This window comes from Balearica regulorum, chromosome 5, assembly GCF_011004875.1.
Source record: "Balearica regulorum gibbericeps isolate bBalReg1 chromosome 5, bBalReg1.pri, whole genome shotgun sequence".
NCBI classification, from domain to species: Eukaryota; Metazoa; Chordata; class Aves; order Gruiformes; family Gruidae; genus Balearica; species Balearica regulorum.
In genome coordinates, this window is record NC_046188.1 from 42022702 (window position 1) to 42093915 (window position 71214).

The window sequence follows — 71214 nt, forward strand, 5'->3', positions numbered from 1 at the left end:
ACTGAACGAGAAACATTAAGCTGCCTTCTGTTCAGGGGAGACTCCTACCAGGGAAACTGCAGTATGATGACTTCAAATTGCTTCTCTGCTGCTCCAAAAAATAGTGTAAATTAATATATGCTGTTAAGGAACTGCCACATCCTGCCCCAGAGCTGACAGTAATGGAAAGAGTATTTCCAATACAGATGGTTCATTAGTTGACTTATGCAAATAGGCACATTGGAAGAGAGGAGCTATAGCTAAATATAAAGAAAGTCATACTGTCCTACAACTTGTGTGAGCTGCCAAAGAACCAGGCAGACTGTTTGTAAGGAACAAGTCCAGCGATTTCAACAGGCTTTCAATCCGGCCCTTAATATAAAAAAAAGAAATGTATTCCCAATTAATAATAAGCTCTTCCTTTTTTAAATTACAAATTCAAACATCAATTGGACTCACAAGTGACATTTCCTTCACTGTATCTGTTTATGAGTCTATGTAATCCAAAACATGTCTATTATCTTTTGCAAAGCCTGCAAAGAGAGAACACTGCATTGCTTCAATATTAACGCTTAGCACAATATTTGTGAATTAAATTGTGGATATAGCAAAAGAGAATCTGTCTGGACCATTCACAAAATGAGCTTTGATATCCTTTTAGTAAGTAAAAAGCTGAAGGGAGACATCAATAATTTATTAGCACTTGGATTACATCCTCTGGTGCTTGTATTTTGCTGCCTTCTTGGAGGAAAAGAGGACAAAGGCAATATTGTCTCTTGGGTTGTAAAGTCTTTGCACACTCTGATATGTTCATGCTGACAAAGGATGCCTCATTTTGAGGGACATTCTGACTCAAATAACATAAATGACTCTCAACTTGATGGTCGTAGCTCCAGGGACCACAGTGGGATGAACAACCAGCCTGTTGTGTGATGCTTTTCCAATTAACAGCATGAAATGAGCCAGGTAGTACTGGTACCCCCCTGGCACATGGGCACCCCGGTGTAAACAGCAGCCTTGGTGCCCAGGGAGGCCTGGGCTGTAACAGCCAACGTACAAAACCTCTGGGGACCCGACGTGGCTGGAGAGCATAGGTGCCACCCACACAGATGTGAGGCCCAAGACAAGGGCCATCTCTTAGAGGGGTGAAGTGCTCCTCATTCCTTGCCACCTCCTGCCACCATCACCTCCTGGCACTGCTCACTGTCTTGTCTTTGCTTCTCAGCCCATCTCTACTCTCCAGGCTTTTTGTTTCCATACTGTGTCCCTCCCATTCTCTCAGATGTCCCTGCCCTGCCTCCTACTATCTCGTTCCTGGTGGCAGTGATGCCTACTCTCAAGCTCTAGGCTTAGTAATGTTATTGCCATGGTGCGCAGACATGCCAGAATTTGCACTGACATTTGCTCTTTCCTTTCAGAATGAAATGTTCTCCCTTCTCATCTATTCCTCTGGTTCGTGCATTTCAAATTTGGCACCTGTCTCCTATTTCTATCTTTGCCTTATCTTGCTCCTTATGATGTGCTATTGCCAATACCTGAACAGTCACCACCCCCCACAACTTCTTACTTCCCAGCTTTTTCAATCTTTGAGTCCTGAGAAACCCCTCCTAGTTCTGTCCCTGTGACTGTCACTGAGAGCACTCCCTTGAGTCATTCCCAAGAAGTACTTAGCAATAAGCAAAGGCTATTCCTCTCCTAACTGTATTGGGGCAGAATTCAACCTCTCTCTTTGCTGCTTCTTCAAATTGTTGCTCTTCTCTTTTGGGGCTGCTGGTGACGGAGGACATCTCCAACCTCCACTGACAGAGACAGAACAGATGCCGTCCTCTCAGCCCCAGGTAGGACATGAAGGGCCATGGGCAGCATGAGGGACCTAGAGCTGCTTCTGCCCTTCTCTGTACACAAGAGCTTTTTTTTCTGCAGGTGCTGACATTTCCTATTTCATGTATGCTGAACACACCTGCATAAAACTGGACAGATGCTCTGAGAGTCAGGCAGCAGCAAAAGGCTGTGCCTAGAATAGTCCACCAGCATCCTCTGAAGCTTCTGCTGCTGCTCATGTAGTGCCAAGCCTGAGCTGGTGTACCCTGCTTTTCAGAGGGAGTTGGTAGCGCAGCTTAATAGTACCCAGGTCCTGTCCACAAAGTACTTCGGAGCAAATGAGGACAAAAGTATTTTAAAAAAATATTATAAAGGTATCCCAACTTTAATGGGGTGCTACGGACAACGTTGGGGACTTTGAGCCCCCAGAATATCTCTCCTCAGCACTGAGGGGCTTTGTAAATCAAAGGCAGTAGCAATGGAAGAATCTGTTCACAACATTTTGTTACCTTAAATAGGAAAGAGAGGACCTTAGATACAGTGGCTGACCAGAGGAGCAATCTTAGGCTAGGCAAATCACCGGTGACTCCAATCACCAAAATATGGTGTGTATGGCTGGAAGAAGAGCAAATACCTCTGGTCCCTAGCAGGAAATACTTCTTGGCCAACTTCTTCCCCAAGTTAAACTTGGAAGACCAAATCTATCCATTGACCTCCACGGCTCACTACTTTTGATGCAGAACAGCCATCTGGGCAGTGCCATTCCAGAGCCAAGTCAATAATTTGGAGAGTTCCCAACATTTTCCCATGGGAAGAAAGCTGTGCAGTTGCTGCTGCTGTATGTCTCTAGAAGGCAGCCTGCCAGCACTCAGGGCTGTTGTCCAGTGCCAAACAGACTTTTAAAATGCATGGCCCTCAATGACAAACCAAAATTAAAAGGTGCACGCACGCATCTGAGCAATCAATGCTCCCTGTAACTGTGCTACTGAAGAAAAGGGCTTTTAAATGTTGGTGTTGCTAGTGGTACTGCTTGCCACTAACAGGAGGGAGGCTCTCTGCCTGTGAGCTTTCCTCTGGCCACTATCAACTTCTTTGCTCCTGACATAGGCAACTGTCATGAGAGATAACAATAGCTAACCTCTGAAAAGAATTAAAAAAAAAAAACACCAACAAAACAACACTGATGAGAACTTGTTGTCAGGCAAACAATGAGCATAAGAGTGTACTCTAGAAAGATGCTTTCACATCAACCTGGTAGAGAAGCGTGTACAGCTGAAGCTTTCTGATGACTTCACTTCCATCACCAAGTACCACCAGTGAGGGAACAGTACTGTCCTGGTGCCAGGCATACACCAAACTTGACAAGCACTGAGCCTCTGGAAAAAAAGGGTGCAAGTTCCTACCCTGTGGAAGACTGGCAAAAGCACTTCTTCAGCATATGAGGTGGCAACAGAGTTCAAAAGTGACTGGCACTATGCACCAGTGACACAGCTAGGTCTTAGATATCCCATGTGATAACAATACCGTTCTGGTAGTTTCCTTAGAATACCTCTCTTCCAGACATCTCTTCACCTTGCTGGGCTATCCTTTTAGACAGCTGTTTCTCATTAGGCTGCTTGTCTCTCCCTACCCAGACGGTTGGGTGAAACACATAAGACTCAGTGAAACAGTGAGTGTTGCTACTTGAGAAGTTGCTACTTGAGAGCCAGCACACTCTTCTGGGAACCCACAGCTTTTCATGTCACTCCCAAGGAGATGGGAAACCAGTTGTGGCCTTGTAAGACTCCACGGCCAAGTACTCACAAAGACGAGGCGCAGCTACCCACCACAGCCCTTTACATTTCCAAAGATGAAGGCAAAACCCCAACTCTGTGTGACTGCAGTTAGTTCTGCCAGATGACTTAAATCATCAGGACATCATGATTAACACTGTTAAAAACTCTTGGCAGATCTTGCAGCCTTAGCACATCTATTCAGAGTTAAGTACTTCAGGCTTGGGTCCACTGGTAGTACAAGTTAGCTGCTGCGATGCTCCTACACTGAATATTGACTCCCTAAAGCAAGTGCATTGCAGAGGCCGTGCTTTCCGTTCCCAGGATGTGGGAGTTGGAGCCTGGGAGAGATGAGCTTCCCATGGCAGTCCTTTCAGTATATATTCTGGCTAGTACAGATGGGATTTGGATAAAGCACGAATGCATCACTCTCATCCTGCTCAGGTGCAGAAGTATAAGATCTTCCCTGTGATACAACAGGAAATAATCTGAAGAGACGAAAGGAACAAATCCAGAATTGCCAACAAAACATCCAGTTCTTCAGATTTGCCACGGAGGATAATAATTTGAGCACATCCAGTGCTTTAAACTGTCTTAAATTGTGTGAAATATCAGGCTTAGGCACTTTGACAGGCTTCCTTTAAAATCTATGACAGTAGAATTGAAGGCATCCACTATGTCGCTCAGATTTTGGCAGACAGATCCCGCAGCAGCAGCCATGAGAGACACTGTCCTCAGCCCAGAGAAGCTGAATTTCAGAAATGTTGCTTTTCCTCAGCGACAGCAGGGGCAGAGGGCATTGTCAGGCAGGGTAAGTTCAGAGACCATTTTCATTTAAGCCTTCTGTGAAGCAGTGACTGTCAATGACGATGTGTTCACCATCTGTGCAAACACCGATTTTCACCTGCAATACTCTTCAGAGGCAGCGTTTGAATGACCTGACTTGAGAAACACATTTGCTTGACTGCCCCTTCTAATTTCCACAGCAGTCTGTTCTCTGGAGTCTCAGCTGTACAGCAGCTCGTTTTTAGCTGGGTTTTATTTCGATGTTGTAATGAGGGGAGGAAGACCCAGTGTGATAGGGATATGTTACATAGACTGAGCAAGAAATATCTTTATTTGCTGAAGATGTGAGTTATTTCAGGATATTTTCATTTAGTCTGATAAAAATGGCATTTCTATAGAAACAATTGATAAAACAAACAACAAAGAGGAAATCCCATGCTAACTGTCAAAAGCCAACATAATGTTTGGCAGATGCACTGCTAGAGATGAGTAATACTCTGCTGGTTTGGGCTTTTAAAATACACAACCCTTCCCCCTCACTTACGTGGTTAAATCAATTCACATTGGGCATGGATGCGCGCTTTTTATTGGTGAGCAAGTAGAGGTTCGATTCAAAATATCCCTGCTTCACCTAGTCCCATGCATGCCCAGCAGCCTTTGCTTGGTGAGGTGTTACTGCCATGGAGTCCCAGGGTTCCATCCCAAAAGTAGGTCAGAACTGCAGAAAAAGCCATCCAAAGCTCTATGGGTGGATGTCTGAGGATATTCGGACATGCACACCATCTCTGCTCACCTCTCATGTTCTCCCACCAGCCAGAAAGCCGCCATTGATTGCTCACAGTCCAGTTTTGCTCTCATGCATGCAGATTTCCTTAAGAACACGTGTAGGTTTTTTGCTACGACAGAGAATCCTGATGTGCTGTGCATCACACCACTGTGTGTATGTCGCTGCTCTGCTGGCACAGTGCTCTCACTCTTCCGGTTGGATTCCTGCAGATGTTGGTGTTGATGTGCAGTGCAACCACTCCTTTGAGGCGTGATACGTTACCATTCCGTCTGTGTTCAGTGCTTAGCCCCTTGCGGAGTTGAACCTTTAGCACATGTGACAACTTACTACTGCACATTTGGTCCTACCAGACTCAACTCTTTTTTACAGGTGAACACAAGTTAAGGACTTGTATCTTGGACCTATCCCATATTATCATCTGTTCTCCATTCCCAAGCAGACCTGTGTACCGCCCACCACCCTGCTCTCCAGCTACTCTCTTCACTTCAGTTTCTGTCTTCTGGCAACAAACTGCTAGGATTATCCATGTCCTTGGTCATCTGCTTCTTAGACAACTCATGCTAATATTTTTCATCTTTGCAACACACATAATACTGTTGCGTTTACAGATTTACCCTTTCTAATGTCACCAAGGCCACTGCCATGTTGTCTTTGTCATTCTGATTCCTTCCCTGTTCTAACCCAGTGAGAAAGCATTTGGCTGTAGGCTCTCATGCTTCTCCCTGCTTTGGAAGACCAAAACTATCCTCCAGAAAGTCACGTGAAACTAATTGCTTGTGGCGAGCTAGAAGAAGGGGATGAGGGAGATTGTCAGGGCTTGTGACAAGACTGATGACCTTTTAAAAAAATCTCATAAAACAGCACTCCTTAAGTGAGGAATGTTTGAGTTCACCTCCAATGACTCTTAGAGATGCTCTAGTGGGAATTTATTTGCTAGAACAGCGTAGCAGATCCACGCAAGTGTGTTGGTACTTATAATTTATAGGATAAATATGAAGATGCATAAGCATGATTTATTGATAGAGCATAAGCTATATATAGTGCCCTTAACTGTATTATTAAAGCTGAAGGTAAATAATTAATAGAATGAAGAAAAGATACATAAAACTCTGGCAGTTTTGATGGGAAGCATTCCTGTCTTGCAGTAATTAAAACTGAACATATTCTGAGTATATTTTTTATATCTTTCTGACAAAAAAGATTATTTACGCACTTCACATGCATGCTAAGAGACATTGCGTGTGGCCACAGAACCTGTACAGCCAGCATGAGAGAAATCTGGGAGGAAAAATGCTTATGGCTGTCAGGCTTGAATGCCACCCCATGCTCAGGGTAGGATTACCGTCTGTGGGTATTGACCAGTTCTGCCTGGTTGACCCTCAGATTAGTTTCAGATTAGATATAACTCAAATAACATGTTAGTTTTGCTAAGTTCAATGCTGACAATTCACATGAGAAGTATTACAGAAAGGTACAGGCTTACTTCAGCAGAAAGCAAGAGACAAAGTTAAGGTTTTTTATGATTAGAATCAGAGGACTACTCAAGCAAAGCAAAATTCAGCTAGCAATTGGTTATGTCTCCATAGGCTCCTCTCCTGGGTTTCAGAGGAAAAGATGATGGGCAGACCACCCCGAGGAACCATAACTCAAACAGGCCCTTTCTTGACTCAGGACATCTAGTTTACTAAACTGATTCAGTTAAAGACACATAGGGTCAAACATCCTACAACACCTTTAGGGTACCTTCTTTCACTGGATGAATAGTCATTCATTTACATCATTTCCATACTAACAACATTAGTAAGGTCAAAGTGACCTTACAACTACTTATTAAATTCCCTGGAGTCAGAACAGCTCAACCTCATAAGCAGTTGTCAGACAGTCCCAAAACCTAACCCAAACATGCTCCAACCCAACCAGTGCCAAGGCCTCCCTGCCTTATTGTCCAGGTAAGAGAACCCAAATGTCTTCATCAGGGCCCATGGAAAATCCTTCCTAAGTTCAGCACCAGAAAAGCCTTAGAGTGCGAGAGGTCTTCTACTCACACCAATGCATCTGACAAACCCTTTTGTGAAATCAATGGTGCTCTCTTGTCCAGTCAGAAGATGAGCTGTGCAAAAAACTAAAATCCTAGTTCCACCTTTTGCCTCAAGCAGAGGCACAATCCACTGATTTAAATAGATTTTAGAGCAGCCCTACATGACCTTCACTGACCCACAAGCAACGATGCGCAAAAGCCAACAAAGCACCAAAGGAAACATTAAACTTCCCACTTTGGTCACGCAGGCCTGTGGTAGCAACAGAGCCTCAGAGCCATCAGCAATGTTGGGCGGTTCCATGGAAAAAGGACTGGAAACTGCTGCTCTCAAGGTTTAACTGCAAGAAACTTGAACAGTTATTTCAAAGTGTTTCTTGCATTCCAAACCAGCAGAAACTGGGAATGACAAAATTAAGTGGCAGATGGTGATGGTAGGGTAACAGTTGATTTCAGTGAAACAGAGGATCGGACATCACATTTCTCAGCAGTTACTGCTATTCCTGAACTAGGTTTAACTTTAATTTGGTTCCAGTTCCTTTAGGGAGTGCAAAGCAGAGCTCCACCAGCTGATGAACTGCAGCCTGGCAGGGCAGCATCAGAGAAGCACTCCAAACACTCTCGAGACTCCCTTCTGAGAATCTCCAAATGTAATTAAGAGCAGCTCTGTTTATTCCTCCTGCTAGGGGCACCTATAAGCACCAGATGTAACAGTAGTAACTGCTCAAACACCTGTGCCAGAATCAGGTGGTAGAAAAATGTCCACTCATAAGGTTAGAACCAGGGTCACTCTTGGAGGCTTAGTTGGTCTAATGGAGCATCTTCAAGTGATTTTGGTGGTTCCTACTTCAAGAAGTGCTCAATGATCTGAAACAGCACAGTCATCAACTTCACCATCTCAGGAAAAGCGTTGCTCATTGGAAGATGCACAGCTGAGGGAGATGTTTTCTGCTCAGTATTTTCACCTGGAATTTCCATTTTGTATGAGTTCAGCATGACACTGGTTCCCCGACACTGTGGTTAAGACTGGCTGGCTGTTGACAGGATAAAGGTTTATCTTAATTTCTATAAATGTAAACGTTTCTGATGCTCATAACGTATAAAGCTTGTACCTGGTTGTAATTTTGCTGTAGTATCACAGTCTTCTGAAGGGATAAAAAGAACAGTGAGTCCTTTCCAGTGAGCCCACTTGGTCCAGCCCAAGCCCTCTGATCTGTGTCTGTACTCTTCCTCTCTCAGGTAAAAAGGCTGAAAGGTTACCAAGCACTAAAACTAATGACCAATATTAAAATCAATGCTTCTACTGCTATGACAGCTTTGCAGTAGTTCTTAATAAAGCTTGGCATATATAATAAATGAATAATCAGACACGACTAATAAATTACAGCTATGTTTATATAGCTTTATGTATTTGCTCTCCTGAAATACTTGCAGCCTCAAGCACATCAACGCCCTCTAATAATCAAAAGGCACACTCATCCGTTTACATAAATGCATTTCTATATGTACAGGTATACACTGTTGGACGCAGGTGCCCTCTATTTAGATCCAACGAAGGCGCCTGGGAGAACCTGCACTTGGCCTGCACAAGCCAAGAGCGAACTTGGCGACGTAGTTCAGCTCTTCCTCCCAGGACCACCGAGCCGCCAGCAGCAGCGGGCAGCGCCCCCCCGCCCCGCCCCTTCTCCCCGGCCAGCGGGGGAGTCGGCACGGGATCCGCCTCAGAGTCACCGCGGGGCCGCGCCCGCTGTGCCGCCCCACGCACCCACCCCGCGGGGAAACCTCTGGGGACCCAGGGGCGACAGCCCTGACGGGAACCAAAATGGCGCCGCCCCATCCACGCCGGCGGAGAGGTGGCAGCAAGTGCGGGCGGAAGTGAAGTATTGTCTGGCGGAAGTAGCTGCCGCGGCGCAGAGCGGAAGTGCTGGCGGTGAGCGGCGCGGGGTGAGCGGAGGTGAGCGGGGCCTTCTCCCCCTTGAGGGTGCGGGGTCCGCCGTGGGCGGTGGCGGGGGAGGCCGGGTCTCGCTCGGGGCAGCCAGCGGGGCCCCGATGTTGCCGTTACTACAGCGTAAGGGGTAGCTCGGATGTAGGCGCCGTGCGGCCTCTGGGGTAGCGGCTGTGCCCGCCGGGCGCCCTGTGCTGCGGGGCAGTGTTTGGCCGGTCCCTCCCCCGAGCGGTTCCCCTCAGGGAGAGGCCTCGCCAACCCTCCGGGCCTAGCCTACCTGTGTGTCTTTGAGACTTCGATTCAAACTCGTTCAGGCAAAGCCTGTGAGGGCTGTGAAAGCGTCAGGATGCATCAGTTCTTTAGTTTCTTAATAGCAGCTTGTTGCTTTTAATTTTATTTTGTAGTATGCTGGTGCTTCTTTATTGCAGAGACTCTTCAGGCAAGCTGGGGACAGCAGCGTTTCTGGAGGCAAGGTGCTGTATGCGTGCACGTAGTATGTGCCTGACAGGCAAAGTAACAGTCACTGAGTCTTATGTGACCAGCGTGAGCTGTGGAGCCTCTTTGAGGAGACGTTTTTGCAGCTTTTGACTGGGGTTTTCTTTTTGGGAGGAGGGTCTGTACAGGTATATGCCTTCACTATAGCAGATAAAAGTTGCTGCCTATCTTGACAAGTCTAGATGTTTTAGACTGTCAGTCATTACTGTGTGCAGAAAGTGTTTTTTGTGACAGAGCAGAGTATGCACATCACCATTGTGCAAAGTAGTCAAGAATCTTGAGTGAGGCTTTCATTGACCACTAATCTAGAGCACAGAAATTGTAGCTTTCCATTGACTGTGGAGCTGCCTTGGAGAGGCTGAGATGTAACTCTTTGCTTCTCCATTAATTCCTTACCTCAACCAACAGGATCTGAAGAAATACGTTAATTTGAGGCACCAATTGTGGCAGCAGGACCTTGTATTCTTCTTTGACCCAACTCTGATAACTTTAACAAAAGAATGCAAAGTTGTAGAGTGGCAGATGGGGGGGGGGAAGTGACAGGGTTCAGAAATCAGTATGAGCCAGAGGTGATTCTTTGCTTTTACACATACTTGCTACTTTTTCTCTTCTAACTGTGTTCAGTTCATGGCTGTTGTTGTGGTGTAGCAGAGGCCTACAGGCCCCACTTACTGTAGAAGAAAAATTAATTGTAAATGCAGATGCTAAATAAAATAAAAATCATAACAGTATTGGATTATGTCAAGTAAATAGAATTTTTTGTAGCCTGATGGCACCTGGAAAAACCTTGGACGGGAGTGGAGTGGTACTTTGCTCAAACAGATGCTGTGCCTGATTCTTATGTTGTTTTATGTCTGCAGAGAGTAGTGGCAAAGGTTGGTAATATATGCTTCAGAAGCTTAAATGCCGCTTCTGGAAAGCATTGGAAGAGTATTATAAACCTCACTTCTTCTGTAAAGTAAAAGCCATCCTCTGGGAAATACTAGGCTGCATTAATTGATGATTAGGGTCCCTTACTGTCCTAACTGGCCTTCCTTCTTAGGCTTACACTTGAGCTGAAGTTGTTTAATCCAAAAGTGTATCTTGGCGCTTGAAGCAGTCTGTGGCTTTATTGCCTTCTGTGCTTTTGCATCTTCTTTTAGTCTGACTTAGACCATTGGTCCCTGCTGATTTGTAAAACTTCCTGCAGTGCTGATGGGCTTTTCAGACAGTATCCATGGGAAGTCCAAAGCATGACAGAAAACTTTATTGGAACTCTTACTGCAGACAGGGGATACAACAGGTCATGATAGTGTATTCACATAACAATCACTGTGTTCTGGTGTGTATAGGTGCTCATGGCCTTTTGACAGCATTTCTGATCCCTTACATGCGTTCCTAGGACAATATCCTCAGCAGGTTGCGTATGTTGGCCACATGGTGGTCCCTCTAGGCAAACAGTTTGTGTGCAGTTAGCTGTTAAATAGCCAGTTGCAAGACTGGAGATAACCAGACTGTACGATGCTGGGGTTAGTGCTGATCATCAGTAGTGTGTTACTTTTCTTGCATGTTTTCTCTGAGTCCTGGTGGATAAGAATTACTCCTTATGATGGCCAGGTGAGTGTTGCTAATGTGCTTAGATGACTTCCAGGGGACGTGGAAAAAGGTACCATTAGAAAGCAAACCGTTTTCGCTACCTTCTGTCTGTCTGCAAGTGCCATGTGTATATAAGCAATTTCTAGCAGAAGGACCAAGTCAGAGGCCATGGTTGTATTAAATTTCTAGACCCAGTTAGAACATGGGAAGAACACATTAAAGCTTTTATCTATTTTTGCACCAAACTAATGGCCATTTCTGTATCACCATCTTGTAGCTCTTTACAGCTGGGTGGCTGCTGTATCCATATGGAAGAGGGAGTGACTTTGAGGAAATGGTTCCTGGAACAACATCTAACCTCTTGAGACAATGAATGCTGAATGAATTCTTGTGCCTGACAATTCCCCAGGCAAATGAAGGCAATTTCAAGGCCCGCTGTATTTTTGATTAATGTTTTTAATACACAGAAACTTGGACAAATGTATGTACATCCCTGTGTGGAAGAGGCTTATTGCAGAAAGATTAGCAGCACACTTGGCTTATAACTGGGTGTTTTGTGTCTGTTAATCCTAGCATCATCTTTATTTGGGCTTTGAAGCCTGTGATGATAGAGCATGAAACACTTGGCTTCTGATGCGTGTGGTGCTACTTTTGCATATCAAAGAGGGGCCCATCAACTGAACTATGACTATTGGAGTCCCTGGGGTGGCAGAAAGCTCCCTAAAAAACTGATACGTAGGTGTGTGCTTATGCTAGGAGTGAGCAAAAAAGGAGCTGTCTGCAGAAGCTGCAGTTTTTGCTGTGCAGTTGCAAGGAAACTGAACTGAAAGGGAGTGTTTCTGCATTCTCAGCATCAGTCAGAACCGCAATGACATCCCAGGTGTTTTTGTGTTAAGTCCTTCTCCGACAGTAGCAAGGCACCATCGCAGGCTGCTCCCTTCCGTTCCTGCCCTGAAGTAGCCTTTGCTAGTGGCCGTGTTCCACAGATGGCTTTGAGAGTGTTGGCAGAGACGTTCGGGCGTTTTCCCTGTGTGCTGGGAGAGGGTTTTATTGTTCAGAGGGTACAGGGAAGTTCCCCTTGCTGCTGCTTGTGCCATATGTAGGCTTGGTGTAAATGAAAGTTGTTGTTCTGGGACTCTTGAGCTGACAGCTTTCATTAAGGTCATTGTTTTGAGATGTCTGAAATCGAGCAACTAACTCGTGATACTGGCATTGGATGAAGAGGTCTGGTTCCTCAGTCATGAAGTGCTGAAGTGAATGGAGTCCCTGGAAACCTCAAAACCTCTGAAAATCCACTTTGTTTTGGTACACAAAACTCTTAAGTCTGAATGGTTTTAGTCCAGCTTTTGCACAAAATGAGGGGCAAGAAAAAGAATTTCAGAGGTTCTTATATGGTTGGTGGTTTTACACTAAGGTCTTGATTAAAAAAAAAAAAAACAAACAACACCCCAAAACAAAAAAAACCCACAAACCCAAATAAACCCCCCCACACCAAAAATCAATCAATTGTCGAACTCCCTGGACCTCTTCGTGCTTTTGGAACCAGCAGCATCACATCTAACCAACACTGGTGAAGAATGAGATCCCTGAAAATGGTATAAATACTCCAAATATAGGTCATAACTACCTCGTGGGGAGGATGCCAACAGACACAAGAATTACCTCATGCGGTATCTCCCCACATATTTTACAATAGAGTATGATAATAGCAAAAGACAAAACATTGGTTTCAGGGCAGTGGCTGTGCCAGCACAATGATTGAACTTTGTTTTGGTCTGAAATTAAGACAGACATTTACTTCTAAGCTTTGCATTTTCTCGTGCATACAGCCTAACCATATGGCAGGTAATTGTTGTTTTAAAAATCCATATCCACTTTCCTTTCCAACTGCACAATAAACCATCAGGTCCTGATGGGCTTTTAAAAGTGGTAGAGATCAAATATGTACAAAATATTTCAGCATACCAAGTGTGGGAAGGTGTCGAGTCTGTAGCATTAGTGCTGATCAGTGATTCAATTAGTGTGAAATGTATTTGCAAACACTTTACTTGCTGCCTGCGAGAAATGGATTGGCAGTCCCAGAATACCGCTCTGGGAGTAAGAGGTGAGGAGAAGTACAAATGTTTTCGTGCCTAGTAGACGGGAGGTGGAATAATTGCCTTCCTAGTAAGTTCTCATATACACAGAGGTAAAGGTCTTTATAAATGCCACCCTTGGCTTTCAACCCCAAACTGTCCTGGGCAGTGAATGAAAATGCTTGGAAATAGCATGGCTTCTGCCAAGAAGAGGGCAGTGAAAGAGTGAGAGAGAATTAGAGCAGGAGGACTATATAAGGAAGAAAAACTTTTTCACTTGGGAGATTTGAGTGAGAAGGAGAGCAGAGTCAGTGAGAGTGAATGCGTTGTCCAAATCTGTATAGACAGGCTCTTGCATCCTGACAGGGATGCTAATGCTAGGATTCCGAGAAGACTGCTGGAGGGAGGAAGTTTGCATGATACTGTGCCTCTGATGTTCTTGCCTGGTGTTGATACCTGAGTAAGTCAAATCTGTTGTCATGGACCAGGTGCTTCTGTGGTTTTGCAAAACCAAGGCCGTGTTGTTGGCATTCTGGCAGTTATACACTTGTTGGCTGTTTTTTTTTCTGGATGGATGCCATTCTGCTCCCAGCTGGCTGGTAGACCAGGTGTTGGCTTGTCTAGTAGCATGTTGTTTGGCAATGAAGAACAAGGTAAACAGTTTGTCTGGGACTCTGGTACAACTAAGGGTGTCCTGGGGTGATCCTGAAGTAGGGCTGCTGCAGTATGTACAGGAACACCAGAGTGGGAGAAAAATGAATGGTTTTCCCTTGCTGTCCCCATCCTCTCCCCAGGAAATCCAGTTCTGTAACCAGTTTTCCATGTCTTCAGTAGGTTCCATGTGAACAGCACACAGGGCCGGGCTGCAAGAGCAAGAAGGCAGGATGTTGTCAAGGCCAAAGCCGGGAGAGTCTGAGGCAGATCTGCTGCACTTTCAAAATCAGTTCCTGGCAGCCAGAGCTTCACCTGCAGTGAAGATTGTGAAGAAAGCAGACAAGCGGAAGGGGGAGGAAGGGAGCACAGATACTGAGACACGTCCACTGAAGGACCACAAGGATGTAGTCATGTTGGATGGTAATTTCCCTTGTGGAGTTCTTTGAATTACTAGGTTTCTCTGTCTCTTTCAGTGTTCCTCAGTGCTTGCCCTTTCCCCTCCCTCTCAACCCAGTGTTGCTTTTGTCCTGCATCTGTCCTCCTTGTGGTATTGTTTGTTCATAGTCGTGTTGGAAAATGCACTTGACTAATTTTACTAGCAGCCAGTAGAACCACCTTTCCAACACATTGCCTTTGTCAACATTTATGAGCTATCTGTGGTACCTTGCAGTCTCTATGCAAGAGGTGTTTTCTTTGATTTGTACCCATCGGACACTTAGTGCTTATTTTGCCATCTATCCAGCCCCTGTTCTCGGTGTCTTTGAGATTTAACAGCTCCAGCTTTGAGCCAGCAGATCTGGCTTGATAAGCGTCCTTCCTGCAGTTTTGTTTTCTTCCATCAGTAGTAACTGTAGCACTTCTGTCGTACTTAATAGCCTGAGAAGCTCCAGGTGCTTTCTTAAAAGCAACACTTTAAATCTTGCAAGGAAAATGTGTCCTTGACTTGCTCATGATCATACAAGTCACTTGCTGTTAGAGCTGGCAGTTGAAATTTGCTTTTCTGTGCCTGAACACAACCTGCAAGGATACTATTTGTTTCTGTACAGCCTTGCTTTTTCCCTTAATACTTGCAGTCAGATCACAGTACCCTTTCCTGTTTATGCAGCTCTTTAAAAAGACATTGGTGCCAATACCTCAATATTAAAATTCTTGAGCATGCTTCTCTCCACTACCCAGTGCAAGTCGGAGACAGAGGAACTCTTAATTGTCTTATTGCTTCCTCATCTTCTTTGTTTCTCATCAAAGCAATAATAGGTGCTATTAGGGAGCCTTTGTTCTAGTACCTACTGCACAGTAGTTATATTTGAGTAACTTGACTGCTTTTTTTTTTTAATATATTATTATTTCCCCTCCACAGATTTTCCTGATACTCTCCCAACTCTAACTCCAGCTCCTCCAAAAAAGTCCAAGATCAAAAGTGCCTGTGTCCACTTCGAGGATGAAGATCCAGAGGAAAGATTGGAGAGTCATGATCAACACATTACAGCAGTCTTCAGCAAAATTATTGTATGTCTGGTTTTTATGTGATGCTCTAGTGTTTTTTTGAATTCTGTGAATTAAGCAGTGACAGGGATGAAGGGTTCTGTTGCTGGTTTTTATTTCTACAGCAAAATGAGTCAGTTGTAGCACTGTAGACAAGTGTCCTGGAGCACCTTGGAAAGAAAAAACTCTTTGGGTATACTTTTGCTGTCAGTTAAATACGGGTTTGAATTTGCTCTCCAGTCCAGACTGCCTACAGGTCACGCTGCTTGCATGCAGGCATGTGCTCTAGCGTGGATTTGGGTGAATTTCTCATCTAAGGGAGATGTTCTCATTGCTCTGCACTGGCCCAGGTTTTCCTTTATCTGATTCTTTGAGTGGTGTGTGGGGTTTGGCAGCCCAGCCTTTTGGAAAATAGTCTCACTTTGCCTCTAAATGAGCACAAGGTACTCTGAGCCTGACAATGATGTAGCAGAAAGCTTGTGAGCTGCAGAGCTGAGAGATTTTGAGTCCACTCTTAGCTAAATGATATACACGTGCCGGGTTGTTGCAATGGCTTCTACAGGGTTTGAATTTTTTTCTGCAGGAACGCGACACAAGTGCACTAGCAGTGACAATGCCAGTGCCCACAGGAGACCCATTTCCAAGGACGTTTCACCGCTCTGAGATAAAAAGTGAGGTAAGATTTGGAGCAGCTGTTCTATGCTACCTTCGTTTACTATTAAAACTTCCCCACAGCAAAGCCTAATGCTTGGTGGTGGTAGGGCTCAGAATAAGTGACTTGGCATACTGGAGATTAGGGTCTGGCTCAACATATCTCTGGCATGAACACTTTACTGTGTTCTTGGGAGAGAGTTCTCCTCCCAAGCTGCCATCAAGTAGGCAGTCTATACCCTGAAGTTAAATAACATTGGAATCATTTTGATTTAGGAAAAAAGGCGATCCCCTTCTTTAGTGAGGTGAATCAAATCTGCACTGTTGTAATAGAATTGATCCTGTTCTGCTTGTTTTCCTCTGAGGAACAATCTCTGTTAATTTGTCCACCAGGTTTGATGAAGTCTGTACTTACTGAAGTTACGCCTGATTCTTCCTGGCATGATATTTAAGTAGGGTTGCATAGATTTTCTTTTGCAGCTCTTTGGATTTTGACTTAATTTTTTTTTTCTGAGGCTGTAAAACTGGAAGCCATGGCTGCTATCATCAGTCGTTGCTCTAGTAGCAAGAGCTGTTAGCTGAGTGGGAGTCGGATGCTAGGAATTGGTATGTGATTGATAGCTGTGGTTACTTTGAAGAGAGAGCTTATTTTGAAGCACAGTGTTTTTGAAAGGAAAGAGTAATACTTTTTAAACTACTAGTTCTGTTTACCTGACGCAGGAGTGCACAAAGCAGCTACCAAATCTTCAGAGATTTTTAAGCTCCTCTTGGCTAAGGACGTGCAAGAGGTTTTTGCTTAGTCTGCTTTGGATTTCCTGTGCATGGCTGTTTAGAGCCCTGCCCTTCCATTGCCTAGGCAAGCAGCACAGAAATTTAGTCAGGATTAATTTAGCACCACTTGCCCACTTCTTACTGTGTAAATCTCTTCACCCTGCTGCTCTCTAATCACCTTATAAGAAGCCTGTTCCAAGCATGTGGTGAGCACAGTACAGTACAGCCCCATTTATCCTCAGAAATGCAAAGTATTCAGCTATGCAGGGTTTCCAAACAGCAGGAAAGCTGGAACTGTTGTGTTTGGTGATATTTTAGGTGTACTTGCCTGGCTTGAATTCACTTACAATTAATCATCTTCCTTCTCTAGGTAGCAAAAATATTCATGTTTTTGTCTCTCTGTCCTAGCGTTGAACTGTGTGTTAAAAAAGGAATAGCATACACACAGAAAAGGGCAGGTGGCTGCTAGCAGCTTCTTTGTGTCATGTCCCAAAGTCTGATCTGAGGGTGTCTTTAGGATCAGATCTATACATTTGTTAGTGGCAGGTGTGCGGGGGAGTCTGGAGAGGAAAGTGGTGACGCATGGCTTCCCTCTTTGCAGGTGAAGGTGGGATCTGGAAGAAAAAGCATCTTTGCACAAAAGATGGCAGCGAGAAGAGCTGCCGAAAAGGCAGCAACAACTCCCTCTGCTGCTGAGTGTGTGCAAATAAGATCAGCTGCTCCGGATGCCCTGGATCCTGAGGGATCAGCAGGAGGGGCACCTGTCCCCAGGATCAGGGTTGGTAAGTGAAGAAGGTTCTGCTTATGCAGCCTATTTTATTTACATAGCCTTAGTAACCATAACATTAGTGCACCTTATTTTTAAATTTTGAGTAGCACTGTTGTCCTCAGTTTAGGAATCTCAAGGTCACTTGGAATGTCTGTAGTGTGACAAGGATTTGAAGTGGTCTGAGACCCAAATTAACATTCTAAAAATTGGGTTAGCTTTCTCACTGATTTCCTTTGTGCTTCACACACGGCCAAATAGATTTATTTTTCAGGGTTCTTGTCCTCCTTTTCCTCTCTGTTTGCTGTATGCAAAGTTTCTCTTGTGTCATTGTTGATTTCCACAATTTTAGGAAGAAAGTTCTTCTTGTGTCTGAGGAAGGTGTTTGAGACCACTGTGATGCAGGTTCTCACTCCTACCTAGAAGCTGAAAGCTCAGTCTTCCGTCACCAGATCTGCTGCTATGAGACTGTGGCTTTGCTCCATAAGGAATGTTGCGAGGCAGTGCTGATGAGTCAGTGCCACCTCCAGCAGTTACTTGTCTGACAGCAATGTGACAAGGAAAGATGAAACCAATTCAACTGGTACCAGCATGTCCAGGCTTTTTTTTCTTTTTCCCTGTCTTGGGCAGTCCTGTTTGCTTAGGACTGTGTGTCTGGATTTTTCCCTGACAACCTCTTTTGCATGTTGAAATAGAGGCCAGATATCACTTGAGGGTTATCGCCATTTGGTTAAGGTCTCTGTCTCCCCAGACCTCTGTCAGAGAGTTGTTAAGAGAACCCCTAGACGTGCTGTGCTATGCGTGCACAAATCCACCATCCAGGTCAATATACTGTACTTACTGTATATCCTGTTACAATTGTGCATGCATACTTCTGTCTGAGAAATCTCAAAGGGAAATAACAGCAGCCCTATAGCTGTGATCCTCTTGAAATAGAAAGCTTCTAAAATGCAGTAGCACAACAGAGCGATCAGAAAATGACTTGGCCTCCTCAACAAGATTGTTGCGGCAGGATCACTAGAAGCAAGAGGAGAAGACGGAGAGTGGTGTTTCTTGTAGTAACAAAATGTTTGTGCCTGCTAACCCTCAGCTTACTTGCTGATGGTGGGAAGCTTACTGAATCTTTTACCAGGTCACTCTGTTTTCTCATCTCATTCTGCTCAATATGTAAGACAACTGCTGTGGAAATGACATCAAACCTTACTGATATTATGATCAGTGCCATTACTGCTGTTTGAACGGCGGTTCGATGTTTTCAGGCTTGGGTGGTTTATGGTCTTAGGGATGTTCCAAGTCACTGTATGGAGCATGTGAACAAAACATAAGGAATAAAGTCACTAAATCAGGTCCCTGTATAGTGGACTACAGGACAACTTGGGGGGGGGGTCTCACCCTGACCTAAGGAGTGTGTTGCCCTGCTGCTAGAGTTAAATGAAATGAGCCCCTAAAAAAGGATTTAGATCGGGTGATAAAGGGGACTTGCTTTTGTTCAGGGTAGGAAAAATACCCTCCTGATGGAACTTCTAGGACGTTTAACCCTTAAAGGTGAATACAGGACATTGTTAGAAGTAAACATGCTTGTGTTGAGAATGGATCCTGTATCACTTCAGAAACTGGTTTACCTAATAATTTTAATTCTCTGTCTCACTCAGCTGATATTTACTAGGTCATGGCTCAGCTGACATACAAATGTTGGTTCAGGTGTGTCTGGGCAGAGAAAGAATCTAATAGTCACTAACTGGGAAGAATGCTCTCACTCATCAATTGTGAATTATGCTCCGGTTTACCTTTTCTTGCTGTTGCTTTGCATTAAAGAAACGAAATTTCTTTCCCTCCATCCCTCCCCAAACTCCTAAAGAAACAAGGTGGAAATGACATTTTGTTGTGACATAGGATGAAAGCCCAAATATTTTAGTTTTGTTTGAAGTTACACTAAACTTCTTTACTCCTATTTTAACTTGGCTACCAAGGTTAAAAAAAAAAAAAAGCAAGCCTAGTAATAACAAAATTGAGATGCATTTATAATGCAATAGACACTTAAATCACTGTTTTTTCTGCTGGATCTTGCAGATAAAGCTGGTGACTTTCTGATCTCTCAGCGGCCTTGTCTTATAACGGGAGAGGGTCTTGGAAGCCAAAAGAGTGAGCAGGAAGCTCAAGCTATTCACAAAGAGAACTTGGAGAAGCTGCGGTCCATGTCTGAGGAAGAGATTCTGCAGGAGCAGGAAAAGCTTCTGGCTCAGCTGGGTATGTGCTTCCCAGGGTGAATTCTAGAGACGTGGAAGTTTACTGAATGTGTGGATGTCCTGAAGTCTTACCAAATTCTCAGATCAAAGATGGGAGTTTGGGATTCCTGCTCATTGCATATGTGGATAATCTAACTTCCATGTCATGTCAGTAGTTTGTGAGTAAGAATTAAGTGTGAAGGAGTTAGAGCGCTTATTCCTCGGTGAGAGGGGGCTTAGCTTAAGTCTGTCTCATCTTCCCTTTGCTTTGGGATAAGATGGTCTGTGCTCTTGGTTACATATACATGTATTGAGGTCCTAAAATGTAATTCTCTGTGGCAGATAAGAAAGCAAAGCTAATCTTAGGATGGTCGTAGCAATGCTGAGGTGAGAGAAAGCTTCCCCTCCAAAATACCTAAGACTTGGGCCAGAACTGTCAGTACCCAGATAGGGGTGATCTGTGGGCATGTGGGAGATTTCAATTCAAATCTGTACTTGGTAGAGCAGAAGAACTTATAACTAGTCTTGAACGTCTTGAAAAAGTGTTTTAATTATCTGGCTCTTGGGTGCAGGCGTTCTGGCAGGGGTCTGGTCTCTGGTTTGGAACCCTGTCCACAGTGGTGCTCTGGGAATACCTGTCACTGACAGCTGATGACAAGATGGGGGACAACACTGAGTGTGGTGTGTTTGATAAGACTTAGTGTGATCTAGGGCATGATAAAACTTGCTGGTGTTAGTTTCAGTGATTTTTGTGTGCTCAAGAGAGCAGACGTACAGATGTAGGTGGCAGACAAGGGTTTTTGAAATTCTCATAATTTCAGATTCTCTAGCATCAAATTTAGGTGTGAGTAGCATTTTAGATGCGTAAGTCTCTTGTAGGTTTAGCTTAAAGATCATGTTAATGATCTTGACTTCATTGCAAGCAGCATGAGTATAACCGGAAAGGTGGCAAAAGAGCTGTGCAAAATAATTGCAGACAGAATGTTTAAGTACATCCTTCATTCAGAGAGCTGAGGTCTCCAGACTACCTGAGGTGAATATTTTTTTTTAACCTCACTGCTTATAACAGCGGCATGTGTATGAAAAATATCTTGTTTATGCCCATTCTTCTTGTGACTGATGTGTGATCTTTGCTCCTTGTCCCCACCACTCCGTCCTTTGGGATATTAGCGAAGTGAATACTTAGGGAGTTTAAAAAGAATAGGATGTATTTTAAGTATTTTTAACAGTAAATTATTTTCTAAAATAATGTATTTGTTTATACGCTCTATTGGGTTAAAATTGTAGATTTTTCAGTCTTTGAGGCCTTAAGGAAACTGGGAGTAATTTTGGCATTCCCAAAATATCTGTGGTTATGGAATTATGTACAATGAAGCAAGCAACTCCTAAAATGAATTGCTGGGTTACAGATGAACTTGGGAACTGGACAGGCACAGAGATGTGGATTAAAGAGACATTTTCTCCATATTCAGGGAGTGTGAATAATTTGTGGGTCTTTAATGCTGCCCAGTCTCTGAATTACCTCTTAGTTGTAAAGCAGATGAAATTCCATGGTGTGGAGTATGAGGATGCATAGGTAATTCCATGCTGGGCAGTGTCTTCAGGGTCGTCTTGTTGATACTGTTTTGTTTTTGCCCATGGAGACTCTGGGCAGAAGCAGGCTTACTTTCTGACATACTGTGCACAGATTGACATAATCAGTGACTTGTTTGTCACTGTTTGTGTGAAATGATGAAATAATAAATACAGTCTTTTCCTTGCTGCATACAGTGAGGTATGAGAAAGTGAGAGCTCTGCTTGCATTCAGGAAAAAATATGCATGCTTTAATGAGACTGGGCTGAATGCCTCTTCCTTGCCAAGGGCAGCTTAAACTGCATCGTGAGGAGACTATGCAGCAATCACAAGTGTGGGATAGATCCCTGCATCCTCTTTGAACTGTTTCAGAGACGTGGGATTTGTTTCCTTTTTGGGATGACTTCTTTCAGGTACAGAGCATTTCTGAATTGCTTGTCCTTTGTCCTCCAAAGAATAAATAACCAACATAGGTGTTGTATTCTATTACTTTATACATCTCTGATGCTGCTTATTGGACTATATACCTTTTAGAGGCACAATGCACAGGCTCCTACTGTTCGCCTCTGGCATAAGCATCTCAACACCATTTTCTAGATGAAGAGCATTCAGAGAGAAAGTGTGCTCCATCAAAAATGATGTGGGATATCTGTAGCAGATCTGAAGGTAAAATGGTGATCTTCTGACATTTTCCTATTTTAGAGCCATAGGAATATTATCTGACCTTCAGAACACCCCGATCTCCCAAATGTTCCTCTTCTCCTCCAAAGCATGAAGAGAATGGCCACGTCTGTTTTCTGGATGGTGTCAGACCATAACTTACACTCGGGATGGGGAGTCAGTTCAGAGCAAATCAGAACTCCTTCTCCTAACATAGTATCTAGACCATGCACTGCAGCTCTAGTGCAATTCAGTAAAGAGCAGTGTCCTGGTTTCGTCTGGAATAATTTTCTTCCTACTAGCTGGTATAGTGCTGTGTTTCAGATTTAGTATGAGAATAATTTTGATAACACACTGATATTTTAGTTGTTGTTAAGTAGCGCTTACAGTAGTGCTTATACTAAGTTGAGGACTTTTCGGCTTCTCACTCCCTGCCAGCAGGAAGGCTGGAGATGCACAAGAAACTGGGAGGGGACACAGCCAGGATAGCTGACCCAAGCTGTCCAAAGGGGTATTCCATACTATGTGATGTCATGCTCAGCATATAACTGGAGGGAGTTGGCTGGGTGGGCAGTCACTGCTCGGGAATGGGCTGGGCATTGGTCAGCAGGTGGTAAGCAATTGTATTGTGCATCACCTGGTTTGTGTATTTAGTAGTATTAGTTGTATTTTCTCTTTCTTGGCTGTCCCATTAAACTGTCTTTATCTCAACCCACGAGTTTTAGTTTTTTTCCTTGGTTCTCTCCCTGATCCTGCTTGGTGGGGGCGGGGAGTGAGCAAATGGCTGTGTGGTGTTTAGCTGCCTGCTGGGTTAAACCACAACAAGCAGGTAATTCTTTTTGTAGTGTCTGTTCTGTGTATTCTTTGTAGCATTCAGACTGAGGCCACTGAGCAGTCCACAGGCAGGGTAGACAAACTGTCAGACCTGGGTTCCTCTCATAAATCACAGACCAGAATTCTTTCCACAATGAATAATCTTGTTTGGATGTGCCTTTTCAGTGGCAGTGAGGGGGAAAGAAACAATTATCTTTTTATTTGTAAGCTGGGAGAATAACTGGAATTTTTGTGGTTGCTTTACATTGAAAGACATTTATCAGCTCTTTCTCTGGTGTTGCCTCACCAGTCAGTTGTACCAAGCTTATGTGCTCAGGAGGTCATAAAGCAGTTAAGTGCCTCAGTTTGAAAAGAAGTGATGGTACAGAAGAAGAGGGCAAAACCATAAATAGCAGGAGCTATAGGCATATCAACTATTTCGAGGTTTTCTGTCACTTCTCTGTCTGTCTCTTTGTCAATACTTGCAGATTCCAGTTTAGTTGCTTTCTTAAAGTCACGACGTGGTGGCAATGAAGGCCAGAAAAGGGAATTAAAAATGGAACAGAACAGAGTGGAGGAGTTTGTGGAATCTCTGCCTATGGCTCAGCATGGTGTAGGATCATCTCTTTCCATGCAGGAGGCGAGTCTGGAAGAATCTGTAAGGAAGGAAGAAAATATGAAGATAGAAGTGACAGGTAAGAAACAAAGTGCATATTGTTAATGTTCTAAACATAAACATAAGGTTTGTATGGTGTTTGCAGCAATCCAGATTGGATTGATGTGGCACTTTGTTAGTTATCCAGCTCAGAATTTTATCATGATACTTAAAAAATACATCTATTTTGGGTTCAAGAAAGAACATCTCTCTTATTTCTAGTTGGGCTCCATAGGTTAGACAGGTAATACACTATGTAACGGAGGTGAGCTATTCAGTGGGAGATCTTGCTTTGTTTCTGAAATTTGTTCTGAGGTCTGTGAAGGGAAAATGAGTTTTAAACAGTAGGTATCATTGTTTTTCTCTTCAGTCGTATGAACAGGGAAACAGAAGTGTGTGGCAGTGAGATTCAGCTGCTGCTTGAATAATGTCTTTTAACTGGGATCGGTTGGGGGCAAGAGGGAGTTGGGTAGGTCAGAGTTAGTGATTTGCTCCCAGGATAGCATGGAGATGACAGTCAATCTTACTTCATGGAAATTGCTCATGTGATGCAATGAAAGAATTTATCCCAATGGCTGCACTCTGTGGCTTGATTTCCATGGGATACAGTTCTTTTTGTGCTGTGGATGGAGGGAAATATTCAAGTTAGAATGTTCTTCTGCTTATTTGGAAGAGTTGTACAGAGCTGTTGCTTCTTAGAACAGAACTCTTTAATACTCAATATATGCCTGTATGAGGAGAAAGCTGCTTTATACCCAGCAGCTAGAGCAACCCATGTATTCTCATGGCAGAGAAGAGAAGTGTTTTCCCATTAAGCTTCTGCTCTTATTGTTGCTTTCTTTGTTGTGGCTTTTATTTAGCCATTTCTTTTTCTCTGTTGTGATTTTAGGCTCCCATTCCACACTTTTGTTTATAGTATGTCTCTCCATGCTTCTCCCCCCAATGTCATGTCAATTTTTGGCTGTTTCCATCTCTTGATCCTCTCTTCTGATGCATTCTTTGTGTCCCAGTGCAACATGCAGACTGATTAAAGAGGTCTCTGAATCACTCATGGATTTCAGCTTGGTGTTTGCAAGAGATAACAACCGTTTACCATTTTCTTGATGAGAGGGATGAGTCTGTGAGTGTATGCGTGTGTACGTGTGCAGGAGAAGCAAAGCTGATTAGCCTCTTATTGAGGAAAACACTTCACTGAACGGTCCTTTTGCTGTTTCTCCCCAAGTTTTAGTTTTCCATGAATCTGTCTTAATCAAATGGACTATTTTTAGTTCTTTTTAGTTCCAGAATGATTGAGTGCACAAGTAGCACCAGATTAAGTGACATTCTTTTACTCACCTAGCAGCAATAGAAGCAGGTTGTTCAGCCTGTAAAGACTGAACAAGATTGTAGTAGTGCTCTTGGGAATAGCTCAGTGTTCAGAGCATTGTGTGCTGACAACATCTTTTGCTTCCCATGGAAGACTGCACAGGAAAGGAGAAGAGGAGTTTTCTCAGGATATTTGAAATAACAAAGAAAGGATCAACTGGAAAACAGTTATAAAACCAAGGGAAGCCTTTCCAGCACCTGAGTTTATGCCTGCAGCCCATCTTGGCCAACAGGACATGTAAAATATTAATTTGACATTAGCACTTCGTGTTGGGATTTTGCATCTGTTTATGCTCAGAAGTCAACTTCTCATGAATAATCCAGCAGAAATGGTCATTCTGAATTTTCCCAGGGAGAGGGTGATGACACAAAGCAATGCGATTGCTCAAAAGCCAAACCTGCCTCTCTAATGAGATAAAAGGCTACCGTTTCTAATAAACAAGATGGTAAAGCCTTCATCCAGTAACATGTAATCTTATCAAATGGAAAAGTAAATTCTGGCATGAAGACAAAAGGGGAAGCAAAGCAGAAAGGGAAGAGGTTGGGTGGTAGCCTTTAATATAACCCAAGTCTGAAAAAGTTCAGTACAAATGTTGCATTCACACTGTCAGCTTTTGTTTCTGTAAAGGGATTTCTCAGTAACTGAACAATCTGCTGAATGCCTTGGAATGTATCTGTCTTTTCTTGTTGACAAGATCATAATACTAAGAGCTGGTGGGAATATGCGTAATCCTATTCATAGAATGATTAACTCAACCCTATCAATTTAGTGATTAATGGAAAAGGAGAAAACAATTTGTTGAACTACGAATGTCAATAGATTTCATTTTTCTGCTGATTTTATTTCCTCTAGTTTTGCACCTACCACCCACAAACATTCCACTTTCTTACATTTCAGATGCTTTTTCCTTGTCTTCAATTAAAATGTGTGCTGAGCCTTTGGCAGAAATTCTGTGGAACAGCTTTCTGGCTGGGGAAAATAACTGTGCTTGGTTCCTTGCCTGACTCAATACCACATTGATCATAAGGGTGAAGCTTCGTCCTAGAAAGAATGAGTGCCCTTCCTGAAAGTTTATCTGCTAATTGGAGGAAAGTAAAAGGTTCGGTTTCGGGTCAGTTATCAGCAGGAAAAGATCTGATGGAAGAAGATCATCTCAGTGGGACTCATTGTTCCTTGCAAGAGAAGACCAGAGTGCTAGGATTAATAGCTGCAATGCAAATGAGTTCTGGGCTGCTCCAGCAGGAGTGATGCTGCTGCTTTTCATGTCCTCAGACTTGGCTGTTCCTGTCCTGATGTGTGATTTCTCTTGAGATAGCAAAGACTTCTTCACTCATCTCTTCTCATGATGGTATGGGATAGCATCCTAGTAGCAAAGCATTACCTTTCATAGTGTTCAGATCATTTCCAGTTACATCTCTCCTTCACTTGTGAGATTCTTCCACATCCTGATCTTTCCCTTTCCTAGGGCAACTCTTGTGATGTCAGGCATAAATGTCCTGTTTCTCAAATTCTTCTAGTCAAAGCTCTTTATAAAGTTAAATCAGTTATTTCTTCCTTTAGTACTTGCATCTTTGAAATTCTTGTTCAACTGTCCAGTTTCCCCACTGAGCTGTTTCTCAGGCAAGCTGTGTAAATTTTCAGCTGTTTTGATCTTTTCTTCCCAAGCTGATCTCAAGTCTTCAGAGGAGGGACACAGAATGAAGAGCATCATAGCAAACGTGACAAAAGCACGAATAGTAGTGTTTATGCTCTCTCCGGTGTATCTAGGCTGAAATCACACTGGCTTCCAGTAATTTGCATGGACTTCTCTGCATTAATACTTTTGAATCATTTCACATCTCCTCTAACATCCCCCTCCTTGAATGATATTAGTTTGCTTTCTCAAAAGTAGGGCTGATACTATTTTTCTGCCCTGGTTCTGATCACTTGCCTTATTTGTGTCCTGACTTCTGTTCAACTTCTCCCAAATTAGCCTTGTCTGTGAATTTCATTACAGTGCTGTTTACTTCCTCTTCTAGCTCTCATGAAAGATGAAAACAGCTTTAAACCTTTGATGTTTATGCATCAGCCAACAAGTCAGTTTGAAAATTGTTTTCTTCTTATTTTACATGAATCCTATATTTGATGCAGTCTTTAAGCCAACTAGGTTGGCAAAGAGGGAATAGTATTTTCTTCGTCCCTGCCTTGGAAGGTAAGACTGCCATTTTTCCTCCCTGCAAAGATGATGATCTGCCTGTGAAGCCCAAGAAGGAATGGATTCACATGGACAATGTGGAGTTTGAGAAGCTGGAATGGATGAAGGATTTGCCCTCACCCCGGCAGAAGAAAACCAAAAAGGTTTGAATGCAGAAACTGGTGTTTTTCATGTTTGTGTCTGGATCATGCTTCTCAGCAGGAAGTTTTGAAGGCTTCAAAAACTAGTCCTCTGGTTACTCAACTTGTCAGATTTCATCAGACTGAAAGATTCCTCAGTTTCTCCCACGAGGTGGGATGATACGTGGTCAATTCAGTCTGTAGTGCTCAAGAGGGCTGGGAAGCGAGAGTCTAGCAACTGTAATCTGGAATGTAGCAGGTCTGAAAGCTAAGAAAAAAGGGAAAGAGGAGAGTACATTTTTTTAAGAATGTGAGGCCTGATTTGGGCATTTTTGAACTGTCACCTTTCAGCAGTTGATGTAAGAAGTGGTATTTTAAGTGATGAATGGAGTGGAAGGCAATAGAAATAATCTTCATCTCCCTCCACCCTTTTATTTTAGGGAATGCAAGCTCGATTCAGTTTAAAAGGAGAATTGATTCCTGTAGATGCTGATTTACCGACACATCTAGGCCTGCATCACCACGGAGAAGAGGCAGAGGTAGGTGTAATGTAGTAGAAAGGGCACGCCCGTTTCTGTTTTCTGTCTTTGATTTGGCAGATTCCTTTTGTGCTGAGGCTTTTCAATAACAAAAACCTTCAGAAAGTGTGGATGGGTGATTTTTCTTTAGAAACAAGTTCCTGAAGAGAAGTAGGTCTCTATGCATTAACTGCTTTACTTTCAGAAAACTCTATTAATACTTTTTCCCTTTAATGCCATTAAGGATCTGTGATGTTGGAAAAAGGTTCACATACATCCCTCTCTTAAGAAGTTCAGTTTTCTCCTGTCGCATCAATAATTAGAATCTCTCTCTTTTGTAATTGCCACAAAGCCGCAAACAACAGTGCATTGCAGTTTATCTCCTGTTATGTAGTATTTTACAGTTAATCTTACTTTAAGGGGCCTGTTTATTTATCTACAGCCGAGGTTGTGATTTTTGGTTTTGTTTTGTTTTCTCCCTTTAGAGGGCTGGTTATTCTCTCCAGGAGCTCTTTCATTTGTCTCGCAGCCAAGTTATTCAACAGAGGACACTGGCTCTACAGGTCTTGGGTCATATTGTTCAAAAGGTAAGTCACTTTCCGTGGAATTCCTCCCTATAATTCAAATTTCCGGTGGATTAGGGCCCAGATTCTCTGGTACTAGTTGTTTGCTTTCTACTATTCAATGAAGGTGAACGAACTCACCTGCAGGGCATTATTTTTCAACTGCAGATCTCCTTACTGTTAGAAAAGTTAAGTGTTGGGACATAAACTGAGTTTCAGGTTTATCTGGAGGGAGATGCTTCCAAGTGTTGTTCAGCAGCAGTTCTGTTGTTGCTTTGGACACAAGTTATTTTTTGGTGTTACTTTTGTGACAAACCTATCCTTGGCAATGACCCTTTCACTCCTGTTGTCTGAGCCACATTCATGATGTGCTTGTTCTGTAGGAGGTGAGAATGAACCAGCCTACTTGTAGAGTGATGTGCCAATAGCATAAAGCGAAATGGGTATTTACTTCTGTGCACATTTCCATCTAACTCTTAAGGGAAGTGATAACCTCCCCTCCAACAGCAGTGGAGGCAGAGAAGAAGAAATGGTGTGGTTTTGAGAAGAATGATGGAGCAGAACAGGGTGAAGTCAGAAGACGGGTCCAGACTTTAGAAAGAAAGGTTTCCTTGCATTAAAGAACTAGAGTTGCACACCTCTGTAGAATAAAGGGAGGGGAAAATAAAGGGAAAAATCCCCTTCGCATTGATTAGCCGTTTTATGGTAGAAACGGGAAGAGGCAAACACGCAGAATGTTGAGATGTGCCCAGTTGAGATGAGACATCTTTAACACCGGCTTTGTGTGGCATACTTTCAGGCCAGGGCTGGAGAGTTTGCTTCTTCCTTGAAGGGCAGTGTTCTGCACCTGCTGCTTGATGCTGGGTTTCTCTTCTTGCTGCGCTTCTCACTGGATGATGCAGTGGATAATGTCATGGCTGCATCTGTTGGCGCTCTCCGGGCTCTGCTGGTGTCCCTTGATGATGAGGTGAGACAGTCATTAAGTGCCTGGGTTTGATTTCATGCTGAGCTATTTTACAGAAATCAGAATGAGAAGACATGGTAAGTAGCTTGAACAAAGACTTGCTGGATGAGTTAGCTTAATGGTCAGTAGAATGCCATTGCTGTGCTTTGGGACAGACAAGGGAGTGTGTTATCCCAGTTTGGGAGATTCAGACATCTGTTCTCCTGTTTGAATTGGCTCTGCCCCGTGATTAAATTCAGCACAACCTGCTGAGGTTCTCCTGCTTTTGACATCTTTACAATCTAGATCAGGCCACTACTAATATATATGTGTACAATTTAGTTTTCTTAATACGGTCTCTTGTGCTGTTAGCTTCTTGCTTTGTAGTTTTCCTGCTTCTGCACAGATTAAATATTCCCCCTGCCTTCCCTTATGCCTCATAATGATGCTGTTTTCTTTTTCTCTCATTGTCCATTTTCTGCTGTCCTCATGTGCTTATCTTGCACTGATAAATACCTAATTTTGCCTTCTCACATATCAATTTTCTCCTTGATGCTTTTTCTCCTGTTAGAAGGTTGAAACTTCTTTTGGGTGCTCAGAGATACGAGAGAGCCCTGAGCAGCAAGATTAAGATGTCTTCCTGGTTTGACAGAAGCAGTCCCTTGTAGGCAAAGCATGCTGTGTGCTGTGTTTCAAGTTCCTTCCACGACAGCTGCTCCTGTGTCAGACTGCAAAGGGGTTGGTGATAGAGAAGGGTGGGTAAATCTCAGGAAGACCCCTGCAACTTCTCCCAGGCCTTTAGAGCTATCTCTAGTGGGGAGGCAAGAGAAATGAAGGCCTGGGTAGGTTTTTCCAAATCTTGCTCCTTTAAGCTATAAGTCTAATGGTGTTCTGCTAGATGAGTCCTGCCCACCCATGGTGGGTAGTTAATGCTATGAATCACCTTCTTAATGTGCTTTTCTTTCTTCTAATCTTACTCTGGTTTATAACTCTTTGCAGTGTTCGAATTCTCAGATCAAAGCTTGTTGTGTGATGTCTTGTGTAAGTGGAGATTGCTGACCCTCTTGATGTCAAAAGCAGCACTGCAAGTGCTGTGTCAGTATATTTTCTCTTTTGTGATGGTCCTTCCTAGAGACTCATGGTGCTGAGTTTCAAAAGGTTTCTTGAGGAAGGGACAGGGCTGGAAGTCTGGCCTTTTGCTCCAGGATTTGTAAGACAAACAGGAATTATCCCTGCCCTCAACACAGAAGATCAACACACACAAAAATCATGCTGTCTGAAGGTTTTGTTCGTTCATCAATGGCTATGGGAAGAAAGCACCTTTCTCTTTGTTTCCTTAGAAGACCCAGATACTCTGTCTTGTGCTTTTCCTTCTCTTGGTGGAAGGAAGGCTCTCATCCCAAACTCTGTATTCCAGATGGACTCATAGCTTCATCCCCTAAAGTCAGGCCTCTTTGCCTCTTCTGACCATGCCATTCACTCACCAACTTTATTTAACATTGCTTTTTTTTTTTTTTTAATATCTGTTGATAACTTGTACTTCCTTGGTGCTTATGGTAGCAAGACTGATGTGGTAGCTGATGGTCATTAGCTATGAACAAAAAAAGGGGTTTTTTTATTTGCTGAAGCTGAGGGATGTTCAAACAAACATTAACACATACACCAGGCAGTCTTTATTTTAACATACCAATTTTTACATGATCATTCTGTATTATTTGCGACTCAAGTTCCACACAGGCCCAGAAACGGGAATAGAGCCAATAAATGCCAAATTTCAGTTTAACTTCTACAGCCTTGGTGGTTTATTAATTTATTTTTATCTTAAACTTTTTTTCAATTAAGCTGCATTTCTGTTACCTGCGTAGTGAATTTAATTCACCTCACAGTAATTGCTTTTCATGGTTTCCCAAGTGTGTGGATCATAGGTTAAAATCACTTCCCTGAGAAAGCATTGCATTCTACTTGTACGTGTTTAGAACACCCTTTCTTCTACTCCTGTTTTCCTGGGGTTAGGTGGGAATCAATAATTTTTTGTCTTCCATGATTTCTTGGTGAGAATTTTATTTTATGTGCTTTTACTCTCCTTATAGAAATATCTTGATTGGACTTTCTCATGGTACCAAGGGATGGCTGCATTCCCCTTTGTCCCCAACAGTGAGGAGGAAGAAGAGGAAGAAGAGGAAGAGTTAAACGGAACAGAGAAGTCTCAAGATAAAAAAATAAAGGATGAAAACAAGCCAGATCCAGATGTGGCCCGATATGATGTTGTAAAGGTAAGCACAGAGCTAGACCTGAAATCTTCTTAGGAAAATAGGCTCTGCACAGTGGCTATCTGTGCTGATGAAATGTCTGCCCTCCTGTGTATGCTATTAAGAACGTTCTGAACAAGAATCAGAACTCTTCCCTGGCTGTTGGATGTTATGTTTATGTCATGTATCATGTTATTGATCTCTAAAATTTTGAGACTTGACCTGTGTGATTTCAGTATCATTAAGTATCTCTAACTTCCTCCAGGGAAACTGGCAACAAGCACACTGATGACCTTGTAAGACTTGCTGAAAGACTGCATACAGACATGATTTTCAATCTCACTTACCTGAGTTAAAAGTGAAAAGTCACTGTTAAAGTGTCTATATGCACTTTTGTAAAGTTAAACATGAGCAGTACAGCTAGATATTTCAGAACTAGTGAAGTTTGTACAATGACATTCTTTTTGTATTTGACATAAGGTGGCTGCCAAGCATTTCCCCAGTTTCATTCTTCATATTTGCATTTCTCTGATAAATAATTACAGCATTTGGAAGGAAGTCCTCACATATGTAAGCTTAATCCCACATTCCTGATAGGAGATCTAAAAATAGCAGTCTTTGTTATCTCAAACCCAACCTTGGTGGAGCCAATGCAACTCTCTTGCCTCGCTGCAATTGTTAAAACTTGTGATCACATCACTTAGTCTATGTGCTTGAGCCTGTGTTTGAATGGCACTTGGTTAAAAGCCTCACTGGGAAAATGAATTACTGGACTTGGGCATCTGGTCCCGTTTAGAGGCTTCATGATTTCACATGTGTTCTCCTAGGTGACACTGTTTAAAAAGCTTAACAAAAGTAGACAGAAGAGATGAGATCAGTTTGTGATTCTGGAAACTGTTGCGTGGTTTAGCATAATGGATTTAACTTGTTCAGGTGTCCCAGACTCAGAAGATATTTTGGATAAAGTTCTCATGATTTTCTCTAGGAAAAGTTGCCTTTTCCTAGAACTAGGAATGCATAACGGTGTCACTTAAACTGAAGATTTGTTTCCTAGCACCACCACTGATCATGGTCTTCTGCTTTGTGAACCATAAAATAAAAATGACATCTCTGCATCTCTCTTTTCCTACTGCAAAATAGGATTGATGTCTGTTCTCTGCTTCTGTCAGCTTTCTCTGACGTAACAGGTACTATCAGACAGAGTGCTGCATTAGATGGAGGTGGTGTCTAGCCAAAAGGAGTCAAGGAGCGTGCGGACCCTTGTCAGCCACATTAGGTTTTAGTAGTCCTTTATCAGGAAGGTTGTTTTCCTGTTCCCCGTTACTTGCAGTTTCGTACTCTGGAAAACACAAGTATCCAAACCCCACCAGAGGTCTGACTTAGAGCAGAAGTTCAGTTGTTCCTGCTCTCTTGAGCTAACATTTGCTAGTGTACTGCCAGATCTGCAGAAACTTATCTCTTTGTTTCCCCACTGGTAATTTAAAAAACTTCTCTCTGCAGAAGACGTAGTTGAATCTGCTTTTGTCTTCCAGCAACTGCAGTTCAGAGAGCAATTGTTAAGACCATAATGGAATTTTTTAAATTTTTTTTTGTTTTTCAGGGACTTTTGAAGACACGGATCCAGCACCGGCTGAGGTACATCCTGGAGGTGGTACGACCTGTTCCAACAGTAGTCCTGGATATACTGCACATCCTCACCCACATAGCAAGGCACTCCTCTGAAGCATGCAGCCAGGTAAATCTCCCATTGTACAGAAGCTCCGGAATGGTAGAGAAAGGTTTGAAAAAGGGAAGAAAGAGGCAGGTAAATTTATGGCAAGGAGATTAGACAAACTTGCGTGTTTTGCATGTCTTCTGCATGTCTGTATAATTGCATACCTGTAGTTATTTGTGCTGCCTGCTGTTTCTCTGCAGCTGCTTGACTGTCCTCGGTTGATTGACACCATTGTAAGGGAATTTCTCCCTACTCAGTGGGATCCCAAAGTGGCTGAACCAGGGCATTTACTCACCAGCCTCCATGGAGTTGCTTGTGCCGCTGCTATGAAGTTCATCAGAGTATTGGCATCTGGAGGCCGAAATGCAACAGCCAGGCTGGTGAGTGATTCTCAGAAGAGAGGTTTTCTGATTGCAAAGGCCTTTGTTCTCTTACTTTCTTAGTGAAGTGCCTTACTTTCTAAGTAAAGATAGAGGATTAATTGGCGGTGACACTGAGCTGAAGCTGAAATGATCATTGTGAAGAAGGTGCATACGTGTGTTTTGAAGGAATTGTTGACGGCATCATAATAATGATGCCTTCTGCTGTGGACCAGTAGAAGAGCTGTCTCAAGCTTTTCTCTGCTTTTTTTTGGCTTTATGTAGTGGAGTTATGCAAAATCCCATAGCACAGCTCAGTGATACTCGCCACCAGATGTTTAGAGCACACATTGGTGTGTGATGCTCTGTACTGTCCCATGTTCCAGTCATATGCAGCTTAGGACTGTGTAAATCGGAGATTTAATCGCTATACTTGTATTTTACAACCCTGGTTGAACTTTCCTGCCATTCATTTGTCTTAATAACTCTAAGGTCATTTATCAGTATTTCCAACCCCTCTTATCTACTTCTGGACAGGTTTTCCACTTCAGGGGTAATTGAATTCACTCATATAGGTCATCACACTGGTGCTATAAAAGCATAACATCTACCAAGAGCAGCAGCCGTTACAGTGCAACGAGCACCTCTTAGGGGTTTTGGTTCAGTATTGTTAATAGCATCTAATAAATTGCCACCCAGGAAATTGCTAACATCAGCAGAACACCACCAGCCTGTGCTATAAAATACATAGAATAATGTGCTGATAATGGATAGTGGGATATTTAAAGGCTGTTAAGTGGTGCTAGGAACATAATAGAAAATCTCTGACTTTTATTTTATTTCAGGCTTTGTGTAATCCAGGTGTTTCAAGGCATGCAAAAATTGCTTGCAAAGTTCCTGACACTCAGAAATTGGTTCTGTTGCACTCCCGTATGGCTTGGTATAGGCACTTGAACATGGGAATGGAAGATAATAAAAAACTAAATCCAAATCATCAATGTAGGAATTTATTTTAGCTAAAAAAAAATAAAAATTCTTCCATCTTCCTCTTCTGAAAGTAAATTTGACTTTGCCCCCTGTTCTGTAGGAGGGGTGTCAGAATTCATAGTTTGATTCACCAGCTCCTTTGCTTTCTTGCTGGTGTGCATTGATTTCCCTACAAGATGTCTCCAAAGCATTTGAATTTTAAATTATCTATAATATGTCCTTGAGTTGTGAAAAAGACATTGTTATCTCATTTGTTTAGACAGAGCACACACAAGCTTTTGTATGTGTGGGAGAAGGAAAGAGCTTCTCTTTTTTCTGGTTAAGCAAAAATACCCAGTTGTTGGGGAGGATAAAAATTATTTCTAGAGAGCTGCAAATGAGTCATGTCATGCTTAATTCAATACTAAAATAACCTCAGAACATTTCCAAGGCATCAAAATTCTATAATCTTATAAAAGTAATAGGCAGGAGGTAACCTTTTTGTGAAATAAACACAGTCATAGAAAGATTTAGGTTGTAGAACCTCTGAAAGCCATTTAGTGTGACCTTCCAAAAAGAATGTTGGCATCAATTCAGTACTTTTGTACACAGTGTTTTACGTAAGATATATCTTTACACGTAATCTTGACTAATAGAATTCTATTTATGACTACTTAAAAATATATATAATTATCCTTCTTTAAAAATCAGTTAAATGCTGCAGAGAGCATCCAAAACAAGAGTGTGTGTGGATGATGAACCTCCGTCAGGAATTATTTAGGTGTAATTAATTTGTGTTAGGAATGGATTAGGTAACATCTAGGCATCCCTTCAGGAATAATTCTCTCTTAATAGCCATCGACCATTTATTGATCCTTTTTAATACGCTCCTTAAGATTACACAAGATAAAGACAGATTTGAACAATGCAAGAGGAGTTTAGAATGAGCTGAACTGAAATCTGCAGCTCTTTTGGTATATCAGAGTAATGAGGTAATGATGTATGCAACTGTTGTCTCTTATCCCTTTGGCTTTTTTGTTGTTTGTTCTTGTTTGTTTGTTTTACAGCTTAACAAATTTGAAATGAAAAGTCGGTTAAGTCGATTTATAGCTGAAGACCCGCTGGATCTGCTTCTGCCAAGGGAAGAAGCCATCAGGCTAAGCACCGAAGCCTTCCGGTTGTGGGCTGTGGCAGCTGGCTATGGTCAGGCCTGTGATCTCTACAGGTACAGTCCAAAGCTGGAGAAATGGTGGTGGAGGGCACAACAGAGAAAATGGACATCCTGTTCCAGAGGGGTAAATGTAGGCATCTCCAGGCTGAGTCTCTAGTCCCTTCAGGGAGTCTTATCTCCCTTTCTCTGGCCTCCTGCAGTAAAACAGTTTCTAAAGGTATTTGTGTTGAATATTATATTTTCTCTGGTTGTTCTTTATCGCCTGTGTTTAAGCACTGGTATTTTGTTGGTTCTCCTCTGTACTGTGGGAGATCACTCTAACTTTTTAGGGCTGCATCTTTTTCCCCTTGAAGGCATGAATAATCTGTGCTTGTGTGACATCAAGATGTGTAGTTTGCAGCACACCTAGGATTGAATCTGATGACCAAAAGGCAGTCTGTGGGCAGCAGTCACCAGCATCCATGCTAAGTGAGGCAGACTGATGCAGACAAACTCTGCATGCTGCATCAACTTTCAGTTCAGTACAAGTTCTAGTGCTTGACCATCAAGGTCTGTACTGGGATAAGTCTGACGTACCTCAAGCATTCTTCCTGTTATTACACTGACTTGGAAGCAGAGAGATGGCTATGGAGTTGCTCTGAAAAGAGGAGTAAAAGAGAAGGCCAGTATTAAGTTTCAGAATGAAGATTCTCTCTCCACAACAGCATTTTGTGTTCTCCAGCCCTGTCAGACATATTGGTTAATAAAGAATAAAAACTGTATATAATTTTTTAGCACTCTAAATAATGTTGAGGAAAGAGAAACAGCAGAAGATTCCTTAAAATTGCATGATTATAACTGTGGATGCTTTGGCTGAGAATTTGAGAAGTAGGGAAAGAAGAGTAAAAGAAAATTAGCTTTCCAAGAGATTATCAGAATGCTCAGAGACAGAGTATGAGGTAGGTCCCATTCAGATGAATTTGAAATGAGTGTATTCTTCCTTTGTCATCTTTTTTCCTTGTTTGTTTGTTTTTTGTTATTTTGGTGGTGGTGATGGTTCTCATAATATCATTGTAGCAATCTTTATAAATAAGTGATGGGAAGGTGTAAAGAAGATAGAGCCAGGTTCTCCCAGTGGTACTAAGTGAAAGTACAAGAAGCATTGGGCACAAATGGAAATACAGAAAACTTCACTTAAGTGTAAGAAAAAAAATTTTACCGTGGAGGTGATCAAACACTGGAGCATGTTGCACAGGAAGATTGTAGACTCTCCATCCTTGAAGATATTAAAAATCCAGCTAAATCCAACTGGACATGTTCCTGGGCAAACTTGCTCTAGCTGACCTGAGTGGACCAGGGATTTGAACTATAGATGATCTCCACAGACCCCTTCCAATCTCATCTATTCTTTGATTCATACTATAGGGATCTCTACCCCGTGCTGGTGAGAATACTGCAGTCCCTGCCTGAATTGCTCAGCACTTGCCGTGGGAAGAGCCCTATGATTGAGTTGTCTGTCCAGCGAGCTACAGCAGTAGTTACTCTGCTGATACATGTGACGCAAACAGCAGGCTACGCGGCAGAGCTGCAGGCCAAGATGAGCAGGTAGGCCCTCTCTCTCAACAGTTCTGTGTATCTGAATAGTTGGCATCCTGTCTTCCCTCTCTTTGGTTTGGAGGCCTGGCTATCACCTTCTTTTTTTCCTTCATTTTGGATGGTTTACTGTCCCACACGTGAATCCCTGCGCGGGGGGGTGCATTCTCTCTGACACATAGTCTGACAGCTGTGTACCTGCTAGCCTGGTAACAGGCAGGGATAAAAATCTGCATTCAGCTATGGGGCAGAAGGGCAGCATTAGCCAAATACCCTGCTGAAAGGAGCTAGGAAGTTCCTTTGATCTTCCCTTTTGGGAAAATAAAGTAACCTCTCTGAGGTTTAGAGGAAAGAACCTCTCTGCAGAGACCAAGATAGGTCATGATTAAGAGGTGGTTGTTTTTGATAGACATCAAAGCAGTAGGATTTGCTGAAGACACGGGTACTTTTTCTGGTGAAAAGCAGAAACTTCTTTAACTAAAGCTGAATACTGAGGTAGTGTGTCCAAAAAACTAGAGCATAGCTCAAGGACAGAGTAGTGCAAGTGGAGAAACTTCAGCTTTCATTAGTACCTTCTGTGTTCACCCTTTCTGCCTAAATTTATTTTAGTCTGGTCTGTGGGAGTGTGCAAAGGCTTTTTTTCCCTCGGGGCTGTTGTCAGATATCGCCTTCCAGACTACATGCAATTGGAAATCTTGCTGTTAAAAATGATGATTTAGAGAGACAGTTGTTTCTGAGACATATTCACTACCCTGTGTCATTCTTCCATTGTGTTTCAGTAATAGTTCAGAAGATAGTGAACAGATTCCACCTCCTCCGGTAGCATGGAATCAAGTGTCAGGCTTACAGCCCTTTCTTGAGACCAGTCTGAAACAATTCCTCCAGGAGATATCCCAGACAGAAACTTGGCAAACTCTCCAGCCTCTGACCACAACTTATGTGATCTACCTGGGAGTTTATTACAGTGCCTGCAGCCAACAGGTAAGGCCTGAAAATACAGGGTGTCTTTTTATCTCACCAGCATTGGCTTGTGTGTTACCTCTGAAAACCTGAACTTACAGGCAATGCTGAAAAAGACAGATGTTGAAGCATCTAACTGAGGACTAGATTTTGTTTACCACAGCTCATACCTACACTGCATGGCATTTAGGATCCTGTAGGTCTGCGGATCCTTCACATTAGCACTGCCAATTATCACTGTCTTCCTTTCTTCCTTTGGGCTCAGATTCTCTATCAAGGTATGTGGTAGTGCTGTGACTGGTCTGATTTACTGCTGAGATCCAAAGCATGAAGCAAATATGACCTAATTTAGTTTGGGAGTACTTTCTCCTTGTGGCCTAAATCAGATTGCACATTTTTGCATTTGCTGTGGTCTGAGAGCTTACATGTGGACAGCTACACTGCAGTAATCTGGTTGGAAGACTGAGCGTTGAGGGTCATGCCATATGAACTTTGGATGGGAAACAATAAAGATAAATTTATTTGCTGCCCCACTGACATTCAAGGTGAAATTCTGTAACCCAGTTACAGTTGTAGTATGTGACCATCTTTTAAAGTGAGTTTTCTGAAGGTGACACATCAATGCCATGCTGTCGAAGAATAATGTCTTATACTTTAGCTACATTAAAGATTCATCTTCTGAAGATAAGTGCAAGTTTCTTCTTTACCGCCCAACTGACATGCCTGAGTTCTGACCTGGGAGAGCTATCTTCAGGGTGTGGGGTTAATTTAATGGCTATAGTTATTCACACTTCTGAAACTCCTCTGAAACTTGCCCAAAGCAACTGAGTTTGTTACTTGTGGCTGGGGTGGAAAGCATTAGTATCTTTCAGAGATGTCTTTGGTGTCCCAAAGGTTGGTAGCACCCTTCACATACTGTCATTAGGTCCTGAGCATTAGAGGACCAGGGTAACCAAGAGTGTAATACTCCTTTTCAACCTTTATAGATATCCCAGAAGAGTGGCTGACAAAATAATTTGAGTCCTTGAACTATGACGTAAGATTTTTTTAATGTCCACTTAAAAAGACGTTCAATCATCTACCTGTGGTTAGCTAAACTGATTAAAAAAATAAAATAGTGGAAGAAAATCAACTTGTATAATAACTAGATTAGTGTATACTGGGACCTTCTTGGAATATTTTTGTTAGACAACTAAGAATTAAGGTTAACATCTTTGTGTAGATTTCACTGATTTCTGGGGATTTCACCTGGGGGAAAATTAGATTTTTGTGTTATAGAACCAAGTGTTTCTGTATCCCAAAGCAGCATTCTAATGAAGGGAAAGAACATTAACATTTTCCAGCATGTTCCTTCAACCTGGAATATTGCTTACTAGGGTCGGAAGAATTTGGATGGTTCTCTAAAAGCCACAGGTCCTCCTCTGTGCAGTGTTCATCCACTGTCATGCTTTGATGGGTAGGTCAATTGCACTTTATACAGTTGATTTTTATTTTTTTTGGAGACCTTTCTCAAGGTAGTTCTGATCACCTTAGTGTCATCTTCAAGTTAAATAGAAAGATCAGCATGTAGATGGTATGGGGAGGGGAGTTTAGCCACTTAGGGCAAGTTTTCATATAGGGAATCTTGATCCCAAGGATCCCATACCTTACTTCCAGCCAATTAAGAAATCTCTGTGATGCATTTTAATACTTAAGTGTGAGAACACCTTGAGGTGGCAGCTCTCAGCTTCCACACTACTAGCGGTGAGGCCAGGTCTAACTTAGAGCAGTACGACTATGTAGATGATGTGGTCTGGCAAAAAGATAATAAACACAGAGAAAGCAATTAAATCAACCTGTCTTTTTGCCCTCACTGAGATGCCTTCATTCACCATCTTTTCCTGTCTCTCCATGTCTTCTGTAGCCATCAGTCAATCCAATCGACTGCTTAGAGGAACTGGAACGTTTGACATCTGAGGTGCTGCAGCCCCTTCTCAGCCAGCCAGCCATGCACAGCATGTGGGACTTGCTCAGGTAAAATCATTTCACTGTTAAGATGCTGTTACCAGAAGCTAAGGGAGTCTCATTTCTGTACTGTGTGGCAGTTTTCCCCCTCCCATTTCTTCCCCCTGTACATATGTGCCCTGTATGTGTGAATTAGAGAGCAGTAGGGCTCTTTGTACACCCTGCTTTGTTCTCTTTCACCTCACAGCAAATAGGATGATGGCCACAGAGGTTCTCCAGTTCCTCCTTTCCTACTGGTGCTGCTGCAGGGTCTAAATCTCTGCTCTTCCATGTAGCTGTGTGTTTCATATCAATTTCGGATTGATTTTAGTTATTCTTGGTTTGGTTCTTTGGGTTCATGGGTTTAAAAAAAAAAAAAAGTAACATGAATTTGAGTCCCTCTTGCATTGGTGAGGTGAGTGCGTGTGTGTGTGCGCATGTACCATTCATGTGCTCTGTGTGATGCTGCTTATATAAAATCATTTAAACTAGACTCTTGTCTTTAAGCTCCTGCAGAGCTTCACTAAGGCCTTGAAAGCCCCTGCAGGCAAGTAAAAGGCCAGATACCAAACTGTTCTTTCAGACATTTGGATAACACAAGCTTTGTCTCTGGCTCTGGGAGCTGTTCAGCACTGCAGATATTCTGTCTTTCTGCTGTAGAGGGAGCCTCCCTACTAGCCTGTGATCAGTCCTCTGAAGAAGGGGAACCTGAAGGGCCTAACTTGTAGTCAGGGAGACACCAGCTGCTTCTGAGAACATCTGAAGGGCCCTTGAAATCTTTGGGTTTAAGTGGCATTTGAATGGTCTCTGAACAGTTTCACTCATGTTCTTTCATGACTGCGAACTGAGGTCTGAAGCTCTTGGCACCAAAGCTTTCAATACAAGGGCACTCGTTAGACCCTTTTCTGCCTGTCCTTGAGGTCTGAAAACAGTGGGTTTGGCCAGGCTCTCAAAGCCCATCAGCAAGAATCTCCTAGGATGTTGTTAGCAGTGGCTGCTAAAAATGAAGAGTCAGCTAATCTCTGCCTTAGTATTTTGACAAGCCTGTGTAAGTGTTCTGGGCAGATCATAATTCTATGAACTCTTGGTCCTAGAATCATAAAATGGTTTGGGTTGGAAGGGACGTTAAAGACCATCTAGTTCCAATCCCCCTGCATTGGGCAGGGACACCCTCCACTAGCCCAGGTTGCCCAAAGCCCCATCCAACCTGGCCTTGAACACTTCCAGGGAGGGGGCAGCCACAACCTCTCTGGGCAACCTGTTCTAGTGCCTCGCCACCCTCACAGTAAAGAATTTCTTCCTAATATCTAATCTAAATCTACCCTCCTTCAGCTTAACGGCATCACCCCTTGTCCTGTCACTCCATGCCCTTGTAAACAGTCCCTCTCCAGCTTTCCTGTAGGCCCCTTCAGGTACTGGAAGGCTGCTGTAAGGTTTCCCCAGAGCCTCCAGGCTGAACAACCCCAACTATCTCAGCCTGTCTTAGCAGGAGGGGTGCTCCAGCCCTCTGATCATCATTGCAGCCCTCCTCTGGACTCACTCCAACAGATCTATGTCCTTCTTGTACTGGGGACCCCAGAGCTGGACGCAGTACTCCAGGTGGGGTCTCACAAGAGCAGAGTAGAGGGGCAGAATCACCTCCCTCGACCTGCTGGTCATGTTTCTTTTGATGTGCAGTCCAGGATACAGTTGGCTTTCTGGGCTGCAAACGCGCACGTTTCCGGCTCATGTTGAGCTTCTCATCAATCAATACCCCCAAGTCCTTCTCCTCAGGGCTGCTCTCGATCTGTTCTCCACCCACCCTGTAGTTGTGCTTGGGATTGCCCTGTCCCATGTGCAGGACCTTGCACTTGGCCTTGTTGAACTTCATGCAGTTCGCACAGGCCCACCTCTGAGGCCTGTCAAGGTTGCTCTGAATGGCACTCCATCACACTGTCCATGTCGCTGACAAAGATGTTAAACAGCGCCGGTCCCATTACCAACCCCTGAGGAATGCCACTCATCACTGGTCTCCACTTGGACAGTGAGCCGTTCACCACAACTCTTTGAGTGCAGCCATCCAGTCAATTCCTTATCCACCGAGTGGTCCACCCATCAAATCCATGTCTCTCCAATTTAGAGACAAGGATGTCATGTGGAACAGTGTCAAATGCTTTGCACAAGTCTGGGTCAATAACATCAGTTGCTTTTCCCTTATCCTCCAACGCAGTAACCCTGTCATAGAAGCCACCAAGTTTGTCAGGCACGATTTGCCCTTAGTGAAACCATGTTGGCTGTCACCAGTCACCTCCTTATTTTCCACGTGCCTGAGCATAGTCTCCAGGAGGATCTGGCACAGAGGTGAGAGTGACTAGCCTTTGGTTCCCCAGGTCTTCCTTTTTTCCCATTTTAAAAATGGGGGTTATGTTTCCCCTTTTTCAGTCAGTGGGAACTTCACTGCACTGCCATGACTTCTCAAATATGATGGATAGTGGTTTAGCCACTTCATCCACCAGTTTCCTCAGGACCTGCAGATGCATCTCATCAGGCCCCATGGACTTGTGCACCTTCAGATTCCTTAGATGGTCTTGAACCTGATCTTCTCCTACAGTGGGCAGTTCTTCGTTCTTCCAGTTCTTGCCTTTGCCTTCTGCGACTCGGGCGGTGTGGCTAGGGCACTTGCTGGTGAAGGCTGAGGCAGAAAAGTGGTTGAGTACCTCGGCCTTCTCCCTGTCCTGGGTAACCAGGTCTCCCCTTTCCTTCTGGAGAATGCCCACGTTTTCCCTTGTCTTCCTTTTATCACTGATGTACCTATGGAAGCTTTTCTTGTTGCCCTTGATGTCCCTGGCCAGATTTAATTCTATCAGGGCTTTAGCTTTCCTAACCTGATCCCTAACTGCTCAGACAATTTCTCTGTACTCCTCCCAGGCTATCCTCCCTTGCTTCCAGCCTTTGTGGGCTTCCTTTTTATGTTTGATTTTGTCCAGGAGCTCCTTGTTCATCCATGTAGGCCTCTGGGTGTTTTTGCCTGCCGCCTTCTTTGTTGGGCTGCATAGCTCCTGAGTTTGGAGGAGGTGATCCTTGAATACTAGCCAGCTGTCTTGGGCCCCTCTTCCCTCCAGGGTTTTGTCCCTGGGTACTCTACCAAGCAAGTCCCTGAAGAGGCCAGATTCTGCTCTCCTGAAGTTCAGGGTAGTGAGCTTGCTGGGTGCCCTCTTCACTGCCCTGAGGATCTTGAACTCCACCATTTCATGGTCACTGCAGCCAAGGCTGCCCTTGAGCTTCACATTCCCCACCAGCCCCTGCTTGTTGGTGAGAACAAGGTCGAGTATGACACCTCTCCTTGTTAGCTCCTCTGCCACTTGGAGAAGGAAGTTACCATCAACCAGCAGGTCAAGGGAGGTGATTCTGCCCCTCTACTCTGCTCTCGTGAGACCCCACCTGGAGTACTGTGTCCAGCTCTGGGGCCTGGATCTGTTGGAGCAAGTCCAGAGGAGGGCTGCAATGATGATCAGAGGGCTGGAGCACCCCTCCTGCTAAGACAGGCTGAGAGAGTTGGGGTTGTTCAGCCTGGAGGCTCTGGGGAGACCTTACAGCAGCCTTCCAGTACCTGAAGGGAGCCTACAAGAAAGCTGGAGAGGGACTGTTTACAAGGGCATGGAGTGACAGGACAAGGGGCGATGGCGTTAAGCTGAAGCAGGGGACATTTAGATTAGATATTAGGAAGAAATTCTTTACTGTGAGGGTGGCGAGGCACTAGAACAGGTTGCCCAGAGAGGTTGTGGCTGCCCCCTCCCTGGAAGTGTTCAAGGCCAGGTTGGATGGGGCTTTGGGCAACCTGGGCTAGTGGAGGGTGTCCCTGCCCAATGCAGGGGGATTGGAACTAGATGACCTTTAACGTCCCTTCCAACCCAAACCATTCTGTAACTTTATGATTAAAGCTAGGTTCTTTCTGTATAGACTTTAAAAATATGTATTTCCTGAGTACATAAGGGGCAGCATTTTTGCAATGTCAGTTTTAAATATAAGCTGGCTTTTTGGCTTTGCCTGCCAGTTGATTATTGAAATATCTTGAATGGGTGGTCAGCTTTATTAGCCTGGTTTACCTATCTACATGGGGAAATTTCTATTTTTTTGTAATCAAATGCCCAGTGCTTTCAAATGTTTGACATCAGAGATGCATCACTGCATCAGTATTTCTGCAAGTCATGAACAATTTAGCTGAGGATTAGAATCCATGAGAGTTCACTAGCATTAGCCTGTATGGCGATAGGGCTTACTTGTCCAACCACGTTACTAGGTATTTTCTTGCACAGTCTTTGGGGCTTCTATTTTACTGCATTGTGTGGAGCAGTTCATGCAACAACATTCCTACAAGATAATTATTCAGCAGTATGAGTGCTTTTGACCTAACCACTCCCTCTTCATCTGTTCACACAGGCCATGTTCTGCTTTGTGCAACCCTCTGTCCTGTTCCCCAGCACCAGAATCTGTCTTCAGCATTGCATCTCTGAGTTGCACTGGAGGGAAACCTCCTTTGAGCCTGGTGGGGTCCAAGTCACCTTTCCCCTTCCTCACTGCCCTCCTATTTCTCATCAATAGCATCACTCACATTCACAAAGGATTGACCAGCAAGGTGAGAATAGACTTTTTCCCTGTAAGTTCCGGGTGAATGATGACTTGTGAAGGGGGTTAGTATTATATCTTCCCAGGCTTAAGAGTGATGTCAGTAGGACTGTTAAAAAGGAATTGTTGCATATTTTTATTCTAAAAATATCAAAGTACTGTAGAGAGAAATACTCCCATATTCAGAACAGGTAGGATGAGGATCTGAAAAATATCTTCTGTCTTTGAATTCCAATATCCAGTTGACACTGGGAAGCTGGAATTATAGAGCAGGTGATGAATGATGATGCTTAAAGGATGGATTTATAAAGAATGTTGAGAAGGGTTAAATAGTTGTTGTATGGCTCAGCAAAATAAATAATTGGTGTCAGAAGAGGAAAGGGATGGTTGAAGCATATGTAACAAAGAAAAATGGGGTAAAATTAAACAAGGGAATGAGTGCTATAGTGACTGAAGAGGTTTCTTCCCACTTCTGGTTGTCCTGAATTTTTAGCATGAGAGTGTTATGGAGGATTGCAAACTCTGAAGAGGAAATGTCAGAGTGTTAGAGAGAATGGAATACCTAGCATAAGCTTTCTCAAAGTCTTGCTCTGTCGCCTTATGTTGAATTAGCTGACCAGTTACTAATAGGAATATCTGGCCAGATGAGAGAAAAAAAAGTCTTAAGCTGCTGGCCAGACTTCCACCTTATAAAGCGCTATGGAAAATATAGGTAGTGACTATTGGTTACCTCTGGTGAGGATGATCATGATGGATGCAGGTGAGCCCTGAGGCAGAAAAGCAGATATTTATCAGGCTATTTTTAAATATCACTTTCAGAGTAGCCAGCAGGAACTCTCATGTGAGAAAGTAGGGGGTAAGCCTTGGAGAGGGCTACGTTTTATTTTCCTGCAAGCACAAACTGTCTTAGTAGTATTTGTCTCCACTTCTGATTCTTTTACAGTACAGCTCTGTGCTGGGCTTCAGAGGCTTGAAGGATTATCTGCATCAAAGCTGGCAGACGGGACCTCCCTCTGTAACTCCCTCATCTGCGTGGATCCTGCGCCATGAATATCATCTGCAGTACTTTGTGTTGGCATTGGCTCGGAGAATGGTATCATTATTAGTCCTTTCATTCTTTCATCAGAGTAATTGACTTCACTCTGGCCTCTCTGACTCAGTCTGTCAGACTTGCAACTGGTCTTTGCTTCTGTGTTCTTTCTTATATCTGACTTAGGTCTGGTGACTCTTCAGCTGTCTTTTATGCCCCACTAGCAAATAATATCTTTACAATTACTGATGTGGGGATTTAGATCCAAAATGGACGACAAAGTTATATTTTTGCCTCTCTTTGGGCTAGAGTGGGAGCAAAGTTTTCAAGTGTGCTGCTAAAAAAGATGTCTATCTAAGACAATCAGGGGAAGCAGAAAGATCTCGGCTGACAGTTCTTGCAGTCTGCCTCAGCCTCTCACTTTCCAGTGAGATTTATTTCTCTGTTGACCCTCCTGTCCTTGTTGATGGCCTTGTTGACAAATGATATAGTGCTTTTATCTCTTGTTTTGTTTCCTGTACAGGCAAGCACTTGTCCGGATTATGCCCAGCATGCCTCACTCTATCACTGTGTTGCCATGGCATTGCTAAGCCGTCTGTTGCCAGGGAGTGAGCATCTGGCTTACGAGGTCTTACTGGATCTTGCCTTTAATCCAGAATTTCTTCCGTAAGCTGTGCATTTTTTCCTTTCTGTAGTCTGGTACGTGGGAAAACTTGGGAAAATTGAAAAAGCACATGTTGGCATTGCAATTTTGTCATTATTTTTGGCCTTTAATAGGGCCTGTATTCAAATTTTAATTACTGATTGGCATATTCTCCAGTCACAGAGCCTTCTAATCAGACCAGCAGTGTGGTTGCAAATTTCTTTCCAATGTGCCAATGTTGAGAAACGTGACCAGTTTCTTTTGATCTCCTCTGTGGCAAGAGTCCTGATAGAAATGATTCTCACTAAGGCCCAGCATCTGCTGTCCTGAGAGTAGTGAGCCTAGAAAATACATGGGAATTTGACACAGCTTGAAAAGCTTATTAAATCTTCCTTGAACCCTTATTATGCAAGTTCTTACACAAATTTTTGCTGATTTGACAACTCTGATGTCTTCCACCTTGCACTGGAAGAAATCACAAGCATCTCAAATGTGAAGCTTCTCATGTCTGACCAAGAAAATGGTAGCAGTTTAGCTTGTTCATCACAATCTCTTTGAAATTTGCCATGGTGCATCCCTGTAGGAGATTGGACCTAGGTGCTGCAAGGAGATACTATAGTTTTTGTGAAAGAAGGGAAGTTTGTGGGTGGGTTGGTTGGTTTGTGTGTTGTGGTTTTTCTGGTTTGTTTGTGGGGTTTTTGTTTGCTTGTTTTTGACAAATACCTGCTATAGAGCTACCATTTTGTGAGAATTATGTGAGAAGTAATCTGAGTCAGTCTCTGGTCTGAGATCATGGCACAGGGATTTGACAAACGCACGTGCGCACACCCCGCGCCCCCCCCCCCCCCCCCCCCCCCCCAAATTTCTAACCACAAGTCTGTATGGTTCCCCTGACCTTGTTACTGCCAGCTGCAAGTTTCAAGAATTGTCTTATTGATTCATGTAGACCTTATATGATGCATGGTATTTCATCTTGGCACCCTGACAGCTGTGTTGGTAAGTAGATAGCCTCTCTGGATAAGGGGTTGCAGCCATCACAGCAGATTGCTGGCATTGTGTGGAGGTTTTTCATGGCAAGGCCTTAGTGTTGCTAACTCTAAGTACAGTTCTGTGAATCCCCTGTAAGTACCAAGATAACTGATGCTTTACAGGCACTCAGTATTATCACAGCTGAATGCTGTAGAAAGCGTTGTTAGTGCTGTACGTATACTAGTCTCCCTGATCCAGGAAGATCGTAGACATGAATTTCTGTGGTGTTTGATTCGTGTTTTGTTTTTTCCCCCCTGTTTGTTTTTAAAATGAATGATTGTCTTTATCTTACAGTGAAGGGAAAGCTGGAGGGCCAGAAGCAGCTGACTTCTCTGATATCCTGCATCTGGATACCAGCGCCAAACTGGCACAGCCTGGTTCTGCAGCAGCGTTTTTTTCAAAGGCTACTCGTGGTGCTCTGCTGAGAGAATCGTACCAAAATCTGCATTGCATTCGCTCCTGCTACCTTTCTCATTTTGTCCACTTACAGCCTACCCTTATGCGTTCCCAAGCATCCTACCAAGGACAGAATTACCTCATCCAGTCAATGCTGCTTCCTGAGGTCAAAGGGCCCATCCTGCCTTCAGACTGGCCGTTCTTTCCACTTATCAGCCTCTACAACAAAGTGACTAATGCAGAGACACGTGGGGCTGTACTGAACTCTCTCCCACTTGATCTTGTCAACACTGTGACCTGGAACCTGCAGTGGGTCTTGTTGCTGGAAACCTGGCGTGCTAAAACCCTTCATAGCATCCCTACTGCTGCCAAACTTGCACGGCTTATGTGTGTTTTCCTCACAGGCGGTGACCTCTTTCTAGAAGCACCAATCCACCGCTACACAGCTGCTCTTCTTTCTGTGTATTGCCAACCCAAGGCATTGGACTCCCTGAACTTGGATGCTCCTCTCCCTGGTTTGGCTTCCTTCCACGATCTCTATATAAGTCTCCTGGAGCAGTTTGAAGGTGTCTCCTTTGGAGATCCACTCTTTGGAGTCTTTGTTCTTCTACCTCTACAGAAGCGTTTCAGCGTTCATCTGCGTCTCTCTGTTTTTGGGGAGCACACAAGTATCCTGCGGGCACTGGGAGTGCCGCTCCAGCAGGTAATCCCGACTTATGGTAGTTACCTGTCACTGCATATTTCTTGGTTACTGGGCTCTTGACTGTGTTTTTCCAACCTTGATTTGGGCATCCTCCCAGCACTTCCCCTTCTTCCTCATCCCTCCTTAGCCAGTAGAATAATGCTTTCTTTGCTTAGAAGCTTTTCATTCTCCTTGAATAAAGTCCAATGCATGGAATGTAAAACAGCATAGGGATGGAGAGCAGTGTTCTTTTGATTTAGGGCTGTGACAGCAGTGTGTATGTTTTCTTCTTGTTTGTTTGTTTGGGGTTTTTTTGGTGGTGTTTTTGGTTTTTTTTATTTTTTAATTTAAACAGCTTGATTGATTGTAAGTCTGAAGAAAAGAGTCCAGCCCCTGTAGGTGTCGGCCATTGTCACATAATCATTTTCAGAAACCTGTTGAACTTCATTTTGAGAGCAGATAGTGTATGTATGTGGCGGGCAGGAGCTGTGAAATTGTTCAGTGTTCAGTGGAAACTGTCCCACACCCTGCCTGGTGTAATGATTGAGAACCTCCTTCTAATTTACAGCCTGTATGTATGAAAGGCTAGTCTGCACCCATGTTTTTCTGCTGGCAATTAGCTTTCCCTTAAATAAGTCTCTTCTCACCTTCATGAGAAACTTTTCCTTGCCCAGTGCATGGACAAACAGCCATTTCCCCTCTCAACCGTGTTTCCACATGTAGTTATACTGGAGTTGTGCTTTGCTGGGTAACTCAGTGAAAAATTCTGTCTGTCAAGTACAGGACTGCATTTCCTTTGAATGAGCAGAGTGCAAGAGATGGAGTTTAGCTGGCTTGTAAGTTCTATGTCAATTGACAGACAATACCTGATCTAGCCTAAAGTCTGCTAATAAAAAGATAACCTTTCAAAATTTTTTTTCCAAACCACTATGAACCAGCAGTTTACGTGAGATCAGTGCTTTCGGTTGTGTGGTTGCAGCACTTTTGCTCTGGTTGTAGTAGCCCTGCAGCCAGTTTTTCCATATCTTTATGGCCAGATGAGCCTTTGTTTCTTAAACCAGGATACTCTGGCCTGCTTCTTATGATAAGCTCTCTGTTCTCTTGATGTTCCCTATCTCTATTCCAATTCCACAAATATATGTGGGAAGAGAGCTGAACACCATATTTCAGATGAAAGCCTTGATTCTATGTCACGTGCTTTATCTTGTCTTGATCCCTCAACACGGGATCCCTCAGTAACATCAGAATTGTGGCATATGTTACAACAGAGAACATTTCAAAGCAGATTGTTTTTCATGTGCTTAGAATTTTTTTAAATGCTGAATACTTTGAACAATGCCGTGTTGGTTGAAAACAAATTATGTGTTGGAAAATTTGAGCAAGATCACTTGGGGAGGTGTTGTTTGTTTGGGTTTTTTCCCTTTTTGCCTTAAGTTGAGTTAAAAATACCCTATTGGGCAATAGGAATATCCTTGTGGGCAGACTCCTTTTTTGAATTGAGTAAAATCAATGATTGTCTTTAATCGTCCAAAGAACATGCTCCAAAGTGAAATACGTAATTTTAGCACTAGAGAGTTTCTCTCAAAATTGAGAAGAATAAAAATTGGATTTCTGGAGAGGGGAAAAGCAAACAAAACAAAGTTGTTACTAAAAGCTTTACTGACCTATTTTTCAAAGCTAGACAGTGAAGTCAGAAAATGTTGGAAACTTCACTTAACAACAATATTAATTCTGGCCCATACATCTGATTTCCTTTTCTGGCTAAACACATAGGTCTGTGTAAGCCTCTCTGGTACATTAGCAGGATGCGGTGCTGTTGAAAGTACTCTGTCTCCTCATTTTGAAACCACTCTTCTTACCTGTGCCAAAAAGCAACTGCAGTGATTTAACCAGTAAAACATCTCTCTATAAAGCCGAAGAGGTCTTGAGGATGCTTTGTCAAAGACGTGTCACATTAGTCAGTGTGGGCAGTAACAGCTTTGCTCCAAGCGGGATGTGTGCCATCGAGGTACATTGTATTATATGGGAGTGTACACATAAACAGCTGGGGAAGGGCACCCTAAAGTCATGAACTTCCCCTTGCTACTTAGACCCTGACAAAAATTGTACTGTTGCCTCTGGGTGGGTTTGTTGCAGTTCCCTGTGCCTCTTGAGCGATACACCTCCCCTCCTGAGGATAACCTGAACCTCCTACGACTCTACTTCCGAACGCTGGTCACTGGTGCACTGCGCCACACCTGGTGCCCTGTTCTTTACGTGGTGGCTGTGGCTCATGTGAACAGCTTTATTTTCTCCCAAGACAGCACGATGCAGGTAGGTAATGGATAGCAGAGCCTCGAGGCTGGAAGCTTTGGGTTTTGCATCTGCTCTTCCCAAGGGTCTGGTGTGGCTTGTGGTAAATCACTGACCCTGGGCTTGAAAATAAAGATTGTAAGCAAATGTTTTGAGGACTGGATAGCTGTTTGAGAATCCACATATGAGAGGAGGACAGCAGCTGTTGTTCGTTATACCCTAAAGCACTTGCATTAATGGTAGCCAATCCTATATAAACCTTTAAAGTCAGCAACTGCGTGGGCTATGGTACCGGGGGTGGAAGAATGAAGCAGAGAGGATGAGGGAGCTGATCAGGCAGAGAGAGCTTGTAATACATTTAGCCTCTACCTGGGGCGGTCATAAGGTGCAGAATACTCTTTCCTTTCATCTTGCTTGAATAACCAAGCAGAAACCCTCCCATGGCCTTGGGGCCTTTATCAGTGGTTCTTGTGCTAACACTTCACCTCTGATCTACATTCTGTCTGAAAGTTGTGAAGTCAGCTGAATTTCAGGTCAGGGGAAGGAGGAGAGAGGCAGGATCCAAGTGATAGCCATCTCAAGCCCTTTCCGATGCAACAAGCTGCTCTTTGGAGCATCATCATAATGAGCAAAACATCCTCCTGGAGTCCTGTATGCCTGTAGGCAAAGGTAGCACTGCGCCATATTAAGCAAAGTATGTGTTTTGTTCCTAGGAGACTGATGCTGCTCGGAAAAGCATGCTGCGGAAGACATGGCTGTTGGTGGATGAGGTAGGATCTGTAAGGTTTCGTCTGTGCCGCTGGGACTTAAGTTTTTCAGATATGGTAGCTTTGGCTTTTGAAATTTGTGTTTGACTACCTTGCTAATTTGAGAATGAGGGGAGATTAGCAGCAGGAATTTGACCTGCAATGGCTATATAAATACTATTATCAGGTTCTTGTCGTAATTGAGCTCAAACACTGAGCCCATTGGAACCTAGATAAATCTCCTGTACTGTATTTCCATGCTTCTTGCCCAAACTGCATTATATCTGGATAGGGATAGGTCCTAGAGAGATGATTCTAGCACAACTATGAATAAGTGGCCAGCAGTGATCTCCCTTAACTCTTAGGTGGATGCTTCCTTCAGAAAGAACAAAACAGATGTAAGGTTTCTCTTTCTCTCGGGAACTTGCCAAAGTCTATCATTTGTGTGACAGAGCTGGGTCATTTGGCCCTTTATGTTTATCATCCAGTGTAAATTCTTAGATCCCACTCAAAACCCCACTTGGGCTTCTGGTGAGAAGTCATTGTGAGTGGTTGTTGAGGAGACAGTGGAGTTGTGTTCAGAAGAGGAAATCTCATGCAAATCAAAAGTGAATTTTCTTGGAAGCTCACCTTTTATAGCTCTTCTCTTGAAGATGATGTAATTAAATATGTTGGGCGTGATGGAATTGTACTATCTGGCAGGTCACTTTGTTGTGTTGGAGACAAGGTGGAAAAGATTAGATTCTTTTCAGACATGCTTAATGGCTGCTGTTTCTTTCTTCAGACCTTGAAAAAGCACCTACTCTACTACAGACTGCTGAATGCAGAGAGTCCTTTGGGATTTGACCTTTATGAGCAACTTCCTCCCATGCGACTGAAGTACCTGCAGATGGTGACACAGAAAGAAACTGAGAATGCACCAGCGCTAGTCTCGTAATAAAACATTTGTGCAAGAAGAGGGCCAAGTGGAAGAATGGAAGAGCTCAGTTTATGCTTCACTGATGAAACTACGTGCACTTCAGTTTCAGTGTCTTACCTGGATGCTCTTGGCATCTTTGCAAAGTGAAGCACTAGTAAAATGCTCCCAGCCCTGTAGAACAATACACATCATCTCAAGATATGGCAATAGGTATGTGTCTCCTCTCCATGCCTGGAGCATTTTTCTCCATTCTCTTTCAGGTTGTTCTGCTTCTTTTTGGAGAAAGTGAAAATGTGTCTGAGAGGCACTGGACTGTTGAATAAACTGAAGGAAGTGGAAAAACTATTTCATTCCGTCAGGCTGGAGATTGTGGGTTCTCAAGATGATGGCTGTCTTCCCCAGATCTTTCCCTTGGTTTTTCTGTACCCTGAGTTTTGAATGGTCCTTTCCCCACACTTTCCCCTGCAAATAAAATGAGAATGCAGCAGGGAAGAAGCTGATCCTGAGAACTTTTGGGTTTTTTAAAAAATATATATGCAAGCAGTTTCTCCAGGACAGTGTTCTGTGCACATAATCAGTCACACAGATGTATTGTGTCAGACCTCTAAGAAAAAAATATTTCCTAGTGCAGTGTACCAATACTGGATATCCTCCCTTGGCTGTCTTTTGGATAGTCTCTAAACTGCTTTCTTTTTTTCCTTAATTTAGTTACATACATAACAAGATCAAAAATAATTTCTTTGCAGAGCAGGATGCTTGGCAGTAACCACTCCCCATTAGAGAAAAGAACCCCAAGTATCTGCTTGTTTAACTAGAATATGTATTGATTGCCCTCTGAGAAGAGGGGAATGTAATTTAAAATTTAAAGTGGAGTTCCTAAGCTTAAACCTAATTTTAAAAATTCCTAATTTGATCCCACTTCTACATCCAAATTCTATATTGCAGCCTCAGACACAAGGGCTACAAATACAGTGCCCTAAGAGGTTCATCACAAGTGCCAGGTCAAGTCTAGAATTTACCTGAGGTGTGATCTCACTGGATGTTTTGTTTATATACAATAATTTTTTAGAGCAACGGTCAGCCTGGCAGGCTTTTGTTTGGAGAACTTAATTGTGTGAACAAAACCTGTTAAAGTTATTTCTTTTATTTTGTTCTTACAAATAAATTCCTCTGGAAGGTGCAGGGTGTTGCCTAGCTTGAAGATGTAAGCTTCTCTCTTTACCTGTCAAACAGGCCAAGCTAGCTTCCTTCCAAAGAAACCATGCCTTATATTAACCTTGCTCCTGTTAATGTCCTAATAAGAGTGTGAAACACTGATAATAGACCAGCTTGTAATTGTTGAAATTGTTCCAGGTAAGAAACAAATTCCAGCTAGCAACTTTATGGCTCTGGTTCTGTCTTTGCATTGGCAGTATTCTAAGTATACCAGTCCCCCTTATGTTGCCAGAAAATACAGAGTTTCATCTTTTCCTCCCTTATTTCAGGTAGGACATGGGTGGAACTGATGTTTCACTTTAATCTTTTTTTTTTCTTCCCCCCCCCCGCCCCCCATTGCAGCTTTTGATGTGTGGTTTTTATGGCACATAAAGTATCAAAAGCACAGCGGTCAACATGTGGGATTTTTTGTTGTTTATTATTTTAAAAGTACTTGATGTGATTATAAGTTTAATCAAAGGCATTCAAGTTTCTATTCTGTCTAGATGTTAGAGTCCAGCAGTTGTCTTTCAAAAGCAATGGACTGTAAAATTTAAAGACTCCTAGCGGCCTATTTAAGGGCAGCCTTCATCAAGGACTTTGCCTTTTGCTTTTCAGACCTCCAGTTATAAAAACTCTTTCAGTCCTTTGTGTGATGCAAAGTTGAATTTTGTATTGCGTACGGGTTGTAAATAAATATTTTGATAGCTCCGCAGGTTTTTTTGGAACTGTGAGAATACTCTCTTTTATTTAAATCTTTCTTGAGTTGGGATAGTTCTGTTTGCAATTTATCAACATCTTGGAACGCTACTGCTGTGAGGAAATTTCTCTGTAAGAGAGCTCTTCAAGCCAGAGGCAGCATCCTGCTTGTGTGGTGGGTCAGTAACATGGTACCAAATGCTGTGTGTACTTGGGGAAGGTGCAGGGTGGGTATTATGTGACTTGTCACGTGCCACAAGTGGGGAGACAGTAAAAAACTGTCCACAGATGTTATTTGTAGGTGATGAGAGGGGAGCTGGATTTCATTTTTTGTGTGAACTCTGGGAAGGAAAGAATCAGGCTTTTGCCTGCTTCTCAAAAGCCCCTGTTGTTCCTAGATGTACCTCAAGTGATCAGTGTACGCCCAGAAAATACCTGCATCTTTTGACATGAAATTCTGATGCAAGCATGAGCAATGGAAGGAAGGAAAGGGTCCCATATTGTTCTACAGGCCACACTTGTGTGCAGAATGTACAAAGGATGCTGCACGTGAGCCGTAAGCTTTCAAAACTTTACTTGTCACTTGAGATGGTACAGCAATCCTGAGCTTGAATTTTTTAAGGCTTTGGGCAGCCTTGTACCAGATTTCTCTGCAGAACACTAGAGGGCATTGCTTTATCTAGTTTAAATGAAAACTTTCTTGGCTTCAGTGCAATTGGGACTTAAAGAACAACAACCAAACCAACCCTTAAACCTGGCTTGAATTTTCTGCATTTTTTTATTTTTGCATATATTTTTGGAGAATGTGTGGAGAATTAAATAATTTCTGATGTGATTGGTTGCTGAGAATCATTTAGTGCTTTGTCAGCAGGAGTATTTTGGAAAAATCGTGGTAGAGTAAATGGAAACTTAAACTGAATGCAGTCTGAAGCAGGACCAAAGTGTGCCAGTTCTGTTAATCCAGTTTAATCCTGATCAGAGTAAGTGAGGAGATGAAGAAAATGAAAAGAGTCCCAAAAACTGATGTGACTTCTTAACTTCTTATCAAAAGCTTAAGACTTCTTTGAGAAGAAAATAATTCTGCTGAAATAAGACCCACAAATAGGTTTTTGGAGTTGAAGTGGTTCTAACTCAGAACAGCATATGTCATCTGATAACTCTGATCAGAAGACAAACCCACCAACAATCAAATAAAAAAGATACTGTCTTTTACATCTTAGAAAGAAAAACCCCACATCTTCTGGTCCTTTGTGGCTAGAAAATGTTTGATTTCATCCAAGTTACTGATGTTATCCTATGTAGGAACACTGGGAATCTGTATTGGGACAAATTCAGCAGGGGCTATGTTAGAAGACAGCAACAATGTGGTTTTAAAAACAAGCGGTTGATTGGACTGGAGATGAGTTGAAGAGAATCCTTCTAGTATTGCTGTTGAATTGGCAGGTAAGATGGTGGGGCTGTCAGTTTTGTATCCCATAACATTAATGGCAGCAGTTTTCTGCATTCTACTGAATCTTTCTTTGCATTTTGAAAGGGGAGAATGAGTCTTTCCATCAGCTTGGATGTATGTCTTTTTCTGCTTAGAAGAAAGGGAGTTGATTTGTGACCCTTTGCGTGAGTGGTTTGAATTCCCTAGGTTTAGGATCCCTATGTGGTGGCTTGGCCTGCTTTGCTGAGCAGAGGCAGCTCCCAAAGAAGTTGTAGGCAACTCAGTAGTTGGCTCCGTTACACACTGGGGTAGGACAAAGCCTGGCAGAAGAAAGTAAGTAGTTAGGCAAGGAAGAAATCAAAATAGGACTGAAATTCCACTGTATGGGAACTTTTTCACAGTAAAGTACACATGAAGCATTATATGATTAAAGCACTCGCATTCCACTGACTACGTCAGTTTGACAGTGGAATTTAATAATCCATTTCTAGACTAATGCATTCTGTCTGGCCACTTGATATCAGGCAAACCCTAAACACCTTTTGCTGATGAAGTCATGGACAGATAGAACAAGCCATAAGATGTGGGTGTATAAATATACCACGTCAGACAAAGTAGAGCAGAAAGGCATGTTAATCCTCACTTTTGCTCCTTCTAGTTCTATGAAGTTCTCCTTGGAAATCTCTCATCAATGAAATGGTGCTGCCTCCAGCTAATAATCAAATTTGAGGGCCAAACATGTTTTCTTTCAGGTTCCAGAAGCTCATATAAACTCTCCATTCACAAAGCTGGCCCTCGGATATCCATTGTAAAAATAACTTTATGATAATTTAATGGCCTTTGCCCTGGTTTTTAAAAACTGGCTTTTTTTCCCCTCTTTGAATGGAGAATGCACCGTGAAGACATGCTCTCAGAACTGCTGCTGTTTTGCATGATGAGCGGTGTTTGTACTCAGAGGTAAAACGGTCACTGCGTTTCATCCGTTTTATCAGCTTTTCTGGAGCACTGGGGTGGCTGGAAGGGGCTGTTGAGGCTGCGGACCAAGTCGACAGCATTAAAACACGTGTTTTGTGTGCTGGGGCCAGGGCTGGCATGGTCCTGTTGGGTTGAGGCTTTTGCCCATCTGAGGAGATGGCTGTGTTTTGGGGGACACGCTGACGACTTGCCTCACGCTTCCCCCAAGTGAGGAGGGAGGGCTGCCTGGGTCCTCAGCCTTGTGCTCACCCTGTCCTCAGTGAGGCCTTGCTTTGGGGTGCTGTTTGGGGGCCTGGGGTGTGCTGAGGGGGCTCTGGCAGGCCCTGAGCGGCTCCAGCTGCTTGGTATGGAGGCAGGAGAAGCCCAATCCTGGCAGTAGCTGAGGGAATGGGAGAGCGGGAAAGTAGGTGCTGGAGGTCCCACCACAGCACAGCCTCGCTCCCCTGACTGTAGTGACCAGCCTAAGGCTTTGGGAAGGAACAAAGGGAAGGATTGAGCGAGCCAGTGAGTGTGGAGGGGTAGCTCAGATTTTGGGTGCCATTGTTTCTGTGGTTCTGGGTCTCTCATGTTGAGGGGAGGTTTGTGGTTCCCCCTCTCTCTCCATAGTGTCCCTCTCCCTCAGTACTCTCCTCGTGTGTTTCCTTCCCTGTCCCCATTGTCCTTCACTAGGCTCCCCTTCCCTCCCCATCTCTGTTTGCCTTTCTATTTCAATTTTTCCCCATGATAGTAATTCTAGTTGTTCTCTGTTGGCTTTTCTCACTCTTTTAGCTGTTTGCAGAAGCAATCAGTAATTCAGTAGTTAAACTGGAGAACTAAGATGCAGCCACTGAGTTTGAGGTGGAAGCTCACATCTCTTGGGGTGTTCATCTGAATGTCTGGGCAGATGTCCATAAAGAACGTGTGTGACATGCCCATTTGGAAACCTTACGGCAAAGAGGGCTGTTAACTTTACTTTTAAGACTCAGATTGCCTGCTGCGTAGGTGGTGTAAGCACACCACGTCGTTTGGGTCTGATCTGTCAGATATTTGATGACACTTTAGCAATTAATCTATTGGATCTGTCTGCTGAAAGGAAGACTGATGCTTGTGTATCAAGTAACTTTTCTTCACCGTTATTGCTTCTACCACGGTAAGTTTTTACCTCACAAAATGAATGAGCACTTCTCCAAAACAATATTCCAGGCTTCCTCAGTGCACGTGGGCTTTTGTTAGCAGTTTATATTGCAACACACGTTCAGGGCGGCTCTTTGATCTCATCAGAGCAGCAGGAAGTGCAAAGAGCTCTGAATTAACTTCAGGTATCATGTTGCCAGTAGTGAATTGTAGTTTTGGAGGGGGGTTGGTATGTGTCACACCACAACGATACAATGACAGCTACACAAGTGTGCTGTGCAACTGCGAAGATAGGTTGTTAGCATCCTTCACAAAAAAAGCAGCTTGCTACTCCTGGCATCAATACTTCTTTCAATATAGATTATCAAAAATAAATGTAGACTGATACAAAAGTTTCTGCTAAACCATCGTGCATCTCTTGTCTCTGACATGAGTGTCAGCTCACGCACAAAACATTAGTTGTGCTGCCACCCAGAAGACGCCACAGATGGTGGCTCATTTTTGTTCCTCTTGGTACTGTCTGCTGTAAGATTGATCAGGTTTGGATTGATGAAATTATTTGGGCAGGACCTGCCATTGCTCTCCTCCTGTCTGCCCACTGTGAAAAGGAGTGGGAGGAAAGGATACTTTTTTAGTGTGTTTCTTGCTGTCTTTGGTACTGTTTCACGAGCACTTAAAACATTTGTGGAGGAGAGTGGGGGCTTGCTGACCATGCTTCTTTGCAATGAGGTCTCATCAGTAAGTTTTATATTTTATAGCCATCTCTGAAGCTCAAATTTTGGTGGTGACAGGGCTTATGTTTTTTTTTTTGTAACAGTGCAATTTGCAAGTTAAAAATAGGATGCAGAACTTGGGTGTCTGTATTCAGCAGTGACTGTGAATAACTACTCCTGTGCATCATGAGTCAAACAATTTCATTCTCTGTGTGCACTGGTGCCATGAAGGCCCAGCATTGCACTGTTGGAAAAGTTAGCAGGTGTGCCTATGCGCAATTTGCAGATCTCTAGAAATGATATGTAATTGCCAGTATTGTCTTAGGGACAATAAATTGTCTCCTTGTACGAGTCTCTTCTGCTACCAAGATACTCTTAAGGTTAAGAAACTATTCTCTATTTTGCAACCTAACATTCCCTTTGAACCAGCAATCTGTGCTGCTTTCTGTAGCTATATATTTTGGTCATTCCTATAGCTAGCTGCAGATCAAAGAAAGAAGCAGTAAGACTATAGCTAGCATGGAATTCTTGGCCTTTATTTAAACAGAAAATGCAGTTTTTTAGTCACACTAAACCTTAAAAATAAAATATGCACCCAGAAAGACCAATAGGCTGAGGTTAGGGTAATGTCTTGTGATGTGGGAGACCCTAATTACTGGTCTAAGAGCTTTTCTGATGTGAAAGGTGTTCCAAATTTTCTGATGTTTCTACTTTGTTCTCATGCTATAGTGAACTTAAATGTGACAGTGTCAAAATTGTACCCAAAGATGAATTTTTACTTTCTGCTTCATCCTCAACAGACTACTTATGAAGAATTAATTCTTATTAGGAACAAGGTCCTTAGAGTGTGATAAATGTAGTTTGTGATTTAGTTAATTCAGACTTTTTTTTTTTTTTGGTAACTGCATACTATTCCAACAAATTGTACTAAATCAGTAACTGGAAAATGCTCCCACAGTCTCCTTACTGCTTACTGTAAGCTAAACTTCACTGGTGCCTTTTTGGTTTGCCAGCTTTGTTCCCAGTGTGAGAGGAACAGGAAAGAGTGAGTATGAAAGAGACCTACTGGGGTTGTGCTCTCTTGACTTCAGTGCACAATGTTTTACCAGGAAGTTGCATGTGTTAAAAAAAAAAAACCCCACACAATTCTCACGTGCTCTTATTCTGCAGGCTTATCAAAGAAGCAAGCTTCACCATGAGAAATTACTTGTTCTTGGATCCTTTTTTTGTGTTTGACTTTTTGTTAGGCAGTGAGACTATTGAGGTAGATAGTGAAGACCAGGAAAATGGTAACCTAGTGCAGTTTTCCTGGTGAAGAAAACTTGGATATTCTGCTTTGGGAAGATACAGGTGAGAACATCTCTGAAGTCATCTGCAGATTAGCCTTGATCTTTTTCCCAGGGAATCTATTCTTAGATTTTAATGGGAATGGAATCATGGCCTCTGTTTAGCAATGCCAAAGGATCACAAGAGGTAAGTACCATAAGTAACCATAACTCAGTGCTGCTTTGATAACGAGCTCTCCTTTTCATCTAGCTGGAAAATAATATACTTGCCTTGACAGATAGTTGTGAATGGAGAGCTCAATTCAAAATCAGCCTTCGCTGTTAGTATCCAGAAGCACACTCTGACTCAGGCCACCTTTTCTGTGTGTGCAAGCACTATGTCTTTCAAACCTTAATCTTTCTGGTGACAGATATGATTGTCCTCTTACATTTTTATTAGAATGAAAATTCCACGCTATTTTACTACACTTGTATTTCACATCTTCTGTAGCTCAAGCTGTGTGTGCCTTCAGAATTTTATTGCTGCTTTATTCCTCTAAGAGATAATTATTGACTACTTCAGGAGACTAACTCCTTACTGAATAGCACAGTTGATGCTTCTGTTGTTTGGTTTTGTCTGCTCTCTCATCCACTCTTACGGATTTCCATATTTAATGAGCCCCAAGGGACCCCTGGTGATGCTATTTGTAAAGAAGTTTTGAAAATGAGACATGCTTATGAGTTGTCCTGGGTGGAAGGTGGAAGTTGTGCTTAGGATGAACCTGTCCATTTTCCTTTAATGCCTATCAAAGAACCCTATCCTTGTTTTGAAAATATACTGGTTTGTATCATCTCTAGTTTCACCTGCTGACCATCAATGTGTTCAATGGCCATAATTCAGGCAATATCGAGCTGTCCTGGTCTTGTCCCTGGCTCTATTTTAATATCATCCCATAGGCTTATTCAGTGGCAAAGGCATAATAAGCATTCTACTCTTATGCATGTGTAGTTTACCTGTTAGCACTCAACATTTGGGAAGCTTTAATTTCTAACTACTCTAGTGTGGAAAGGGTTTCATGAAAATTGGACTCTGTTGAGTGCTGTAATAAATTTCTTATCCATCGTACTATGCATCTCCACGTACCTTAGCAATGTTAAGGTTCATAACCCCCTTGTAGGAGTGGCAGTGAGTGCATATACAATGATTGCTTCACCTGTTGCTGAGATAGGGAGGACTCTTTTAGTCATGTATTACAGCACACAGAAATGCTACACTCTATTTTAGCCTGGAGAACAGAGGAGAGTACTGTATATAGATGAATCTGTAAGATTGATTTAGGTAGTTACCTAAATTGGATTGTTTCCAGACCAGTGGGATTAACAACCCTCTTTTTGCAAAAAGCCTTATGAAATCTTTAATGATCACACAAGGTCAGGACCCAGTTTTATGTCTCATCTGAAAGATCATGAACTTATAACTACTGATCTGTCATTGTCTGATCTGACTATCTATTCTAGAGGGTGCTTTATTTTAGAAGAGATTTGTGTAGCCAGGAGTCTAAATGCCATCAAAGCTTTTAGTCCTTGCCATATTCCTTGCCTGAGGTGGTTCCTAACAAGTTTTTGTTCTGATGTATCTTTTTGATTTGTTTTTCCCTTTCCACGGCAGGCCAAAGTGAGACTGCAAAGAATATTTTGCAGTTTGTATGTCTGTCATTTGCTGCTATGCACAGAACTGCTTACTGATCTAGGCCTGAAAATCAATTAATTCCTGGGTTGTTCAGGAGGGTGTCCAGTTCCTGAAGCTTCTTCTGAGTGAGCTCATCTTTCTGTCTACATGGCCACCTCTGTGAAATGCCCTCTCATTCCCACTTGCTGTAAAACTGCAGCCATAGCAAACTGCATAAATGCAGCAGGTGCATATACCCTGTCAATCCTGCTTTAAGCATTTCAGAGTTAACTCTGTTTTGTCTGTGCACGTGTACATGCATTAAAAAGCCTCTAGGAATCTTATAAGTAAAACCTTTCTGGTACCCTAGCTCCACTCTGAAGAGGCATGTGCTAGGAAATCAGCCTGCCTCCCAACTATTCTTAGCATGTTATATATAACTTAGCAAGCATTATTCTTTATAGCAGAGGTATAGAGTATAGCCTCAGCTCACAACTTCATTGTTTATATGGCATGGCCATCTAATTTACACCCTCTCGCATGCATGTTCATATGTGGCCATATGATTTCCACGTTGCCAACAAAAGCACACTCACTGTAGTGTTGTTTGATAGCACAAAAGTGCATATTCATGTGGTTCCTGTCAAGGGCCTGTTTGGCCTGCAGCAAGGAAATGTGTCTCTGCAGTAAAATCTCCATGACCCAGCCAGATGTTATCTGAGATGGGAGAAAATGAACAAAGAAAAAGCTCTCCTATTTCAGGGTGCCCAAGGAATGAGCTGTGCCAAGCCCTTCCATCTGTTTATTCTGAAGTTTTGTTTAGCCCAAAGAGGACATTGCTGCACGTCATCTGTGCTTTTAGCAGCTTCATTTCAGCAGCAGCAGAGGAGGTGAAATTGAAATCAGGAGGTCTTAATTTCAGAGAGAAATAAATTTGTTCAGACACAAAGGCTTTTCTCTCTCAAGTCACCAATATATTATTACCCTTGATTTGATTTGGAAGCTATTTATGATGCTGTAGTCATATGGTTGGCTGGCAGTCTGGGTAACCTCATCACTGATGTGTCCATGAATGGCAGACTCCGAGTTGGTCACACCATAATGTTTGACTCATGGACTCTGAAGGTCAGATCCAACAGCCTTGTCTGAGGGACTTGGTTGGCACCATCAGTGATAAAGGGATGCATGAGCTTGAAGTGAAATGTAGGAGCAAATCGGTCCTTTCCAAAGGAAGCAAAGTACAAAAAATAAAAATGTCACTGGTGGTATTGTACATCAGTCAGAGTTTCTGAATCATCTGGGGAAGGTAAGTCAGCAAGGCCTACTTGTCTAGATGAAACTTCTTGTTCCGGAGCTCTGAGCCTGCACAGCAAATTTGAAAGGCTTGCTTCATGCTTTTGTTGTCTGTGCACTCTGCTGTTTAGAATAGAATAGACTATTTCAGTTGGAAGGGACCTACAAAGATCATCTAGTCCAACAGCCTGACCAATTCTGGGCTGAGCAGGTTAAAGCATGTTATTAAGGGCATTGTCCAAATGCCTGTTAAACACTGACAGGCTTGGGGCATCAACCACCATTCTAGGAAGCCTGTTCTAGTGTTTGACCACCCTCTCGGTAAAGAAATGCTTCCTCGTGTCCAGTCTGAGCCTCCTCTGGTGCAGCTTTGAGCCATTCCCACGTGTCCTATCACTGGATACCAGGGAGAAGAGCTCAGCACCTCCCTCCCCACTTCCCCTCCTCAGGAAACTGTAGAGAGCAATGAGGTCTCCCCTCAGCCTCCCTTTCTCCAAACTAGACGAGCCCAAAGCCCTTAGCTGCTCCTCACAGGCCATGCCTTCTAGCCCTTTCACCAGCTTTGTTGCCGTCCTCTGGACACGTTCAAGGACCTCCACATCCTTCTTGTATTGTAGGGCCCAGAGCTGCACACAGTGCTCCAGGTGAGGCTGCACCAACGCTGAATACAGTGGGATAATCCCCTCTCTTGACCAGCTGGTTACGCTGTGTTTGATGCACCCCGGGATGCAGTTTGCCCTCTTGGCTGCCAGGGCACACTGCTGACTCATATTGAGCTGCTGTGGACCAGCACCCCCAGATCCCTTTCTGCAGGGCTGCTCTCCAGCCACTCCTCTCCCAATTTATACTTTTGCCCGGCATTACTGTGTCCTAGGTGCACAATCCAGCATTTGGACTTGTTAAATTTCGTCCTGTTAATCATTGCCCAATGCTCCAATCTATCTAGATGCCTCTGCAAGGCCTCTTGTCCCTCAAGAGGGTCAACATCACCTCCCAGTTTGGTATCATCAGCAAACTTGCTAATGGTGCATTGGACTCCTGCATCCAGATTGTTGATAAACGTATTGAACAGAACTGGCCCTAGAATGGAGCCCTGAGGAACACCTTTAAAGTTGATGCCTCAATATTTGATCCTCAGGGCTCGGGTATTGGGACTGGTGCTGTTTAACATCTTTGTCGGCAACATGGACGGTGGGATTGAGTGCACCCTCAGCAAGTTTGCTGACAACACCAAGCTGTGTGGTGTGGTCGACATGCTGGAGGGACGGGATGCCATCCAGAGCGACCTTGACAGGCCCCAGAGGTGGGCCTGTGCAAACTGCATGAAGTTCAACAAGTCCAAATGCAAGGTCCTGCACGTGGGTCAGGGCAATTCCAAGCACAACTATAGGGTGGGAGGAGAATGGATTGAGAGCAGCCCTGAGGAGAAGGACTTGGGGGGTGTTGGTGGACAAGAAGCAGCCCAGAAAGCCAGCTGTATCCTGGGCTGCATCAAAAGAAGTGCAACCAGCAGGTCAAGGGAGGTGATTCTGCCCCTCCACTCTGCTCTCATGAGACCCCACCTGGAGTACTGCATCCAGCTCTGGGACCCCCAGGATAAGAAGGACATGGACCTGTTGGAGTGAGTCCAGAGGAGGGCTGCAATGATGATCAGAGGGCTGGAGTATCTCTCCTATAAGGACAGGCTGAGAGAGTTGGGGTTATTCAGCCTGGAGAAGAGAAAGCTCTGGGGAAACCTTCTAGCAGCCTTCCAGTACCTGAAGGGGGCCTAGAGGAAAGCTGGAAAGGAACTGGTTACAAGGGCGTAGAGAGATAGGACAAGGGGTAATGGCCTTAAGCTGAAGGAGGGTAGATTTAGATTAGGTATTAGGAAGAAATTCTTTACTGTGAGGGTGGTGAGGCACTGGAATAGGTTGCCCAGAGAAGTTGTGGCTGCCCCCTCCCTGGAAGTGTTCAAGGCCAGGTTGGATGGGGCTTTGGGCAACCTGGTCTAGTGGAGGGTGTCCCTAGCCATGGCAGGGGGGTTGGAACTAGATGATCTTTAAGGTCCCTTCCAACCCAAACCATTCTGTGATTCTATGACTTTATGAAATATGCTTTTAGGCTGGTTCCTTCAGGAATGAGGTCTGGGGAATCCTGCTACCCTTCAGACCTTCTCTAATAACATTTGAACCCACAGGTCAATTTGAAACCAATTTAACAGAACAGAAAGCAAATATATCAAGTCCCTGTGTGTTTCATGGGAACTGGTGGCTGAGTAGAAGAGAAGTAGGCATCTGTTAGTGCCTCTGCTAAAAGAAAAGCTCAGCTATTTCTGCCTACGTCTGCTCAGTCTGGTAGGAGCCAGCTGGCCAGTTAACACAGACTGGCCATGGAGCATCCTGCTGTTCTGGTGTGCCACCTCGTAAAACAGGGAAAGGCACAGGAGCTTGAAACTACCAAGTCAGGTTTAGGAGATGCGGATGATAATGTAGCAGGAGATAATGCATAGGAAACTGAGCTTCCTTCATCCCACTGTTTAGGGAATAAGAATTTTTTATTATTATTTTTCACTTCAGTAACTGCTAATCTGGGGCATATATATATCTCAGGAAAAACATGGTGCTAACTGATTGGCTGGCAGAAATGCAGAAAGAAAGAATTCCAAACACTCGGGATTCTGTTAAACCATTTTGTACGCAGTGAAAGTGGTGAAAAATGCATTTGCATTGGTATGCACAAAGGTGCTATCACGTGGTCTGCGAGTGAGCAGGAGGGCTGCATATGTAAGGAAATAGTAAATGGTAGCAATGAAGCTGAGGAGCGGTGTCCTGGGCAGAGATGAGTATTGCTGAAGGGCTTGTTCTGTTCAAGGCCTTGACTAATGATCTGGGAAATAACAAATAGCCCATTAGTTCACTGATGCTGCTAATGTGGAAAGCGTTGTGAGTACCAGATAAATACAAAGGCAGCTAAAAGTCTTGAAATCTGGACAGAAGTCAATACAGCAGAATTCAAACAGGGCAGATCACATGAAACATGGATTAAATAGAGAAATAAACCTGTAGAAAAGAGGTTGAGAGGGGTCAGCTTGGGCTCCTTAGGAGCAAAGCACCAATTGGAGTTGTTGGGTTTGAGCGTGCACAGACAGTGGCCTCTTCCCAGGGCTCAAGGTGGTGCTAAGCTCTATCAGTTTATGTAATTTGGAGCTGCCATCCAAGTGACGTCCCATGGCAAAACTCCCCTGAACAAGAGTACCTTCTGAATGAGTAGAAAGAGTTTCAAATGCAGAGTGCAGTGTAATATTTGAAATGTGGTGATGTGATCTTTTGAGTAGAGCTCAGAAAAGAGTCAGAGGGACTGAAAAGCTGGGAGGACCTGTTTAGGAAAGCTGGAAAGAACAGAATAGATGATTGCTAGACCCTACAAAAAATAATTAAGATAAAGTAAAGTAAAATAAAGTAAAATAAAATAAGCAGCTTTATATTAGCTTGGAAGCAAAAGAGGGGGAGAAATAGTAAAGAGGGAAAATGTTTTGGGACAAGTGTTCCCAGAAGAGTAATGGGGATTAATGGGAAGAAAATGTGCACAGAAATAATCCCTATTATTTGTTGGTTTGTTTTGAATAATGGACTTGTACAGGGAAGGCCTAAGGCATCTACATTACAGTGGTCAAAGATCCAGAAATTCACTGCTTAGCTTGGGACTCAGAGGAAACTCGAAGACCCAATTTCCTTGTGTGCTTGGAGGCATTCTCCTCTTCTGCTTGAGAAAACAAAAACAAAAACAAAAACCCACATCAAAAACCAGAGCAATCTCCTCTCTGATCATTCACATTTGCACTTTGATTGTGTTTGTTTTCAGTCTCTTCCTGGCAGGAACAATTCCTCACCTTTAGCCTTCAGTGTACATTTTGATGGGGTGTTCAGGTACACACACGTTTTCCCAGAAAACCTCAGGCATCTTACGCTGCAGCAGAGAGACACGCTGTGGTACCACATTGTGTGGCACTGTGAATGCTTTCAGAGCTAAAGTGCACAGTTAATGCTAATTTGCCGGAACCGGTCCTGGAGGCAATCCATAGACTTCAGAGGGTGTGCTGGTAAGTAACACCACTTCATCTCTTCAAAGAATCATAGACATACTTGTTTTTATAACGTTATTTTCTCTCACTAAGAAGGGCAATGCTTTCTTTCCAAATACCCCATAGCTGTCAGTTGATTTTTGGCAATCTGTTTTCCAGAGGTGATCTTACAGCACTTGGCCTCTCAGGTTTCTCTGTCCTCTGTAGTCTCCTCTGTGGAGTGCCAGGATGGAGGATAGCATCTTTGTGCCCCCAAATACCTTTCTTTCTGTCAGTCTGTGCCTCCTAATTGTCGCAGTTGTTTTTGTTTGATGGAATAATTGCAAAATCACTATGCCTAGGGGAGGGGCAGGAAGATATCAATCTTCTATGTCATTAAAAGTACAAAGAAACCCCCTCAAAACAGATTCCCTTGTGGGTATCCATGGCTTTTAATGTCCTTTACATGTAGGTTGATTTTTTGTTAATGAACAAGCTGTTTGTTTAGTTAGCGCTCTTAAACAAAGCTTTCGCTGCAAGGATTGCTGCTGAAAGAAGGGATGGGAGAAAGAAAAGGAGTGGAAGAAGAATGTGTAATGCTATGAGGACACTCATGTGGATTGCAATTTTTTTTTTTTTTTTTTTTTTTGAGGTAGAGGAGCTGCTCTACTTTGCGATCCTCAAGCAGCTCTTCTGTCGTTTGCAAGGTCAGGATTTTCTGGCTCACTTGGAGAGGATGCTCTCTGACCAATGAGGCATGAAATAGCAGTTGGAGAAGGGCTTGATAAATATTGATTCAGAAATTGCCATGGCTGCTGACTCTGCGATTGGCCTGTTTATCTGGCAAATGGAAGAGGAATGGAAAGAAGTTGTCCATTTCTCAGTGATGATGGCATATGCATTTTTCAACACTGTCCTAGATATTTAGGAGGAAAGGGGCTGAAAGCTCAGCCCAGCGTGTTTTTCAGGGTGGCATTAACCCATTACAGCATATTAGACTTCGCAATCCTTTTCCTTTCAGAAGCCTTCCCTTCTTAGTTTCATTAAACTCTATAAGGATGCTTACATTGTCCCACCAGGAGGAGGATAGGCATTTTGCTACTTTGGGAAATATCTGCGCAGCATTCAGACTAAAATGAGTACACGCTGCTCGTGCTCTAAGCTGAATGAATTATGTCTCTGTTAGCCAGCCATGAGCCTGAATCTGTGGTTCCCTGCTGGGTAGTCTATGCCTCCTACCCTGCTGGGTCTCAGCAGTATAATAAGTGAACTAGTAGAGTGATGTCATACCACTTCAGTATTTTGCATTATGCACTTGTGCCACAAATAACCTGCTATGAGGAATCAAAAATTCAGGTTTCCAGTATTGTCAACTAAAACCTGAATTAAAAGCCAGGATTGGCTCAAGCTCAGTGCTGCGCTAATGCAAATACCAGATTTTTGGATTGTCTCAGAGCACAGGTAGAAATGAGTTCAACATCTGCCAGCTGTACTCATCCCAGGTATCCTTGGATGAGCTGTTTCCAAATGCCACCTGAGCTTTGGGGAACCCTGGCCAGTGTTGCAGGGCTGTCCCTTTCCTATAGACTTGAAAGGAACCCTATGCTTACACAGTGCTTCCTATCCATACTTCTCCTGTTGAAGTTTGAATATGTGTTGTTTTGAAAACATATACCATATAGGTTGTAAGAGATGATGACTGAGTCTGTTCTGCCACAGGAATTTTAACACCTTCCAATCTTTCTGATCTACACTTTCACCGTGTTGAAACCTCTGTAGCATGAATGGGAGCTGGTTTGTTTCCTTTTAATTTCAATGGCTTAACAAAGTTACTTCAATTAGAGAGGTGCCCCGGGACTCTTGCCAGAATCTGGAGCCCTCGGGGTTAAGTGTGGTAAATGCATGTAGTACTATGGAAAAGGCTGGGAAGATGCAGCTTTTGATCTGAAGAGCTTGTGGTCTAGGCAAAACAAAAGAGGAGAGGAACAGGAGAAAGGAAATATTTGATAAACCAAGACCTACGTTCAACTGTGTGGAATCTTTTTGTGAATAATTAATTTATTGGAAAAAAAATGCATTTACTTTATAACATAAGAATTAGTCAGCTCATCTGAATTTGCTGATGTGTTTTGACTAGATTTGTTGTTTGAAAGCCCTTAAGTCACAAAAAACTGACAGTGGTGAGATCAAGGGCTCGCTCCTCAGCACTTCTCTGTCCAATATCTCAGTCATTCTATGAGAGCGGCAAGTTGTGTTTCCTGTCTGTTTCTGTGTGTGCTCTCAACGCTGGAGCGCAGGATCCAGGGAAGAGTTCATCACTACAATCTGTGTGTAGCCTGCCCTATGACAACTCCTCTGGCCCAGAATAACCATGCACTCTTCAACAGCCTTCAGCAGTACCAACTCATGTGGGCATCGGGACGGTTCATGGTCTGATCGCAGAGTGCTCTGCTTAGCCCGTCTGACCTGGCACACAGGTGTTCCCTGCCTCTCCCATGATGGATCTTGTCAGCAAGGTGCTGCCAGTCTCTCTGTCCATGCGTCTTGCCTTTTGCTGCCCGTGGGGAATTAGCCCTCTCACACATTGAGGAACAAAACTGTTCCAGAGCAGGTGTTGGCTGCATAGTGACAGGACTCTGCTCTGCCACAAGCATCCTCTCGCATACTCCCTCCTCATGATCTCCTGTCTTGGAGTAATCACCTTCACGGGTCACTGTGCAGTAATACTGCCTTCCTGATAACCTCCTTCAACTTGCTTGGGTAATGAGTTGCTTCTAGAGAGGGACACCATTTTATTACATCTGACGATAAAGAAATATTGCTGTGGGTTGGGGCAGGGCTGAGAGGGGGTGGGGGCAATGGTGTATGGTGAAAACAGATTCAGGAGTCTTATGGCTGTGTCTTTCATAAAAGTGCAGGGCATACAAAATTACCACTGGAATAAAACACACTGATACATTTTGGGAAACCCAGGCTGTTAAAACATCGATACTGTGACACTGCCTGGCTTCTGCCTTCTAAAAGAATGATTGTTTTGAAAAATGTATTTATATTTTGCATTGCCTGGAGGTCGGAACATGAAGATTTTCAAACCAAGCTATCAGTTTTATTTGAGCTTCACATTTAAGCAGGCATGATTCTAGCTGATATATGTTGTAGTCAGCTGTGTGAAAAATTCATACAGTATTGTCCTCTAGCACTGCTAGTCTGTGCATGTTGAGTTCTCATGTGGTTTATGCTGTACTTTGTGTTTAAAAAAAATCACTGTAAAAACAAAACTTTACTTTCTATAAAGCAGAAAGATAGCTGTGTATTACTTTTGAAATTGCCTAGTTACTTTCTTTTATAGCTGCACTAATGCGTCTGTCCCACAGTTGGTGTTTTTTGTACACCAGCCTGTTATGCAGGAGAGGTGTCTCATTACTAGATATTTCTGCAAACCAGCGAGGTGATGTTTTATGGCTTTCTAAAGTTGCTTACCAGATACTATAATATCAAGAAAACACTTCTAGTCCAGTCATTCATTCTCTAAAATTGAAAAGAGAGTTTTGGGAGCTTGGCTGATGTTATGATCATGGAAGAATGGTAAAAATGGATTAGCTATTTAAGATTTCCTGTCTGGAGGCTGTGAGACTACAGACCAAGCAGCAAAAGCTGAAGTAATGGCCTCTGTCAGAGAAAGATGGTTCAGGTCAGATGATAATCCCTGGAGTGTAAGGTGGATGGTATTACAAGAAGTGGAGGACCATTCTACTCTTTAAACAGGGGATGGGTGGTTCTTGTCTTCATAGCTGGGACATTATCAGATTTATTCTCAGACTCTTTATTTTTCCAAGAAGTCCCTGTCCTTTATGCTAAAGATTCACTGGAGTTAAAATCTCCTGGCCATTGCTTTCCATTCCTCTCTTTGGAGTTGTTAGTTTATTATGAACAGGATAACGATGTGCTGCTGTTCCCTTGACAAACTAAGACAGGAGGGTGAGGAAGTGGCCACAGGGTGGTTTGTCTCAGTGGAACATAATGGTTGAGACCTTACTCAAGCTTTTGGCATTAGCAAAGAGTTAGTGTGGTCAGTCTGAAATGGTCACCTCTGAGAAAGACACACTACAGGAGAGTGAATGGGCTTCTCTTCTCTCAGTTCTGGCTCAAAGCCTCATTGAGGCACTTGGATGTTCCACATTTTGAATTAATTTTAAAACCTGGTGTTGATTGCCTGGGCTTAGCCCAGTTTGAAATAGTTTCCCACCAGTCGTGTAGCAGTGCTGCTCTGGCTTATTCTCCCT

At 43.2% G+C, this 71214-nt stretch overlaps 1 protein-coding gene across 5 annotated transcripts; it reads left to right on the forward strand.

Annotated features, from left to right (window-relative positions):
* The first annotated feature begins 9079 nt into the window (after positions 1 to 9079).
* On the forward strand, positions 9080 to 54461 carry RPAP1 (RNA polymerase II associated protein 1). 5 transcript variants are annotated; one of them, XM_075754445.1, is made up of 25 exons: positions 9080 to 9134; positions 14102 to 14344; positions 15282 to 15430; positions 15990 to 16082; positions 17430 to 17610; positions 19665 to 19841; positions 23354 to 23560; positions 27108 to 27223; positions 27640 to 27738; positions 28203 to 28304; positions 29080 to 29247; positions 31314 to 31496; positions 33073 to 33207; positions 33387 to 33566; positions 35579 to 35736; positions 37087 to 37266; positions 38034 to 38235; positions 40118 to 40227; positions 44617 to 44812; positions 45746 to 45895; positions 46356 to 46498; positions 47799 to 48603; positions 50719 to 50895; positions 51588 to 51644; positions 52405 to 54461. In XM_075754445.1, exons 2-25 carry the CDS (start codon positions 14155 to 14157, stop codon positions 52555 to 52557), a joined length of 4311 nt encoding a protein of 1436 aa, XP_075610560.1. In that variant the 5' UTR covers positions 9080 to 9134; positions 14102 to 14154; the 3' UTR covers positions 52558 to 54461. The 5 variants fall into 5 exon arrangements, with proteins under 5 accessions (XP_075610560.1, XP_075610561.1, XP_075610563.1 ...); XM_075754446.1 differs by having other exon boundaries at positions 9093 to 9124; XM_075754448.1 differs by having other exon boundaries at positions 9110 to 9134; positions 14105 to 14344.
* The last annotated feature ends 16753 nt before the right edge of the window (positions 54462 to 71214 follow it).

Bases quoted from the DNA above. Each gene is read 5' to 3' on its own strand.
- RPAP1 (XM_075754445.1), top strand. From the start codon at position 14,155: ATGTTGTCAAGGCCAAAGCCGGGAGAGTCTGAGGCAGATCTGCTGCAC. The intron at 14,345-15,281 runs GTAATTTCCCTT...TCCCCTCCACAG, and splicing joins GGATGTAGTCATGTTGGATG to ATTTTCCTGATACTCTCCCA. The intron at 31,497-33,072 runs GTAAGCACAGAG...TTTGTTTTTCAG, and splicing joins CCCGATATGATGTTGTAAAG to GGACTTTTGAAGACACGGAT.